Here is a 72,089-nt window from a genome sequence, read left to right as displayed (position 1 = left end):
CAAGAGAAACATAAGGTACATACCAAAGACTGATTAAAAGGGATTCAACAAGGACAGAGCATTTACCTGTTATGTATGTAAAATTTAAAATGTATGTCTAAGATTGTCATTAGTAGTTGGGTAATTCATAAGAAAGATTGGGGTAGACCTGACTATGATATGACTTTAAAAATGAAACCGTTTAGGAGTATGTCTCTTCAAGGCATTGGCACTGGACTGGAAACCTGGCACAAACTCAGACTCAAAGAAAGTTGTTCACCTGACTCTTCACAACTCATAAGGTTAGAACTCCTTCACCTAAAATGGAAAAAAAAACAAACATTGAGGGAGGCAAAAAAGTATAGTTTTCAAATACAGAATGAACTTAAGTCAGCTATTTTAAAAATGTATGGGGCCAGTTACAGGAGAATCTGGGAAAGAGAAAGTGGGTAGGTAAGGGCAAATTGATCACCATTACTAGGAAAATAGCTCAAAGAGCAAAGGCCACTGATGGTGGATTAGTAGAGACATCTCTGTATATACAACATAACAGTGAATTTAATTTTGTTAAATCTCTGCTGTGAGTGAGGTAATTTGATGTTGGAGATGCAAAGTGAAAAGAAAGAAAAAAGAGAAAAGGAAAGGAAGGAAGAGAAAGAGAGAGAAAGAAAGAAGGAAGGAAAGAAAGAAAGAAAGAAAGAAAGAAAGAAAGAAAGAAAGAAAGAAAGAAAGAAAGAAAGAAAGAAAGAAAGAAAGAAAGAAAGAAAGAAAGAAAGAAAGAAAGAAAGAAAGACAGAAAGAAAGAAAGAAAGAAAGACAGAAAGAAAGAAAGAAAGAAAGAAAGAAAGAAAGAAAGAAAGAAAGAAAGAAAGAAAGAAAGAAAGAAAGAAAAGAGGAAGGAAGGAAGGAAGGAAGGAAGGAACCAAAGCATTTCTTGGGGAATATACCACATACAAGATAAATTGGAGAGGTAGAGTCTATTAATATCTAGAGGAGACAGGAAAGATCACATTAGGATGTGATAACTGAGGTGAGTATTGATGGAAGCTAGAGATTCAAAGAGATGGAGATGAAGAGAAAGCGCACTGCAGGCATGAGGAGCAGCGCAACTTGGCCAAAGCATGGAGGCAGGCAATGGGAGATGGACTGTCAGTACGGAGAAGAGGGAGATTAGATTGGTTGGAATGTAAAGTATGTGAAGAGGAAAAATGACATGGGAAAGGTAGGTTATTTTTAATGGAGAGAGTGCTGTTGGATCATCACCAAATATTGCTACAATCTTAAACCTTAGGGATATTCTGTAACCTTTTAAAACCCTTTTGGTTATAATAATAATAATAATGCACTTTATAGTTAGAAAATTGCTTTACGTATGAGTACAGACAGCTAAATGTACAAGATAGTTTCCATAGGTTTTATAACACCCTAAGGAAGGAAAGGAGTGACACTTGACTGTTTCCTTAGCCCTACTGATAGAGTAGGAAGAGAAATTTTCTCTTACAAATAAATTCCCAGAGGAAATAGACTCTTCTATGTATATGCAGAGACAGACATAAGAGTCCCAGGACTGTCACATTCTTAGATACTTTTATCTTCTTGCTGCCTAGCAATTTTTCAGAAGCAGGGACTGCTCAGTATCTATTACTGACTGTAGAGATGTGGCAGATTTCGTGTCGAGGAATTATAGTAAGTGAAGGGAGACAGTGTTAAGAATGTCAACTTTCATGAACTTCAAAAAGTCAACTCCTGCTCATGAAGAGCTGTTCAACTTAGAGCAAAGGAGAACATGGGCTGTGGTAGTAGAAAATTTATTTTTACACAGGCGCACTGCTCATGTACTGTTGGTGGAATTGTGAATTATTCAAAACAATCTGGAAAAGTTTGGAATTATATAGAAAAATGTCCATAAACTGGACTGGCCTGTTGTCCTTAGCTATACAACGTTACTAGTCAAGGAGGTCAAATGCAGAGGGAAATATAGACACACAAGGATTTATTGCAATCATTTTATAGTAACCAAGAACTAAGAAAGTGGGCTCTCATTTATTGGATAATGGATGAAAAATTTGTGGTTTATGAATGCAATGGAGTATTATAGCACCTAACAAATGATGAATATGAAAAAATTAGAGAAACTTCAAAAGACATATAAATTGGCACAAAGTGAAGTAGGGAGAAAAAGGAGAAAAATGTGCATAATAGAAAGAAAATACAGTATGCAAAAAATAATATCAAAAGATTTCAAAACTAAGCTGCAAATAATCATGGCTTTAGAAGACAGTGAAAAGAAAGCAAAAAATTCTGCCACCTCTCAGAAGATAAGTGGTAGACTCTAGGTATGGACTCAGATATATATATGTATGTATGTATGTATTTTTTTAGACATGGGCAATGGGTTAATTTGTTTTGTTTGGTAGTATTTATGTATTATGAGGGAGGGATCTCTGGGTTAGTGGATGGAGGGGAAAGGTACTGGGAAATTATAGTGATTTTTTTTAAAAGCTCAATCATCTGGAAGGGAGGGAAGAAGGAAGCAAAAAGGCGGGAGAAAGCATATCAAGTTTGGGAACAGTTGGTAGTTCCTTTTGACTGAAATATAGAGTATATAAATAAGGATAATGTGAAATGAGACCAGAAAAGTAGTTAAGTGTCTGGTTGTGGAGCTTAACTCTGTGCCAAGCTAGGAAGATTACGTTTTATCACATAGGATGTGCCCAGAGAGCCTTCATCAAATACTTTGTGGAAGTCAAGATACACTATATGCTCCAACCTACCCATCTATTAGAGGCAGGGAGATAATGTAAGATAATCACCCAACAGTCAATTCTCTCATGTTGGAGTTTCCCACAAGAAATTTTTCCTTTGTTGAGTCATTCATCTTCCTAGGACTTGGAATACCAAAAAATGAAGTATCACAATCAGAGGACTTTGGGTTGATAGACCAAGGGAATGCTTTAACCATCATATTCCAGGATATCAGCACAGGATTTGGTAAAATTTCTTGTACTACACTTGAGGACAAGATGGAGAGATGCCCATGATTAATACATTCTCTCTAAGTGTTTGTTGAACATCTGTTTATTAATAATAACAGTTCATAAATAATCTGTCCTGGAAATTCATCATTTATTTATTGTCATCAAGCTTACTAGTCTACAGTTTCTTGAATCTAAATTTTTCCTCTTTTCCTCCAGCTTCCTGGCATCTCTCTATGATTTCCTAGAGAATACTGTATCATTCTGTTGTCATATCTGCATCTCCAAGTATCCAGGTATGTAATTAAAGTGAACCTAAAGACTTCAATGCCTTTAAAGTACCACAAATGTTCTAATGCCTGACTATTTGGGGGTTTCAAGTCCCTCCTAATAATGTTTTATATTACAAAGCAGAAACTGAAGTCTAATAAGATGAACAAGTTTTGAGTTAGGGCACCTGATCCTGGGACCCCATGTCAATTCCCTTTCTCCTGAATGTAACTCTACAATGGTGTAATAGATAGAGGGTCATCCTAGGAGGCAGGAAGATCTGGATTCAAATCCAGCCTACACTATTTACTAGCTATGGGACTATGATACATGATCTGCCCCAGACATTTATTCACAATGTGTCCCTAGGCAAGTTACTTAACTTAACAAGTCTCTGTGACTTGATTACTTCATCTTTAAAATGAGGGAATTGGATTTGGCTTCTAACATACCTTCAGCTCTCAATCTGTGATCCTATCAACCTCTCAATGTCCAAAGCAAGTCTCTAAATGTCTTAAGCTTCTGCTGAGTTCTTAATGCAAATCAAATCATAGGTCTAGACCCCCTCTCCCTCCCCCAAGTCCCCCCAGCTTTTCCAGGTTGAATATTGTTATCCCTGACTGAGAAGACAAAAGAGGAGATAAATTTCTTTGTCATAAAAGAAAATGTACAAGACTGGGAATCAAAAGACCAGTTATATGGTTAATTCTGCTTAATCAACCATATGACCTTTGAAAAGTCATTTAATTGCTCTGAGACTCAGTTTACCTATCTGTAAGATGAGTGTGTTGGGTTCAATAACCTCTAAAATCCCTTCTAGTTCTAACATTCTATGCAATCTATACTAACATGACTCCATTTTTGTTTTTTTAGTAAGAGGCCATGTAGTAAGATAGAAAAGATACTGGACATAGAGTCAGGAGAGACCTGGGTTTAAGTTTTCACTTCTGATACTTAGCATTTGTGAAAAGCCTTTCTCCCCCCTGATCCTCAGTTTCCTTCTCTGTAAAATGGGAGTCATGCTTGAAGTACCTTCCTCACAGGATGATTATGAGGATGGGTGTATGAGATGTTCAGGGAGGACTAGTATCTTTGGTGTAAGGGCTTGCTGAACCCTTCACAGGGATGCTCATCCACCTTTGGTGTCTCACCTGAGGCTTCATAAACTCCAGCAGGTGCAGAGGTCACATCCCAGTAAACCATCTCGGCAGAAGGGCTAAACCAGGGTGAGGATAAAAAGCAGGCCTCAAACTCATCGGTGAGGTACGCGGATGTTTACCCCAAGCATGTTAAGATTTCCCCTGGTGGAATGGGTGATGAGAACAGTTTGTTTCAATGACCACGAATGTGGTTGCCTGTAGATCTCTTTGAGCTTGGTCAGACACTGAAGATGCCAAGGTCAACCGGACCATCACCAGTTGTCTTGACTTTTGCCCTGTCACTGGACTTTGATGATTTTGGAAGAAAGAATGAGGCTAATGACTTTGTGCAATTCTGCCTCACTTAAATCCAATTCACACTCAAGTCAAGATATCACCTATGATGTCATTGTTCCTCTTTGAAAATGATGGAAAAACAATAATGAGGATCAAATGAGATAATATATATGTAAAGTATTTTATAAACCTGAAAGTGCTATATAAATGTCAATTCTCTCACACACACCCTAAGTGGATCTCTCTTGTTTGTTCCTTTTCTATTCAACTACAATTTCAAAACAAAACAAAAACGTCTTTTTGTTTTTAATGTTTCACCAATCTCAACAATTTCTGAATTGGAGTTAGAGAACTGCTTCTTTATAGGTTTCTTTAAACACCCTTTTCTTGGGAAGGGAGAGGAAAGTATATGGAATTCCAAGGAAACATTAGCGGGACCTAGAGTAAGTGTAGAATCATTTTTTAAAATAATCTGATGTAGGCAAAAATGAACATGATTTCATCATTTCTACATAAATGTTATTGATATTTTTACATCATCTACATTTCCCACAATGTGCAAATAAATATCCTTTATAATAAAGAAGGCAAAAATTCAGCAAAACTAGCCAAGATAAGGAAAATTTTGACATTACACAGTGTTTCACACCCATGATCTCCTATCTTTGTAGAGAAGAGGAAAATATTTTCTCTTTTGGATCAGTCTTCTTTGGGATCAGTCTTGGTTATTAAAATTATAGCATTTAGTATTAATTGTCTTGTTCTTTCTGTAATGAGGTTTATATGGAAAAATTAATTCATCTTCAAGCAGAAAAATGAAGGTTCTTAGAGTCTAACTATGTGAGTTTGTGGGAAAAAGAGTCTCAAAGAGTAAATGTTGATTGCTTCTTTCTATCCCGGAATAGTATGAGACATTCATGGAGATTTGCCCAGAAACCCAGGGCTGGAAGAAAACACTGTGCATACGATTCAAGAGAAAGAAAGGAAGAAATTGATGTTAAGAAACAGTGCTGGTACATAGCAGATGCTATATTAATGTTAACTATTATTTGTATTGTTATTATTAGCTCAAATTTTGAATTTTAGTAGCAGGTTTTGATAATTATTGTTGTTTCTTTTCTGTTGTGATTTCTCCCTCATTTTTTATTTAGTCAATTTTAATTTTTCTCTTTTTATTTTTTTAATGCTTTATTAACTTCTGATTTACATCATCCATTTCCGCCAGATTTTGAGTTACAAATTTTCTCCCCGTTTCTCCCCCCACCCACCGCCCCAAAATAGCAGTCCCACAGGATATCCCCTCTTCCAATCTGCTCCCTCCCACATTTTCCCCCATACCCCTTTACACCTTTCCAGTGGATCTCTGTGCCTCAATGCCTGCACATCCCATTTCCCAATTACATGTAAGATGGTATTAATTATATATATATATTTGGGTATTTGATTTCAAAACTTTCAATTCCAGATTCATTCCCCTTCTTCCCCGTCACCCACCCCTACTGGGAAGATAGGCAGTTCAGTATAGGTCGCACATGTGTGGCTAATGCAACATAACATAGTAGATACATTGTAAAAGACTGACTACACTTCCCTCCCTCCCATCCCACCTCCCACCTGCACTACTCTCCACTTTGATCCCATCTATTTTCAAAAGTGAGTGCTTCCAACCTCCCTCCCCCCCAGCCTACCCTCCCTTCTATCATCTCCCCTCTCATCCCCTTCCCCCCTATTCTCCTGGAGGGTGAGATACCCTATTTAGTGTATATTTCACTCCCTCCTCAAGCCAAATTCAATGGGAATAAGGTTGACCCATTCCCTTTTGCCTTCCTATTCTTCCCCTGCATTGTAACCATTTTCCCTTGCCTCTTCTGTATGAGATAGTTTGCCCCAATCTGTCTCTCCCCATCTCCTCTCATTATATTCCTCTCTCACCTCTTAATTTCACCTTTTAAGTATCATTCTTTCCTGTTAAATTGGTCCTGTGCCCTCTATCTATGTATACCTGTAAACATATATACACACATTTACATATGTATTCATATTCCCATATACCCTCATATAATATATTTCTCACATAATATTTCTATTCCCTTCAACTACTGAGAAAAGTTTCATAAGTTACAATTATTGTTTTTCCATGTAGGAATGTTAATAGTTCAACTTTGATAAGTTCCTTATGATTCCTTTTCCCTGTTTACCTTCTCATGCTTCTCTTGCTTCTTGTATCTGAATGTCAAATTTTCTATTCAACTCTGGTTTTTTCAGCAAGAATGCTTGAAAGTCCTGTATTCCACTGAATGAACATATTTTCCCTTGAAACACAATACTCAGTTTTGCTGGGTAGGTGACTCTTGGTTTTAATCCCAGCTCCTTTGCCCTCTGGAATATCATATTCCAAGCCCTTCAATCCCTCAGTGTAGAAGCTGCCAGATCCTGGGTTATCCTGATTGTGTTTCCACAATATTTAAATTGTTTCTTCCTGGCTGCTTGTAATATTCTCTCCTTAATCTGGGAATTTCGGAACCTGGCTATAATATTCCTAGGAGTTTTCTTTTTGGGATCTTTTTCAGGAGGTGATCGGTGGATTCTTTCAACCTCTATTTTGCCCTCTGGTACTAAAACATCAGGGCAGTTTTCTTTGAGAACTTCCTGGAGGATGATTTCTAGGTTCTTACTTTGGTCATGGCTTTCAGGCAGTCCAATAATTTTTGAATTATCTCTCCTGGATCTATTTTCCAGGTCAGGGGTTTTTCCCATGAGATATTTCACGTTGCCTTCTATTCTTTCATTTGTTTGGATCTGTTTAACAGCATCTTGATTTCTCATAAAGTCATTGCTTCCATTTGCTCCAATCTAATTCTGAAGCAATGATTCTCCTCATTGAGTTTTTGAGATTCTTTTTCCATCTGGCAAATTCGGCTTTTTAAGGCATTCTTCTCCTCATTGCCTTTTTGGGCCTCCTTTGCCATTTGAGTCAGTCTGTTTTTTAAGGTATTATTTTCCTCAGTCAGGCTGTTGACTCTCATTTCATAATTTTCTTGCATTGTTCTCCTTTCTCTTCCCAATTTTTCCTCCACTTCTCTTATTTGGTTTTCAAAATCTTTCTTAAGGTCCTCTATGGCCTGTAATCAGCTTGTATTTCCCTTTGAAGCTTTTGGTGCAGGAGTTCTGACTTCACTGTTTTCCTCCTGTTCCATGCTTTGCTCCTTTTTGTCCCCAAAATAGGAGTGTATTGTTGGAATCTACTGTCTGCTTTGTTTCCTTTGCCTGTCATTTTGCCACTCAATTACTTGACTTCTGGGCTTTTTGCCACAGTAGGACTCTGCCACCAGACAGGGGAGCTTTCGTCCCAAACACTGGGGTTTTCTCAGCTGCCTGAGGTATTAGATGGGTGCCCTCTCTGAGGTCTCTACACGCTCTGGCAAGCTGGACACACACCCCAGAACCTCCACCCTAGACTGCAATCCAGATCCAAGCAGGTTAAAGCAAGAGTGATTACCCCTCAGACTGGTGTTTGGTCCCCCTACACTCTGCAGGCCAAAAGCTGAAGTCACCAAGTGGCACTGGCTGGCTGTGCAGGTATCTCAGCGGCTTTTCGCCCTGGGGGTAAAAGCCATGCACTCCCACTTACTGGTCCTAAAGTTCAGACTGTACTGACCTCTCACTTTGTCCTTTGTGTCTACGTGTTGATAAATCTGTAAACGGCCACAGCTGCTGCTGATCTGGAGTCCCTCTGGCCTCCAGCTGGTCAGGCCCTCCCTGGGGCTAAAGCCTCAGCGTGGGGCTGGGCTCGGCTCCCAGAGCGCTGGGCTGGATTCCTGCCTGCCTGCCAGGCTGTCCTCAGCAAGAGGTTAGCTTCTCTGTGTCATTTTGTGGGTTCTGCAGCTCCAAAGTTTGTTTAGAGTCCCCTTTTACATGGATTGGGGAGGGTGGAAGCCGGAGCTGCGGGAAGGTCATGCTTCTACTCCGCCATCTTGGCTCCCTCTTTTCTCTTTTTAACCAAATTGGCTGAAGGTGAGTCAATTTTGGTAATATTACAAAGAAAGAGCTTTCAGTTTTGTTTATCTGTTCTAAATTCTTTCTGGTTTCCAATTTATTTGTTCGTTGGCATAGGAGGTGGAACACTGGACCTGGAGTCAAAAAAGATCTATGTTGAAATATGGCCTCAGATGCTTTCTAGCTGGGTGACCCTGAGCAAGTCATTAAACATCTGTTTGCCTGTTTCCTCATTTATAAAATGGAGATGATAACAGCACCTACTTGCCAGAATTGTTGTGAGGATCCAAGGAGATGAATATTTTTAAAGTTCTTAGCCCAACACCTGGCACATAGTAGGTACTATAAAACTGTTGGCTATTATTGTTGTTGTCATTATTATTCCTCCTCTAATTGCCAAGATTTTTCCATTTGAACTTATTTGAGGCTTGCTTAGTTGTTGCCTTTCTAATTTTAAGTTGCATATTGAATTTGGTAGGCCTTTTTTTCTGTGTTAATATATATTACATTACATGTGTAAAAATATACATACACCTATACACCCATATTTCTGTGTGTTTATACAAATATATATGTAAGTATTATTTAGGGATATACTTTTTCCTCTGAGGATTGCTTTAGCTTCATTTCAGAAATTTTGTATTATCTTGTCATATTGTCTTTCATATAACTTGCATAATTATTTATTTTTTGTGTTATGATTTAGTTTTTGACCCACTCATCCTAAAGGATGTCATCATGTTTTTAGTTCATTGATGATTATTTGTATTTATTATGGTCTGTAAAGCATGAATTTAAGATTTCTAGCTTTTTACATTTATTTGTAACATTGCACTCTAATACCTGGTTCTTTTTTTTAATGCCATATGGTGCAGAAAAAAAATATATATTATTTAGCAGTCCCGTTCAGAAGACTCTATAAGTCTTTTAACTCTAAATTCTCTAAGAGTTTATTCACGTCTATATTTTCCCTTTGTTTATCTTTTTGTTAGATTTGCTACCTCTAAAAAAAAGAACATTAAAGTCTCCTACTATTGGTATGTTTCTATATATTTTTTTCAATTCAATTAATTTTTCCTTTATGAATTTAGAGGCTATGCCATTTGGTACATATGTGTTTAATGTGAATATTGATTCATTGTCTATGATTCTTTATGCATAATGGAATTTCTTTTATCTTTATTGATATAATGAATGATTATTTTTTCTTTATTTAATAGCATGAATACAACTCCTGCTTTTCCTGATTCACTTAATGCATAGTAAATTTGGTTCCAGCTGTCTATCTGTACGTACATACAAATACATGTATGAATGTATGCATGCATGTATGTATATATGTATGTATGTATATCTGGGTTGATATTTCCAAGGGTTGATGATGAAACGTGCTACTCAACTCCAAATAAAGAGGTGATGGACTCAAACTGCAGATTGGGGAGGTTTGGACATGGTTAATGAGTGAATTTATTTTACTGTTTGTATATAATACATGTTTGTAATGGGTTTTGTTTCTCCTGTTTTCTTAATGGGGAGTAGGGTGAGGTGTAAAGGAGAGAATTCAAAGCTAATAATAAAATAAAATAGAATTTTAAAAAATATATCATAGTTCCAAGGAAACTCTGATTTGTGTGAATAATAAATTCTAAACTAATGATGATTATGTTGGTATTTGTGGAAAAGTCCAAATGGACTGATGCAGGTTTCATAATGGAAAAGGAACAGCCACCGCCAAGGTAGCTTGAGTGATACATATTATTATTACTCCAGATGTCTATTCTTCAAAAGGTGATGGTATATAGCCTTCAAAGGTCTTTGGTTTATGATGACCTCCATGACACAGTAATGAAAGAGGGGGAAGTAGCTGTAATTTTACAGCAGCATTAACTAGGAACTACAGTAAATGCAGAGTAATTTTTTATAAAGACTATAAAGAGGCAGCCAACCATAATCTAATATGGGAAGAAATGGCCATGATTTAATTACTTTACTTGAAGACATAACTTCATAATAATATTACCTTTCATTTATATAGATCACTACCCAAACCAGGATCCTAGGGGAGTGGGAGTAAAGATTTTAAGAGATATTAACCTAAAGCTCAAAGTCAGATATCATTCCTTTGCTGTTTCATTTTGTTGTTGTTCAGATGTTTCAGTCTTGTCTGACTCTTCATGACCCTGTTAGAGGTTTTCTTGACAAAAATACTGGAGTGGTTTGCCATTTCCTTCTCCAGCTCATATTACAGATGAGGAAACAGTCAAACAGGGATAAATGACTTGCCCAGGTCACATAGCTAATAAGAGTCTAAGGCGAGATTTCAACCTGATTCCTAGATCAGTGCTCTATCCACTGTGTCACCTACTTGTCTCTTCATCTTACAGATTAGTAAACTAAGGAAGGGAGAGTTAGGTCTATCATGGGGAAAATTATAAAACAGGCAAAACTTTTCCTTAGCTTACCACCACTGGGCAGCCCAAATGCCAATGCTTATATTGTTGGTGGGAAAAGAGGTAACACATTGGATCCAAAAAATCAGGATCCAGGATTCATAATGACAAACTGGACTATTAAGTTGAATCATATAAGATCAATCAAAATAGGGATGAATATAAAATTCTATAGTTAGACTCAAAAAAAAAATCAATTTCCTGATGAACAGGCAGACTTCACAGAAACCTGAAAAGACATCTATGAACCAGGAGAACATTGTACCCAGTAACAGCCACAGTATGTGATGACTGATTTTGATAGACTTAGCCCTTCTCAGCAATGCAAGGACCTAAAACAATTCCAAAGGGCACACAATGGAAAATGCCAGCCACATCCTGAGAAAGAACTATGGAGTCAGAGTGCATAATGGAGTAGAATATTTTCTTTTTTATTGTGTTTTATTTGGGGCCTTTTTTCTTTCTCATGGTTTTCCCATTCATCATAATTCTTCTATACAACATGACCAATGTGAAAATGTGTTTAATAAGAATGTATGTGTAGAGCCCATATCAGATTGCAAGTCATCTTGGGGAGGAAAGGGAGAGGGAGGGGGAGAAAATTTAAAACTTATGGAAGTGAATGTTGAAAACTAAAAATAAATAATTTAATTTAAAAAATAAATTTCCTAAGTAAAAAATTGGGAAGCCTTGGTTAGATAGCAGCTTTTCTAAAAAAAAAAACAATCTGGGTGTTGTGAAGTATGCTATGAGCTTGATTTGAGTCAATAGCCAACCCACCCCCCCACCTCAAAAAAAGTTATGATCTCAAGGACTAAGAAAAGAATGAGGGAGAATACAGTCCCACTGTATATTGGTCAAAAAATATACCAAAAAAATTTGTAATATTGTGTAGAGTTCTTACATGCCCCATTTAAAGAAGGGCATTGATAAACTGGAGGATCTTATAAAATCATAGACCCAAAACTGGAAAGGACCTCAAAGATCATTTTATTCAATCCCCTAAAATGAGGAAACAGACTTGAGAAGGTTAAGTAACTTACCTCCAAAGAAAAGTAATCAAGATGGTGAGATGATGCAATATAAAGACCTTGTGAAGGAGCTATGGGTGGTTACTGTGGAAAGGAAAAGACTCAGGGAGCAAATGATAGCCTGTTTTTAAGTATGTGAAGGGCTATCAATTTGGAACAATGATTAGGTTGGTTTGTCTTATTCTGCTTGGTCTCAGACATCAGAACTAAGAGCAAAGGATGAAAGTTGCCAAGTTGTAAAAAGATCTCATTTTAATGTAAGAAATCATTTCCTTGGTTAAATGATAATAACAAACAGTCCTCAAAATTGCTATCTATTAACTGCCATGTGAAAGAATGCTCCAAATAATTAATCATAAAAGAAATGCAAGTCAAAATAACCCTGAGGTTTGACCTCATACCCTACAAATTGCCAAAAGATGACAAAAGTTGTGGATCACAAGTATTGGAAGGCTAGTGGGAAAATAGGCACATTAGTGAATTGTCAGTGAGGCTATGAATCACTATGATTCTTTTGTTAAGCAATTTGGAATTATGCAAACTAAGTGACTAAAATGTCTATACCTTTTGACCCAGAGATTCTAGTACTAGGCTTAAGGAAGCCATTGATAAGAATAGATTTTCCATTGACATTTCTGGGGTGGCTTCCAACTCTGAGATGATTCTGTGATCCTATAACTCTGTGTAGATCCTAAAAGGATAGGGATCACTATTTAAATAGTTGGTTTTTTCCAGATTTCAATTTCCTTTTTTTTCCCACTTAAATATATCATTTTTTTTAATTTTATGAAACCAATTTTCTTTCTTTTAATCATTCTTTAACCAAATCTATTTTAGGGTGACATACAAAAGACCCAGATCCAACACTTTTTCATAAAAAATATGTTAATAAAAATATGTGTGAAAAGTGGTGTATTTTTTTAAATGTTGACACATGGGGAGGAAGGAGGGAAAAAAGAGGGAAGAAAAAGATTTTGAACTTGAAATCTTATAAAAGTGAATGTTGAAAAAAAATTCATTGTCCTTAAAAAAATATTGACACATTTCACAGTCTTATTAAGTTTTACATGTACTGAAAATTGGTCAACTAAATATAAGATGTACTTTGTTCTAAAACTCTTTTTAATGATCCGAGACTATTTGTATTAAGTAAACTATATATTATGGAAAATAAGTAAAAAGCATGATAGAGTGAAAAGCTGAGCTTTGTTATGGAGAAACCTAGGGATCCCTTCTCAGGATAAGGTTTTAAATTAAGAAAATAAAATAAAAGGATTATGAAAGAAACCAAACATCCAATTATAATAGAAAGTAGTAGTTTGTTTTAAGTTCAGAGAACCTAGGTTAAGAATCCCTGATAAAGAATCCTTTAATTAGAACCTGAAGACATATGTTTCAAGGCCCAACTCAGCTACTTGATGTATCACCCTAAGCAAGTCACTCCCGACTCCTCTAAAGACTTAACCTTTTCACCTAAGAGGAGGCAATAGAATTTGCCCCACTGACCTCTAAAGGTTTGCCTCAGGGACCAAATAAGGCAATTCATATTAAAGAGCTTTGCAGAGGGTGAAATACAAATGAAAGTTGTCATCCTTATTATTAAATAGCAAATAACCAAAGATTTATTAATAATAACTAACGTTTATATGGCACCTACAATGTGCTATTAAGCACTGTGCTAAGTGCTTTACAAATGTTATCTAATTTTGTCTTCATAACAACTTGGCAGGTTGAGGCAGACAGTGGTTTAGTGACTTGCCCAGAATCCACACAGCTAATAAGAGTCTGAAGTTGGATTTGAACTAGGGTCTTCCTTTACTTCAGGTCCGGTGCTCTATTCACTGTGCCGCTCTTTATGGCTTCCTATGAGCCTAGTACTATACTAATTAAGACCTAGGGATACAAATACAAGCAAACAAGATGATCCCTATTGTTTTTATTAACTTTTTTTAAGCCTCAGTTTCTTCATCTGTACAGCTTGTATTGATCTGATCAGTCACAGTCAGATACATTGAAACTTGACTCTAACATAGTGCTGTCATTTTGGTCCTCTTCAAGAACAAAGGACAACAACCAATGTGTAATTTTATTCCATTCCTGGGTTTGTTTGTTCATTTGTTTTTAGGTGTGGGAAACTCCCTTCACCAGTGCAGGTCAACAACTCTTCTGTAAAATAGTCAGCAACATAATGAACTGGAAGTCAGTGTACCTAGATTTAACTGTTGGGTGCCCTACTTACTACTTTTGTGACCTTGAGCAAATGACTGAACCTCTCTGTGCTTCAGTGTTTGTGTTTGTAAAAGGAGGTCAGTGGATCAGATGATCCTTTCGAAATCTATGGTCCCAAGTCATTAAACCTCTCCTGAGCCTCAGTCTGTTCATTCACTAAATTGGGGATAATATACTCCTACCTCAAAGGATTATTTTTAGGAAAGCACATTATAAAATTTAAAGTGTTTTATCAATGGAAAAATATTTATTAATGGAAAGACCCCAAGATGGGGCATCAGGTTTCCTGGTTTTGAGTCTAACTGATGTTAAACATCTGTTTTGTACTGAACAACTTACCTCATCTTCCTGAAGGAAAAATTAAGGATGAAAGCCAGTTGATTGAAATGAGGATAGAACCCCTGGAAGAAAAAGGAAAATTATCAGGGACAATAGGTTGAGAGAAGAAAGATCATGAATTCTCTTGAATAAGTTGAGTTTGAAGTGCTAGAAGAAGAACCTGAGGAAAGATGGGTAATTGGTGTGGTGGGAGAAGAGTTGAGGAGTGAGATTAGAAGTCTATATATACACTTGGCAGTAATTTTTTATGAAGTTGTTCATTGAACTTATTGATAGTTTGGCAATATTGCCTAGGAAAAATAGAGAAGAGGGAACAGGGATCATTTTTCTGTAGGGCAGGCTCTACAAAGAGGCTCAACGATTTGACCAAGGTCATACAACCACTTAGGAACAAAGCTTGGTACAGAAAAATCAGTCTTCAAAATTAAAGGGAAGGTATTGAAAATTAAATGTGATCTGAGGGTCTCTCTAATCTTTTTATCCATCCATCAATGGATAAAATCTCTATAATAAAAGAGATTGAGGCAGAATTCTGAGTGAATGACACTTTATTAAAGGATCCATGGTCCCTTCTAATGAAGTGGACTGCAGATCTTCCTCATCTGAGATGTTCCCTTCTTCCAGTATCTTGTTTTTATAGGTTTTCCAAATACATAAAAGAAGCAGGGTGAAATACAGAATCTCATTGGCTGATAGACCTTGTTCTTGAGGGCCAAAAATGACATATCAGCAAGGGGAGGTCACAGGTTGGGTGAAGCATGGGACATCTCCACTGACTAAATGGTCATAAGATGGTCACTTGCTCATATTGGACAAGAAATAATAGTCTGGAGGTACAAAAATAAGTTGGAGGACTTTCCAAAGCATCCAGGATATCCATTCATATTGGCTTTGGACATGGAATTTGATTAAAATGGAATAGAGATATATTTGTCAGAATCCTAGTGGTTGCACAAGTGAGCCTCATAACTTGGTAAACAAGTAGTGAACATTACATTAAAGTTTGAGGCCCATTATAAGAACCTATCTATTCCTATATGATTTATGTAGAAGGTCGAACTGATTAATAATGATTGGAATAGAGTAGGGGTCCAAATGAATTATTTCTCATCCATCCTTCCATTCATTCAACATTGAAAGTTGTGAACTAAGTACTTGATGGGTACAAATAATTATAAAATATTGTCTTTACTCATAAAAAAACTAACAATAAATTCAAGAAATATTTATTTATTGAATTCTTTTCACTATCCTAGACACTATGCTGTTTGGTGCCTTGTTTTATTGTTATTAAGTTATTTCAGAAATACTTATGGAATTGAATTAAATTGGAGATGAATGGAACCACTTAGTACTTTCTTCTTTGCTTTTTTCCCAATTCTAAATTTGCCACTACTCGATCAACATTTCCCTTCTTGAGGACCACTTCTGTTCAATACCGAAAGGGTCAGGTATCCTTTTAGTGTATAAAGAGAAGCCATCTTGCTACAAGATATAAACCTGATCTCTATGTGGAAAATCCCTTTGAAATTCAGAACCAATAATCAAAGTCAAGCTCAGATGCCTCTGGGTTTCAGAATCCAAACTCTTTCCTGTTTTGAAGATTGAGACACTTGCCCTTCTCTGGTCCATTAGCACTTCTCCTGTTCTACATTATCTTTCAAATATTGCTGGACAGTCATTCTATCCACCAGTTATTTAGTGCTCTTGGATGAATGTCTTTGAAGACACAAACTCATCCCAGCCAAGTAATGAATTTTTAATGTTTAGTCCTTTGTATCTTGAGTCATTTTTGGTCTGTCTTTTCCTGCCCCAAGGTCATTCCTTTTGGCAGAGAGAAAAAAAAAGAATTAAGCAACTCTACCATCTGTCATTCATAAATTAATAGGTCATGACAGAGTAACTTTTTTTTCCCTTTTCTTACTGGGTTAGTAAACTGGTGGGTCACAGAAATTCTATATTATAGGTATGATTTGCATGGATTTTAGCAAAGCATTTGATTGGGACAGCTATGTGGCCCGATGCATAGAGTTCTGGGCCTGGAGTCAGGAAGATTAATCTTCATGTGTTCAAATCCAGGTTCAGACATTTGCTAGCTGTGTGACCCTTGCCAAGTCACTTAACCCTATTTGTCTCAGTTTCCTCATCTATAAAATGAATTGGACAAGGAAATGGCAAGCCACTCCAGTATCTTTGCCAAGAAAACCCCAAATAGGGTCACAAAGAGTCAGACACAATAAAATGACTGAACAACAACAATTAACATAGTCTGTTGTGCTATTCTTGAGGACAATATGGAATTATACGTCTAAGATGGTAGCACAATTTGGAACTTAAATCAAATCAAATTAGTAGATGGCACCAAGCTGGGAGAGATAACTAGCACACTGGAAGACAGAGGCAGAAGCCAAAAAGATTCTGACAAACTAAAGCACTGGACTGAATCTAATAAGATGAAATTTACTAGTGATAAATGTAAGGTCTGTTATTGGCCCCAGAGGGCAAAAATTGCAAAGAAGCAATTTTGTTTGATGTAAAGAAAAACTTCCTAAGAATTAGTTATCCAAAAGTTGAATGGATTGTCTTGGGGAGCAGAGAGCTCTTCCTCATTGAATATCTGCAAACAAAGATTGTATTACCACTTGTTTATGTGTCATATAAATATTATATGTTATACAAGCTTGTTTTTCTTTTGCTTTAGTGTTTTATTTTTCCCACAATTACATATTAAGAAAATTTTTGGCATTAATCTTTACAAGATTTTGAATTCTAGACTTTTCTCCTTCCTTCCTTCCCCTTCACTCTTATGAAAATGATATAGTTTGTGTATATGCTATCATGTAAAACACATTTCTATATTCATCACAATTGTAGAAGAAGAAACTGATCAAAAGGGAAAGAAAACACAAGAAAGAATAAAGTAAGTGAAAAAAATTGCTTAGATCTGCATTCAGAGTCCATCAGTTCTGTATCTGGATATGGTTAGCATTTTCTTTTGTGAGTCCTTTGTATTTGTCTTGGATCATTGTGTTGCTGAGAAAAACTGAGTCATTCATAGTTGATCAACACACAATATTGCTGATACTGTATATAGCATTTTCCTCACTGCTCATTTCTCTCTATATCAGTTTGTACAAGTCTTTCCAGATTTTTCTGAAATTTGCCTGCTCATCATTTCTTATTGCACAATAGCATTCCATTATATTCGTATGCCATAGCTTATTCAGCTGTTCCCCAATAGATGGGCATCCTCCCTCAATTTCCACTATTTTGCTATTACAAATAGAGCTGCTATAAATGTCTTTGCACATGTAAATTACATGTAGTCCTCTGATACCACATACATTATTCTTTCCACAGCATTAAAGTTGGTCAGCTAGCACTTATTAAGCATTTGTGTATATTATCTCATTTGAACCTTGCAAAAACCCTAGAAGGATTGTGCTCTCAAGTTCGCTGCCTAATGAGGGGGGGACAACATACAAACAACTATGAACAAATGAGTTACATACAGGATAAATCGGGGAAGGTCTCGGAAAAAGCACTGAGATTAAAGATAACTGGGAAAGGCTTTCTGCAGAAGGTGGGGCCTTCACTAAGACTTGAAGGTCATCAGGCAAGCTAGGAGGCAGAGATGAAGAGGGAGAGAGTTCCAGGCATGGGGTTCAGTTAATAAAAATTTCCAGAGTTGGGAGATGGAGCATCTTGTTTGAGGGAAAGCAAAGAGACCTGTGTCACTGGATCTGAAAGTATGGAGAAGGGTTATTGTTCATCCACATCAGATTCTTTATGAAATAATGTACAATGAAATAGTATAAAAATTATCATACCAAGTTTCTTCTAAGGGCCTCATTTCCAAATAATAGAGAACTGAGTCAAATTTATAAAAATAAGAGTTATTCCTCAATTGATAAATGGTCATAGGATATGAGCAGGTAGTTTTCAGAAGAAGAAATCAAAGCTATATGAAAAGTGCCCTAAATTATTATTGATTAGAGAAAGGAAAATTAAAACAACTCTATTGTACCACCTCACCCCTATCAGAAATAACAGATTCTGGAGGAGATAAGAGGAAATAGGCACATTACTAAACTCTTGGTGGAGTAGTGAACTGGTTCAACCATTCTGGAGAACTATTTGGAACTATGCCCAAAGAGCTATAAAACTGTGTATACCCTTTTATTCAGCAATATTGCTACTAGGTCTGTACCCCAAAGAGATCAAAGAAAAAGGAAAATAATCTCTATGTTCAAAAACATTTATAACTGCTATTTTTGTGGCAGCAAAGATTTGGACACTGGGGGATACTCATTAATTGGGGAATGGCTAAACAAGTTGCGGTATATAATTGTGATGGAATACTATTGTGCTATGAGAAATGGCAAAGGGGGGGGAGTGATTTCAGAAAAAACATGGCAAGATATATATGAACTGATGCAAAGTGAAATGAGAACTGAGAGATCATTTTATACAGTAACAGCAATTTGGTAATGATGACCAACCAAAAATGGTTACTCTGATCAAGACAAGTGATCCAAGACAATCCCAAAGGAATGATTGAAGAAACAATACTATCTACCTCCACAGAAACAAATGACGAACTCTGAGTGCAAATTGAAGCATAATTTTCTTGCTTTTTGGGGGGGCTGTGACATGGTTAATATGCAAATATGTTTTTCACATGTATAATCGATATCATATTTTTTTGCCTTCTCAGCAGGTGGGGGAAGGGTAGCAGGGAAGGAGACAATCTGGAGCTCAAAATTTAAAAGGAAGAAAATGTTAAAAATAGATATTTTAATAGAAATTTAGAGGTAAAGTAGGAGAATTGGAATCATATCCAAATGGGACATGTAGGTAAAAAGAAAGTTGGTTTGTTTTTGTTTTTGTTTTTTACAACTGGGGAGTTCAAAGCAAATGGAGAAGGAGTTAGTGGAGAGTAAAAATGTGTAATGGAGAGGGGGTATGTGTTAGGTTTCAGAAAAAAGCGAGGGTCAAAAGGACAGAGGAAATTATTTGGAACAGTTACTGTGGAGAATGATAAAGTAAGTTAGTCATAGCAGAATAGAAGGATTGTCTAGCAGAGTCCAACTGAAGTTATGCACTATGCATTTATAGAAGATGAAGTCAGAATGATTTGATTATTTAAATTCCCAAGGAGCTTCTGAGAGCAGTTATAGGTGTTGTTAAAAATTGCAAGAAAGGTGATGGAATTTTGCAGGCAGAACATTTCACTTAACTTCTTATGAGTGGATAAGGGAAGCTATGGGGTAAGGAATACAGGAATAAGGAGGTTATGTGACTGGGAGTGAAGGTCTTTTGGCTAGCAAAGGAATCATGGAATAGGCCTAGCAGGTATAAGCATGTGTCCTGGACAAAGGCATCTACAAGAGCCATTGTCTATTTACATTTACATATATATACATTTACTAGGTTGCACAGTGTAAAGAGTGCTGAGTCTGGAGAAAGGAGGTTTAAGTCCAACTCAGACACAAGCTGTGTGACCATGGACAAGTCACTTCCCCTTGTTTGCCTCAGTTTACCTCATCTGTAAAATGAGCTGGAATGAGAAGGAAATGGAAAATCACTCCAGAATCTTTGCCAAGAAAACCCCAAAAAGGAGCCACAAAGAATTAGACATAGTTAAACAACCTTTCTACATACTTTGAGATCCAGTGACACAGGTCTCTGCTTTTTCTCAAACAAGATGCTCCATCTCCCAACTGAAAATTTTTATTAACTGAACCCCACACCTGGAATTCTCTCCCTCTTCATCTTCTGCCTCCTAGTTTCCCACCTTCTGCAGAAAACCTTTCCCAGTTATCTTTAATCTCAGCGTCTTTTCTGAGACCTCCCCCAATTTATCCTGTATGTAACTCATTTGTACATAGTTGTTTGTATGTTGCTCCCCCTTCCCCCCCCCCCATTAGGCAGTGAGCTCCTTGAAAGCACAATCCTCCCAGGGCTGTTGTAAAGTTCAAATGAGACAATATATGCAAATGCTTAATAAGGGCTGGCCATCCAACTTAATGCTATGGAAAGAATAATGGATCTGGCATCAGAGGACCTAGGTTCAAATCCCAATTGAAAAAAAATTCTTCTTTAAAAATTTTTTAATTTACTTACTTGTTTATTTCAAATCCCAACTTTAGCATCTATGACCTCTGGGACTATGGTCACAACCTATTTAAGCCTCAGTTTCCTCAGATATAAAATAAGGGATTTGGACTAGATGCACTTTAAAATTCCTTTTAGTTCTGAATCTATGATCCCACATATAGAACAATGAGGCATACTTCAGTGACATTTGACCCATTGAGGAAATGTCAAAGTGTATATATAGTTTAAAATGCAAGTCTCAAAGAATTATTCCCATGTACAACAAACTCTGGGGAATTGATATCTTCACTCAAAGCTCATTTCTTTGCACAGGTTTTCAATTTTCCCTTCACCCTAGTGGTAGCTGGAAAAGTTTACTCAGTCATAGGAATTCTCATTACCCTATTTAGCTGTAATCCTTTAGGGAAGAGGGAAGTAAGGGAAAGGGTAAAAAATATGGGAGGGAAAAAAATTAGACCCCAAAGCTGCAAGATAATCATTTACTCCTGACAAGCTTATCTGGGGAAAACTTCGGTCAGAGGTCACATGAAAAACACAAACCTTCCCTACAATTAAATGGAAAGCATCCAGTTTCATTAGCCTGAAACCAAGAAACATTTATAGCCTAAGGAGGTGGCCCAGTTTTTATGCAGAGGGTCCGGCACACTATAAGAGCTTAATAGATGCGTTATCTCTCAATCATGCAGCCATAGCCAAAGTGCTGTTGCCTTGTAAAGTCATTAACCAGCTGCGTGACTTTGTTCGGGTTAATAAACCTTTGTTTTCACACGGGTTTTTTGGTTTTTGTTTTTTTTTTTTTTTAACACGAGCTTCCTCTCTGGGGATGATACAAACTTTCTGATGGCCAAACTCTGGACTCCCCATACACACCCAGAGGAGGGGCAAAGGATGACTATAGCTTCTCAGTTGAAAACAGGAACACGTGCGGAGGAGAAAGCTGCTGTGAACCTTTGGTGGATTTTCCCAGCATTCTAAGCGAGCTGCTACTGTATGGGAAAACCCTGGCTCCCATTCAATTTCTTTCGTGTTATTGTAACCATAGAGAAGCCTCTTAGCACTCACACCTCCTGAGAAAGTCAGTAAGGCACGAGATGGGGGGTTAAAGAAAATAAAAAGTGAGGAGGAAAGGATGTAGGGTTGGTTAAAAATAAACTTATCAGATGAGGATTAAATTCTGAAAATGTTATCTCACCCAACAGGAGAGTGGAAAAAAAAAATAGGCACTTCAAGGAGAGCCTAGTCCACAGGATGAATGACCGTAAAAATAGGCGGAAATGCCCAAAAGTAGGTGCCAAACCTGCAAAGTGGAGTCACGACTGCTTTTCTCAAGGTGCTGCCTTTCCAGGACTACTCCAGCCAGGATTCTCAATGGCTTGGGGAATCAGAAGATCTAGGTTCAAATCCTGACTCTACCCTGCCCCTCCCCTACCCACTTCTTAGTGGTACAGTGGAGTCAGGAAGACTCATCTTCAAATTCCACCTCAGACATTTACTGGCTGTGTGACCCTGGGCAAGTCATTTAACCCTGTTTGCCTCGATTTCCTCACCTGTAAAATGAGCTGGAGAAGGAAGTAGCAAATCACTCTGGTATCTTTGCCAAGAAAGCCCCAGATGAGGTCACCAAGAGTCAGTCACAACTGAAAAGTGACTGAACAACAACCACTTTTGCCTGAGGGCAAATAGAATAACCCTATGGTCTTCTTTTCTCTTCTGAAAAATGCAGGGGGGATGGGGAAGAGAGAAAGGATGGTCTAACATCTCTTCCAGCTCAAATCTCTGATCCTGTGATCTTGATAATCCAGTAAACAATTTAGATATTGAAACTAAAATGTGAATTGTGGGAGAGATCCTTCTAAGATTCCCATTTCAGTGCTCTAGCTATGGCAAGGATTTCTCCATTCCAGACAGCTGGAGCAGGAAGGAGATTAAGAGATGATCTAGTTTAGAACAAAGCACGACCTATTTGTAGATGCTGAAATGTCCAGAAGTGTCTTACACCTGGTCACATAGCTGCTAGCTGCAGAATTTGTTACGGACCCCAGGCCTTCCCACTTTCTAGCTATACTCTCTCCAACAATACTATTGACCTCTTTCACCAAATACACATTTATAGAGTACTTACTATGTGCCAGGTAATGTACATGTGTCACACCCAATAGAATTTATGCTCATTTGACCCACATTTCCCAGGAGAACTCAAAAAGAAAATATCTATGAGACACAGGGTCAGATAACCCAGGTTAAAATCTTAATGTTGCCTCTTCTACCTCAGTTTCCTCATCTGTAAAATTGAGAGGGGGGCAGTGAACTAGACAAGTGGTGTCATATTCAAATAGAGATGACAAACAGATAGTGGTGTCATATTCAAATATTCTGTAATGCATAGACTTAGAAAACCAGAAAATAAGGTTTTTATTGCATTTATATTTTGTCAAACATTTTCAAATTACATTTTGATCTAGCTTAGTCAGTATTCTGGAGAGATGGGCCCCATATTTAATATCTCCAAACTTGATGACCTCTGAAGTCCCAGTGTTCTTCTTTGATCTTGACAATCCAATACATCTTTTCCTTTCCATTTTAAAGAGGTAGTCCATCTTCTCCAGGTTGCACTCTAGACTTCCTCTACCATCCTGAAACCTCACCATGACTCAGCTTTTCCTTCAGAAGTTTCACTTCAGCCCTGGAATTCACACAGTACAGTCTGTCCCTACAGCCTCTCCCTCTGATTGGATGACTCCTCCCGGAATCTCCATTTAAAGAAGTTCTCCCAGCCAGCCTTGGCTAATAGCTCTTCAAGTTGCACTCTAGACCTAACCATACTCTCAAGCTGGAAACCCTGCCCCTCCCCATTCCTTTTCAATTTCCTTTTTTGTGTTGTCCTCCCTCACTAGGAAGGGGAGCTCCTTGAGGGCAGGGACTGTCTTTCTACTTGTATTCCCTATGCTTAGCACAGTGCTCCGCTAATAGTAAGCAGTTAATAAATGCTAGTTGACAATGCACATGCCATCAGTTCTATTAACAGCTGATCTCCCCTCTCCCTGGTTCTTGTCACCTAATGTTCACCTTTAAAAGCGAAACCCTACAAGATAAGCTCTCAATGGGTACATGATTTAGATATAAAAAGTCATTAAACCTTTTGACCCAGAAGGATGAATCCTAGGTCAATATCCCAAAAAGATCAAAGAAAAAAGAAAAGATTCCATATATACAAAAATATTTATAGCAGCTCTTCTTTGGTGGCAAAGAATTGGAAACTGAAAGACACCCATCAATTGGGGAATGGCTGAACAAGTTGTAATATGGGATTGTGATGGAATACATTTATGCTGTAAGAAATGACAAAGACATTTCAGAAAAACCTTGATAAGTCCTATATGAACTAATGCAAAGTGAAGTGAGCAGAACCAGGAGAACATTGTATATAGTAACAGCAATACTGTAACAATGATCCACTGTGAAAGATTTAGCTACTCTGATCAAGACAATGATCCAAGGACAATTCCAAAGGACTTGTGATGAAAAATGCTATTCATTGCCAGAGAGAGAACTGATGAACTCTAAGTGTAGATTGAAGCACATTTTTTTCCACTTTCTTCATTTTTCTTTAATTTCTTTTCTTTTTTTTTTTTGCAACATAGCTAATGTGAAAATGTATTGCACAACTTCATATTTATAGTGGGTATCATTTCTGGCCTTCTCAGTAGGTGAGGATGGGGATGGAGAGAGGGAAAGAATTTGGAGCTGAGAATAAAAATTTTTTTTAAAAGACGTCCAATTTCTCCCTCAAGAAATAAGCATTAAAAATAAAGGGCTTAAACACAGATTTGAACATAACCCAGTGTTTATTGATTCTTGCAGTACTGAAGTGATTTCATTTCACAATTTAAGTCGACCTGTGGGGTTGGCAAGGACAACATACACACATTTAATCAGCCACAATCCAAAAGTAGTGGTGACCAGCACACACACAGCCTCAGGCAGGCTTTGTCCCTTTTGAAATCACAAAGTGGTCTTTATAGATTTTTCTGAAAATGCTCAAGCACTGAAATGAATGGAAGATTATTTACCTGTGAGTGATACAAAAAAACAGTTATTTTCCAAAGCATTCTACTACAGCAAGGTCAGGAAAATTGCTAAAAGGAAAAAAAAAAGCAACTGAAGGCCACACTTCAACTTTCAGAATGTACAGATGGTCTCAAAAAAAAAATTCAAATAAGTGACTGGGATGTTTAAATATTCTTCTAATCCAGGGATTCTTAACCTTTGCTGTCATGGACACCAAAGGTAGTCAGATGAAGAAGGCTATGGACCTATCCATAGAATTGTTTTTAAAATTCTTAATTGAAGGAAATGCTAAAGTTTAGCGGTTAGTGAAAATAAAGATGTAAATTTTTCCCATACAAGTCACAGACAAACTGAAATCTATCCAGGGACCCTTTGGGGATATGTGGACCCAAAGTTAACAACCTTTAGTCTAAAGTCAACCTTACAAAATTGCAAGGAAAAGGCAGCCTTTGAAAAACAAGTGTTTGCAGCTTTCCATCCTCACTTGAACTCAGTCGTTCCAAAATGGTCTCTGGAGTCATGGAAACAAAGGGTCAGAAAGATTGAGGCTGCCTACTTGTAGGATCCATCTAAAGGGGAAATAATGCCTCAGGGCAACTAAGTTCTATAGATCTCTCTTCCTAACTTATGTGTAGGTAAATCCTAGCTGGAAAGGCATGTGTTTAAAAAAGGGGGAGGAGAAGAATAAATCCTTTTCTCATATCAGGCACACTCTTAAAAAAAAATAGCAATATGCCAGAACCAGTGTTTAAACTCATTGCAGTGCCTAAGGGAGGGTTCTAAATTCAATACAGTAGGGAAACCACAAATGTTTCCACTCCAGATGGCAAGTGCTACTTAGCTATGATATTGTGTGTTCACACCTAACAACTAATACCCAGAACCCAACAGAGAGCAGGGCTAATAATGTTCAGCTATAGCCAAGAGATGCTCTCTCTTGGAGGACCATCTCCTTTCTACTGAACATTTCCTCTTCCCACTCTCTCCTCCCCCAAGCCTCATGTTGGCCCATTCACTAGCCCTTTATTGGTAGTTTTATGGTTGTATTCTAGTCGTGTGTCTGACCCTTTGTGGTCCCCTTTGAGGTTTTTTTGACACAGATACTGGATTCGTTTGCCATTTCATTCTCTAGCTCATTTTACAGATGAGGAAACTGAGGCAAACAGAGTGAAGTGACTTGCCCAGGGTCACACAGCTAGTAAGTGTCTGAGGCCAAATTTGAACTAGTAAACTTCAGGAAAAATGAGTCTTCCTGACTCCAGGCACAGCACTCTACCCACTGCCTCCTACAGCTTTGCAAATTAAATCGGGAAACAGAATGGCATGGAGTATATTTAAAAGCTCACTAGACTGGCATCAATCAATCAAGATTTAGTGCCTAGTATGCATTGAACACTGTGCTAAGCATGGGGGTTGCTTGCTTGTGAGTGTGTGAGCTTGGGCAAAAAAATCTTAGCCTTATAGAATGTAGAATGTAGCTATATCTACTTCCCTCCAAAGACTGTCATGAGGAAAGTATGGAATGCTGCATAAAAAGAGCCTGCTGGGCTTGGAGTCATTAGACCTGGATTTGAATCCCTAGCTCTGCCTGTGTGACTGTGGGGAAGTCACTTAACCTCTTTGAGGCTCAATTTCCTTATAGCTCAAAAAGCAAGGGTGACCTAGATAACTTCTAAGTTTTCTTTCAAACTCTAAAACTATGGGTTTGTTTGTTTGTTTGTTTGTTTTCAGATAAGATTTCCTCTGATTCCAGGGCAGCACCGGGTATTCTCAGGAAACAAACAAAAAATTTTTGAAGTTTTTTTTTGTTGATGTTGATACAAAATGTTGAAATATTTAATATACAGATGCATATGACCTTGTTTTTCTAATGCAATTGTCTTGTGGACCCCTTTGGCAGAATGGGATTGCCTATACGGACTTGTCTCAGAATGCTTTTATATGGGTAAAGTAAAAATATATAGGATTACTAAGGAAACCAATTCTACTGAACTAGTTATCAAAATACTTTTTAAAAATTTGTGGACCTCAGGTCAAGACCCACGTTCCAAAGTCAACCTTAAAAAGATGATTTCAAGGAAAAGGTAGCTTAAGTGCCTTTTAAAATACAGCCATTTTTGTTGCTATTTTATAATAACTGAAAATGATCATTCTAAAGTTGTCTAGAGAGAATCAGAGGGGCCCTTTTAAACTTCCTATAGGTATTCATTTTCTCATCTTGAAGATGAGTGTGTGAGTTATATTATCTCAAGGGTACCCCCTTCCAGCTTTAAGATTTGAGGACTTAGGCAACACTTTCATCTTCTCTGCTAGAACTGGCCCTATGGCAAAATACTGCACTGCCCTAAACTAATCCTGGCCATTTATCAGGCAAGAATTGATGGATGGATAACCCTAAACCTGTTCCCACTACTGAAAAAATGAATCATTTGCCCTGCTCACACTAGCTGCAGACCTTCACATTTGAGGAATAGCACATTTGGAGATGGTAGAATGAGTTTACAACATTCTTTTATGAATTCTTTAAATATGTCAGTTGCTTTTTAAACTGAAGAGAGCATGGGGTAGGCAATTACCATCTTTAAAGTAATTATTTAAGACTTGTCTTTCTTTAATTCTGAGATTCTCTAGAGCCACATAGCTGATCGTTCTGTCAGCTCAAGAATTCTAACACTAAAAATACCAAGGCCATTTTTGGGGTCTCCTCACCACAGCTGACCATTTCAGTGGTCAAGCAAATCTTTAAAAAGAAAACACCAAAAGGGTATCTCACCCTCCAGGAGAGTAGGGGGGAAGGGGATGAGAGGAGGGATGATGGAAGCAAGGGCAGGCTGGGAGGGAGGGAAGTTGGAAGCACCCACTTTTGAAAAGGGACAGGATCAAAGTAGAGAATAGAACAAGTGGGAGGTGGGATAGGAGGGAGGGAAATATAGTCAGTCTTTTACAATATATCTACTATGTTATTGTTTTGCATTAGCCACACATGTACAACCTATACTGAACTGCTTATCTTCCCAGTAAGGGTGGGAGACAAGTGAGGAAGGGAATGAATCTGGAATTCAAAGTTTCGAAATCAAATACTCAAATATATATGTACTATTATTAATACTATTTTACATGAAATTGGGAAATAAGATATACAGGCACTGGGGCACAGAGATCCACTGGAAAAGTTGAAAGTGAAAGTGGTATGGGAGAAAATATGGGAGAGAGCAGATTGGAGCAGGGGATATCCTGTGGGACTGCTATTTTGGGGCAGTGGGTAGGGGAAAAACAGGGAGAAAATTTGTAACTCAAAATCTGATGGAAATGAATGATGTAAATCAGAAGTTAATAAAGCATTTGAAAAAAAAAGAAAACACCTTAAACATCTATATTTTGCAAACTATTTTATAAGGACTACTGACCCTATGTGGGCATTCACCATCACTATTTCTTTTAAAGGAAATATTAGGACTAAATGATCAAACATAATAAGGACAATTCTGCTACTAAGAAGCCAGAGTAATTTAAAAAGGAAAAGATATTAGGTTCAAACGGATGATCCATAATTTAGACAGCTCTGCATTTAATTGGTATTAACTACTCTACTGTAGATCTATTTACTGAACTGAGGTAAGACTTTTTACTCTCATGAAATTGGATCTTTGGATCAAAATTCAATCTACTGCTAAGGACCCTGAACTATTTAGATGATGTAATGGTTAGGAAGGCTCTTAACATTTCCAATGCCAGGAATACAAATGAAATTGATCTGATTATTCACCAAATGACTTTCCCTTGGCAGTTTGCAGTCCTTCCCAAACAACAGGGTCTAAAGGAATATAAAAAAAACAGTCCCTGGGTAGATAGTTTCATCTTCAACCTGCTCTGGGTTTGATTTCTAGCAGGATAATTCAACCAAACAAATCAGCCAAGGATAAAATAGATTATTTTAAACATTTATTGTATAGTACCTTTCTCCCAAAGGTTTAGGTAAGATATAAGAAAAATCAGACCTTGGACAAGTTTAAAAAAAAACAACTTGCCCCCCCAAAATGAAAGTCAACTCACAGTACCAGGGCTATATTGTTTTAATAGCCTGGTACTCAATCAATTAATCTGAATTTACTTGCAGTAATCAGATGCCATATTAGCATACATGAGGAAGACTGGTTGAAAAGCTTTGAGTGAGTTTTGTAGGTTTATCTGCTACCTCTGGAATAGGCAATGGAGGGGTTTGTGACCACTGGAAAGCAGTTTAACCTGTTCGTGCCCCAGGCAACCAAAGTTATAAACTGCAAGAGATAATGCTGATGCATTGGTAAAGGAAATCTCTCACTAGGAGTTCTCTATCCTGATGAAATCACAGGTTGAGTCCCCCAAAAAAGAAAAGGAAGAAAAAAAACCCAAAACAAAATAGACAACTTCAAAATACGGAGTTGCTGCTGGAGTCACCAGAGTAGCTAGTAAATTCCCTTTTCTCTCACTGTGATCTTTCAGTTTATTATCAAGGATTCTGTCTTAGTGCAACTGAAACTACATTCATCAGGGCTAAGTTTATATTCTTAATGATCCAAGGCAGAGAAGAGAAATCCTGTCAATCTTCCAACTAATAGTGGTTCACAGAATGTTCTACAACACTGCCATTTGGTGGATAATCAGTTCAGTTTCATTCACCAAACTAATCACGACACCAAAAGGCTTCTAGTATCTCCTGGGTTCACAAATGTATGAAGGCAGAAAGTTGGACACACACACACACACACGAGGAAGAAAGGAAAGGACACATTTGTGTCCAAAGACACATATAGATAAAAGCTTGGTGGGGGCCATGTGGAGATGGCAACAACCATCTAAGGCTTTTCGACCATCACTTAAGGCAAAGCTAAACTTGTGATTTTCCCCAAGAAATCCAACATTTCTACCTAAAGAAAATGAAAGTGTTTCCCATTTTCCTTCATCACATGGGAAGGGAAATGAAACAATCCCAAGCAAAATACAAAAAGGAATACAAGAAGGTGTCCCAAAGAAAGGCCACAATGGTATGGTAAATGAATTATTAGGATGAGGGAAAGTGTTCCCTCATATAGTCATAGAGACCACAATTTTTTTTCCCCACACTTTCACAATTATTCCTCAGCAAATATATGACCTCTGTAACACTGACAATAGGAGTGAGACTGAGGTAGCAAGATCTAACCAAAATCCTGGTCGTGGGAATGTAAGCTGGTAGAGATAGAGTCAAATGATTCAACATAGGTTTTTTCTTCCATGAATTTTTTATTTCTATTTTCTTTCAAAAAATTTAGACTTTATTTTTTATCCCACTTTCTCAAAGGAGGGTGTCCTCATTTTTTTTTTTAAAGGAGAAGACATTACTCATTTTTCTGAGCCCTCTTTCCCACCAGAACCAGTGGAGACACATATAAAATCCGAGGCCCAATGGCACCATGCTACTATCTAACCTCTTGAAAGAAAATGAAGGCTCAAGGAAGAGAAATATAATTTTGGACATCACCAATGCAGCTAATTCGTTCTGTTTGACAAAGCATTTGTTTTTCTTTTTTTTTTTAAATGAGTAGAGGGGAAGAGAGGGAGAGAAAATTTTTGTTAATTAAAAAAAAAAATTTAATTAACCAGAGATCTAGTTTTGTTTTGTTTTAACATAATTATAGATTGGTTTTAAGGTCCAGTTGAGATTTTTACTCTTAGATTCACAATTCTACCTTATAAAAGAAGTAGTAAGACAATGTGAACTTCCAGCCTTGGCTAGACTCCTAGGAATCAGCCTCTTGAGGGAAGTTTATCTCATACAGGGCTAATATTTTCACCCATCTTGAGCAGCGGCAAGAAGTCTTTCTTCCAGGACTAGGAAGAAAGAACAAAATAAGAAGTGTTCAGCCAACGAGGCATATGTGAAAGTATGACAAAGACAGCCCTTTGTAGAAACAGCGAAAACACACACGAGCTAATGCTACAGAAAGCCAGTCCAATGATGTCTAGCTGAGTAGTGTGCTAGGGACGCTAAACTCTTTCCTTAAATGAACCCCTTAAGTTCCTTCCAGAGGCAGCATTCTTGGCAAAGCTTTCTTTCAATCCGAAAAGTTTACATAAAGTGCAAATAAGATTTGTTCCCTCCCCTTTGTTTCCATGTTCATCATCTTTACAACTGATGTAGCCAAAAAGTCATCTGCTAAACAAGCTGAATGGGTCGTTGTCCAATGGTATTTCTGGAGTAGGCAAGTCTTCAAGTTCTTCCAAAGTCACAGAGAGTGTCTGTAATGAATAGAGGCCAGGCAGAAGAATGCTGAGTACCACTGGCAAGATAAGAGACATGAACGGTGCATTTCTAGCACATGGGGAAGATCATCCTTCCCCGAGTCAATGAAGAGGTCATCTTTGGATCTTGTTGCTTGCAGAGAATTCAGAAATGTTGTTTCTAAAAAGAACAGTGCCAACCAATCTCCAGATCAGTCCTCACTTCGAGAGGTTTCTGTCTTCCCTGTATTGGAGACAGAAACAAAAACTGGGGTTTAAAAAACTGGATTCTAACACAGTTATATGGGAGAAAGGGGAATAGAAGTGTATAAATTAACCTATGTAACCTGTGTTACAAACTATCTCATTTTAAGCTGAAAAAAACTAACAAAAACCCACAAGTACTTGTGATATGGTTATTCTTACTAGATTTTTATGGGACTAAGTGACCACTAAAGTAAATATAAAGTTAAGGTTTTTTCTAGTCATTATTTTTTGGTATTTTTGGAGGAGGAAGCCAGAGCAATTTGGGGTTAAGTGACTTGCCCAAGATCACACAGCTAGTTAAGTGTTAAGTGTCTGAGGTCACATTTGAACTCAGGTCCTCCTGACTCCAGGGTCAGTGCTCTATTCATTGTGCCACCTAGCTGCCTCTCCAGCCAATTTTTTAACCATGAAGATACTTTGACTTTTTTTTTCCTGAAATGACTTGTAAATCAACAAGCATTTATTAACCACTTATTATATGCCTGGCACTGTACTAGGAGAGAGAATCTTCAGTCATCCTGATCTATATCTCACTACTGGATCCAGATGGCTCTGGAGGTGAAAGTGAGGCTGATTACTTTGCACAGCCCTCCCTCACTTAAATCCAATCACTTGTAAGTCCTGACATCATCTTTCTGATGTCATAGTCCTCTTCAAGAACAAAAGACAACAAAAATGACTGTACGAGGGGGCACTTTCCCTCATCTGAAGCCTCCATTTACCATACCCTTGTGGCCTTTCTTTACCCTCCTCTGAGACAACTTCTCTCTTCCCATTCATATCTTACTTAGAATTCTCTCATTTTCCTACCCATACACTGAAGAAGGAAAGTGGGAAATACTTCCATTTCCTTTAGGTAGACATGTTAGATTTCTAGGGGAAAAAACAACACAAACTTCGCTCTGCCTTGACTGATGGTGGAAAAGCCTCAGACAAGTGTTGCCATCACTTGTGTTTGAGCTGGTTTCTACAAGTCTATTCTGAGGATCTAATGAGTGGATGCTTTATAACTCATAAAACAGGATAAGAATATATGACATTATTATAAAAATGTCATAATGAACTATGTTGAGTAGGAGGAGAGCGATGATTGCTTCTGACATTGTGTAAGCAAAAATAATAATTTTTTTTAAACTAAAAAGACCCGAGACAACTGTTCCTAGGAGAAATTTGGAAGAAGACCTACCAGTTAAATTCCTGAATTTCTTTTTGGCTTCTGCTCTTTCCTCTGCATCAAAGTACCAAACAGTCATAGCATATCTGTGAAAGACAAGGGAAATGAGGTTTAGATAAAAAGCAGGGGAAAATAAGGTAACAATATTCACATATGTTGAAAACCAAACACTAAAATGTTTCCCTTCAGTATCAAAGGATTGTTTTAATTTTACTTAAAAAAAGATTTTTTTGGGGTGGCTAGGTGGCGCAGTGAATAGAGCACCAGTCCTGGAGTCAGGAGAACCTGAGTTCAAATCCAGCCTCAGACATTTACTAGCTGTGTGATCCTGGGAAAGTCATTTAATCCTGACTGCCTTGCCAAAAAAAAAAAAAGCACATTAGACAATTAGGAACCAGGAAATCTGGGTTTTTACCCCTGGCTCTGCCATAATAAACCATGAACCTATCTACCTATCACTGACAAGAAACAGGGAATCTGATTCTCCTACTCTCTATTCCAAGCTGAAGCCCAAGTACACCATCATCATTTAACTTTCTTGGGCCTCTGCTTCTTAAAGGGGGATTAGATTAGATGAGAATGGGTCTAATAAAGCATGTCTTTTGCTTAAATATATGTCAGGTTACAAGTCAGGGTTGGGGAGTTGTACTGTTTAAATAAATGAAACTGTAATAAAAATATATAAAATTAAAATAAAAAACAAAATGATTTTTTTTTTTGCTTTTTGGAGGGGGGAAGGTAACATGGTTAGTTTTTGTGTTAAGTGTCTGAGACCGGATTTGAACTGAGGTCCTCCTGACTCCAGGCACGGTGCTCTAAAAATGAAATAATTAAAAAATTTTATATTTGATATTCCCTTTGGGCTAATTTCCTCCTCCCCCCCCAAAAAAAGAGGGAGGGAGGGCAGGAAATTAGAGGGAAACTAATTCCAGTTTACCTAAATTAACAGAGTTAATGAATAGTTCACAATGAAAGTTCTGGTTTCCTCAAATCTATATATCCAAGGTTTTCCCTTTAAACACATTCAGTATAAGAAAATAACTATAGGGTGATCAACTGCTCAAGGTCACACAGGAAGCCAAATAAGGGCCTCAGTTTCTTCACCTATAAAATAAGAGTTGGGGGTGGGGGTTGGGGGAGAAGACTGGACTACTTATCTAAGATCCCTTCCGGTCCTTTAAAAAAAAAAAACAAAGCAACATGATCCTGTTTGGAAACGATTTGGTTATTCCAGAAGAAAATCTGTCCTTGGGGGTATTTGTCATTCTCAGTGTTTTACCTTGTAGCATAGGAAGGCTGTACTTCATGTGGGTTCCTACGATCTGACCAGAAGAAGAGTAGCCTGTCAAAAATAGGTTCCACATCTGCTATAAAGGACTTTCCTTCTGGGAATATCCGAAGAATCCCACCATGTAGCTGAAAAACGCAATAAAGGTTATTTCCTGAGCACAGATACAATTCCCCAGCTGGGATGAACATATTAGTATACTCTACTACTTATGAGGAAAAGGGAGTCTGATTCCCCTGCTCTCTCTTCTAAGCTCGAGCCCCAATACATGCATGTGCATGTCTACACACACATTCCCCATTGGAATGCCACACCATCTGCCTATTTGTGATCTCAGCTAAATCTTTTCATCTTACTGCATCAGACACTGAGTGACAACATTATACATGAGTAAACAGAGGTAAAATATTTTGAGGCTCTTTGACCTAAAGACATAAAAGTAATATATTTGATAGGGAGAGGGAAAAGACATGGGTTTTATGAGCATAGGGCAATGGCTGGTGAGGAAACTCTTCCTACCAATGCAGGCTGGCACCTTCTTTGCAATTGAAAGAGGCTTTGTGAGTAGACCAGAACACTGAAGGCTTAAGTGACTTTGAGGGAAACAAAGTCAGTAGGTGTATTCAAGGCCATTTCTCTATCTACTGAAACATATTGGGCATTTAAAATTTTTTTAAATTATTATTCTTTCAAAATCTGATATCTGTTATGGGACACATTTTAGCTTCATCATGTTGTGTGAAGGAAAGTTAAGAGGGAAAAGATGAACTTTCCCCCTCATCCAATCACTGTTTTTCTTGCTGGTTTAATAGTTTCTCTGGTCCCCAAACAAAAACCTTAGAATTTCTCAGAGGCAACCTGTGTCTGACCCCAACTGACAGGAAGTAGGGATGCTGAAGATTCAGAAGCCAAGTAAGCTGGGATAATTCCCTCATTTCCCAAACTACTAAATCATTCTTGAATTTTCAAAAATATCTCAATGCATATGCATCAGAGTTTCAAAATCTGGACAAGCATACACACAAGTTACACACATTGGAGAACATATTAAATGAGCCAAGACTCTCCTGGAGTTCATACCCATATAGTAAACCATGGCAAGTGGCCACTGATGAGATATTTTATTCTGTGTGAGAGAGGCTGTGTGGGAAATTCTCTCTTGGGGATGCTTTTATATCCTAGAGCATCAGTTTTGTGAAATTCTCTCAATATTGCTGCTGGGAGGAAAAGTGTATTTTGTTGCTACTAATTAGGTTTCGGCAGTCTAAGTCATGTCAGCTCTGACAGGGCTCAAAGTCTGATCCTTCTGCTCTGAAAGACAAGTAATTGGGGGCAGGACTTTTTGGGGGGGAGGGGTATACTAAATCAGCTTTAAGACTATTATTTTCATCTTAATCTTTTAGTCTAGATTTTCAAGGGTGGGAGGACAATTTCCCCCAAAATACTAGGAAAAGGCTCCTTGCTGGAAGATAATGAACATTCTTAGTATTTTCAAAGTTTTCTCTACTTCTAAATTATATTAATTCTCCCATTAAAGCTAATTCTTAGCATAATCCTCTCCTTGTGCTCAGTGTACATTTATACATAGTCCAAAAAACTCCCCAAAGTACCTTGGAATCCCAGTTCTTGTTCAGATAGTAGATGCAGGTGATACAGCGCCCGTCTCCATTGGGATTGTCTACATGTCGAACATATCCGGTCCCATTCCCAGGATAGCAAGCCACCATTGCCTAATAGATTAGACAGAGCATTTATCAAAGGCTTGCTGTATGCCCAGTGCTGATCTAATCACTAAGGATATAAATAAAAATTGAACAAGACAATCCCTGCCCTCAAGGAGCTTACATTCAAATAGGGGAAAGACAACATATAAAGGGGAGGTGGGGTATTGTTGGGGATGGTGGGGTGGTGGTAGATAGAGTACATGCAATGACACTGAGAAACCCAGAGATATAAAAAGTTGTTGACATAGCTAATTGTTCTCCAAACAGAATACTATTAATATAGGGAGTTCCAATTTAGACTTTTGGGACACCCTTTATATCACCATTTAAACTTTTGTTTATTTGCAGTTTTTGGCATATAGTGGCTTACTAGTCTTCGAATTAATTTTCCTTTGATCTAGAATTTTCAGCATAAAAAAAAAACCCAATTCATTCTTATACCCACTTTGCTGAACACTATTTCGTAAACTCATAACCAACAATAGTATCTTTTCAGTCATCTGGCAATCTTGGAAGAAAGTCAAAGACCGAAGTACCTAGGTGAGCAAGGAATACTGTACTAGGCCTGCAAAGGTCAAGGTCTTTGGCATTCTGAGGATTTTGGGTGGTAAGATTATTATGTTTGAGAGAGTCACAGGCAGGACAAAACAAGGAGAAAGCATCATCCTGAAGTCATAGGAACCTGGGTGCTTCTGGAAACTGCTTTTTGTAACTCTGAAATTATTCAGGCCCTTTTGTGGGATTTCCTAGTCCGAAGCTAAGGGTTGGATTTCAGGTTCCTCATCTGTAAAATGGAAGATAATAATAGTGGTCCTAGGATTGAAGATAACTAAGATAAATGCAGATAAAGCACCTGAGAGGAGGGTGAAGAAGATGTAGGAGAGAGAGAAAAAAGTAAATACTTGTTAGTTGCTGTAGTTTCTTTAGTATTTTTTTTTTTCTAAAAGCACTATGCAAATGAGCAAAAGCCTTTAGGTAGGTAGGTAATACAGTGGGTAGAGTACTGTGCCTGGAATTAGGAAGACTCATATCCAGAGTTCAAATCTGGCCTCAGACACTTACTAGCTATGTGACCCTGGGCAAGTCATTTAACTCTGTTTGCCTCAGTTTCCTCATCTGTAAAATGAGCTGGGGAAGGAAATGGCAGACCCCTCCAGCATTTTTGCAGAGAAAGACCAGAATGGGTCACATAGAGTCAGACCTGACTGAAATAATGACTAAAAAAAACTCTGAATAGGGATCAAGACAGGAGAAGGAGGGTCATTTAGGAACAATGCCTTAAGTTGGCAGCAAAGACACACAAATATATTACAGGCTCACAGATCCAGTCCCAGAAGGGACTTCAAGTCTTCTAGTCAGCCCCTCCTTAGTTTTAAGGGAAACTGAGACCAGGAAGATTAAATAGTAGGCGGAGTGGAGACTCAACTCAGTTTTGTGCTTCTGTGTTCTTCACTTTTTCCTCATTCTTCCCACAATACCTCCCAATACTCCGCTTGCTCCCAGACATCCATAGGTCATAGGACTAGCCACACAAGCAATCAAACACTTCTGAAACCTTGTTGGTTTTTCCTTGCTAATCGTTTTCAGATCGTCAAGAGGATTGAGGTTCTGCTGGAAGAGAACCAGAAGCCAAGCACCAAACCCAATGTGAATTACTCAACAACACAAACTTGATGATGTTCTGAACATTTTATAAAGATTCTGCTAAGTATCGTAGCTATTCCTTATAGTAAGCATTTTGAATTTTTTTTATTCTGAACATAATAATTATCAACCAAAAGAAACATTTCCAAATAAAGAGTCGAATAGAAAAAAAACAGGATTGTACATGAAACTGTGAATTTCTATTATGCATAGCTTAATAAATTTCCTCTTAAGCAAATTATAGTATAAATTCAATCTGTAACTCTCAAAGCTTTATTCTTGGTCATTTTCTTCTTATCTCTTCTATACATTTAAAAAAAAGTTTCCATGACCCTTCCTTTCTTTCATTTCTTTTTCTACATCTCCTTCCTCTTCTTTTTTTTTTATTAAGCAATCAGGGTTAAAGTAACTTGCTCAAGGTTACACGGCCAGTAATTTCTGGGTGTGACACTGAGTGTCTGAGCCCGGGGTTGGATCTCCAGGTCGAGACCAACACTGGAGCTGGTGCTCTTACTCGCGGAGCCACCTGGCCCTCTCTAAGCAATTGGGGTTAAGTAACTTGGGGGTTAAGTAACTTGCTCAAGATTACACGGCCAGGTGTTTCTGGGTGGGTGCTAAGTGTCTGAGCCCGGGATTCGATCTCCAGGTCTATCTCGACACTGGAACCGGTGCTCTTACTCGCTGTGCTACCTGGCCGCCCCTTCTCTTTTTTCTTTTTCTCCTTCCTCTCTTTCTTTCTGCAAACCTATCAATGCTGCCCCTCACCTCATTGAAAAAGAGAAGAAAACCCTTGTAAACATAACAAATTGGCATAGTCAAGCAAAACTTTCCCACTTTAGCTATTTCTGAAAATGTTAAAGGCACTTTTTTTTTCCTTTTTCCTAATGCATATCTCATTAAGAAGTTGTACATCCTGTGTCAGTCAAATAGATTAGCAACACAGGCTGGAGTCCTTTTCCTCCTAATTCAGTTCCTATTCAGCTAGATGGGTAGTTCTTTCAACCATTTTAAAACCTTAAAGCACACACACCTAGCAGGATCATCAGGTCACGTTTCCTGACAAATGAAATCTCACCATCATTGGGACAGTGGCCAAGATTATGCTCAAGGCACAGAAGGGAAAACTAGCAGAGTCTACCCAATCATTGCTGCTCAGAGCGCTTGGAAAGCATGGGCTGGCCCTTTAGAATGTTCCCAACTTCCTGCTCCTCTGTTCGGACTTAGAGTAAAAGTGAGTAATAGTCATTTTGGCTTGGATGTAAATTTCAATACAAGGAATTAAATGCATTATTTCACAGTATCACCTCATTTTAGAAAGAGTAAGGGGATCTAATAATAGCTAGCATTTATATAACTTACTAAGTGCTTTACAATTATTATTTAGTTGACCCTGGGAGGTAAATGCTAATTATTATCCCCATTTTACAGATTTGTTAACTGAGGGACACAGAGGTTAAGTGACTTGCCTAGGTTCACAGAGCTAGCCAAGTGTCTGAGGTTAGATTTGAACTCAGGACTTCCTTATTCCAGGTAAGGTGCTCTATCTACTGCACCATCAGGGCTTTAATGCCATTTTATTAAAAAATTAAATTAAATTAATGTCCTTTTAACTGAGTCAGTGCAACAGACATTTGATTACTGTTTGTTATGTTCCGCATTTGAAAATTAATTTTAAAGTAAAGTATTTATTATGAAGAACAGGTATGCCTTGAGTAGAATTTTTTTTTCCTTCTATTCTCTGCCAAAGTGTGTACAAGGCACTGTGCTAGGCAATGGATATAGAAAGTAAAAAGTGAAATACACTGTGTGTTCAAAGAGCTTATATCCTACTGGGTTGGGAGGTGGGGGCAGGGATAGGATTTCTCTCCACTTAGAGAAATACAAGATATTTGGAAACAAGTTGAAGCACTAACAACTAGAAAGGATAAGAAAGACTTTTAAGTAGGTGGTAGTACTTGCTTGAGCTAATACCCTTGAAGGATGCTATAAGTCATTTAAAAAAGGCTCCTGGGCCACGTGGAAAAGTTCAGGGCTTTTTCCTTTTTTGGGAGTCCAGATCTCAAGATCTTTTCCTTTTAGGGAATCAGCTCTCATCCCCATCATTATCACAGATTTGGGGCTAGTATGGGACCTTAGAGACCATCTGTTCCCACCTCCCTGTAAAGTGATTTGTATAAAGTTATAAAATGTAGGCAGCTAGGTTGTACAGTGGATAGAGTGTCAAGCCTGGAGTCAGGAAGACTCATCTTCCTAGATCAAATCCAGCCTCAGACACTTCCCAGCTGTGTGACACCCCCCCCCCCCCCAGGCAAGTCACTTAAACCTTGTTTACTTCAGTTCCTCATAGGAAATAGTAAACCACTCTCCGGTCTTAGGCGAGAAAATGTCAAAGGGGGTCATAAAGAGTCGGATACAACTGAAAACACTCAAAGACAAGAGAAGTAACAGTCAGGATTTGAACCCAGGCCCTCTGATTCCAAATCGAGAACTCTTTGCATTGTATGGCAGGGTGAGCTGTGCAAAGCAAAAACATCCATCTCAGTGTCTACATTTAGAGAAAGAACTAGAAAGAACCGAGTTTGAATGCAGATTGAAGAAAACTACCAGCTCTCTTTCTTTTTCTTGTTTGGTTTTGTTTCCTCTTTCCCATTGTTCATTCCATCTGATACAATCCTTCTTTATAACCTGACTAATGTCAAATGTGAAAGTATTTGCAGATCCTACACTTGATTGTATGCTGCCATGGGGGGAGGGGGAGAAAATTTGAAAGGCAAGGAATTGTGGAACTGAATCTTGTAAACTAAAAGTAAACAAACAAATTAATAAAGACCAAAAAATTTAAAAAACAAACAACATCTCTAGTAACAGAAGAGGTTTAAACTGCCAGCCCTTTCAGAAAATCCTTGTGCAGGGTTCAAAGTGGAAGCCCCTTCCTTGCCCCAGTGAAGAATAAAATCAATATCTCTCATGAAGACTCCTAGCCTTAGTAGTGCTAGAAGAATAAAGTACTGTCCAAAAGCAATCCCCTATAAATTACAGGAATGGCCCACAACCCAGAGAACACGTTGATCTCTCATTCACTTTCTACATAGAACACACATGTTTTGAGTCACAAACACACAGATAGCAATTACAATTCATGTGTTCAATATTCACTTATCAAACTCTATTGAAGGAAAGATTCCAGGCTCTAGTGACTATCTGTGCGACCTCTGGGCTTTAGTGTTTAGTGAAATAATTAGACCAGATGAGTCCTAAGGACCATAGATTAGTTCTAAATCTTAGGGTCACTCTATGATCAATTAAGGGGAGAAGGGGTTCTCTGCTTTGTTGGAACTTCTATCAGCATCTTTGAACACAAAAAAGAAATGGATTTGGAGTTACCTGTGGAGCAGTGGGCATCATGGGAATTTGGTACCTCTTTTAATAGATGAGAATTTAGAATCTATGTGAATGGATGCTTTTCAAGATGGCTTGAGGTTTGTAAAAGGCCATAGGGTATTGTTTGTGTTTCTTTCTATTCTCACTTTAAAAAAAATGTCTCAATGACCTGCTTTTCTGTGTGTTGGCATGGGGGTGTGGGGCAACCCTACTGAATATGCCTAACAAGGGAAAGAGATAAATAATATATAACAGCTACTACTTACCTCTGGGAGACTGGAATTATTTTAAGGACTTTTCTTTTGGTGATGTTGGTGATAAAATTCAATATTTTAAGAGCTCTTACATTTCACCAATGTAGGCACTACCTTTTCAACCCCTTTACTCCTTAATTGTAGATATTCTTAAGCTGAGGTCTGTGACCTTTTTTTTAAGTAACTATATGTTAATGATAGGATAGTTTCCCGTGTAATTCTATGCATTTTATTTTATACAATTAAAAACATTCTGAGAAAGGGTCCATAGCACATATGGGGAACCTGTGGCCTCTAGGACACATGTGACCCTCTAGATCCTCAAGTGCAGCTTTTTGACTGCAGTCACTTGAGGACCTAGATGGCCACATGAGACCTTGAGGCCACAGGTTCCCCACCCCTGGTCCTTAGGCTTCTGCCAAACAAATCATAACACCAAAAAAAGGTAAAAAAAAAAAAAACATAAGTAATTCATTTCAGAAGTTACTGTGGCCAAATAATGACCACAAATCATAATCACCCATCATAATTATATGGAGTTGGGACAGGATAAAAGAAAAGGAAAAAAACCTCAAAATTCTTGAGGTATGATTATATAGAGAAGCAAACATGGAATGAATGAAAGAGTCAGGAAACATAAAGCCTTAACTCTACTACCAATCAGCTGCATGAACTTGTACTAGCCTTCTCTCTAGGAAAATAACAGTGTTAGATGAGAAGATCTGAGGTCCCTTCCAATTATAACAGCCTGTTTTTTTTGTGTAAGTGAGCCAACATTTTCAGGACGTCAGAGTATATCATATGCTATATTACAAGACCTAATCTAGGCTGAAAAATAGAATATAACATCTTCTAGAAACCCTACCACCATATAGGAAGCTCTTTTAAAAAAATTTTAAATGTTTTATTTGCCATGGTAAATTAGAATCAAGCTGAAAACCCTAGTTTTAACAAAGTTTTGCCTTGTTTACAAATCTTTATGAGAAATTTGTGTGGAATCGGAATATCCCACCACCACCCAAGAGTTTGCAATTGCCCAGTACCAGTGTGGGGAAGCAGAAATCTAAGTTATCTTTTTGTCCTTTCTTTTTTGTAAATAGTATTTTATTTTTTTTTCCAATTACATGCAAAGATAGTTTTCAACATTCATTATTTTTAATAAGATTTTGAGTTCCAAATTTTTCTCCCTCCCTCTCCTCTCCCCTCCCCAAGACAGCAAGCAATCTGATACAGGTTATACAAATGCAATCCAATGGGGAGGCTCTTTACAAAAGTACTGACTTTTTTGACCTACAAAGAACTGGCATGCTACAGAACTTAAAATTTTGGCTAAATTTCCATGGGTTTTATGGGAAGAAAGAGGAAGTTCCTAGGACCAGTTATTGCAAAAGTAAAATATTCATCCTTTCTGGCTTGTACCTGATGTCATTTGCCTGAAGCTTGAAATAATGAAAGGAAATCATTGTGAGCCTCCTAGAGCCTGTTGAAACTATATCCAATTTTATCAGTGTTGCCTGGCTCAGTGCCATAGGAGATAGAGGTCTGGATTCCCAGCTATTTGCCAGGAATTCCCAACATGTTCTAAAGTAACCTGAGAAATCTACACAAGCAGGCTGAACATTATTTTTATAACTGGTCATGGTGGATGCCAGTAGGCTACAAGGGGCCACCACAAACACCGGAAGCTGAGCAGGCCAGCTAACTTGCTATCCCCGCCTCCTTGAGCTGGGTGTGGGGCTACTGGATCAGACGAAGGAGGGGAGAAGACAGTTTCAAGACAACAAGAGTCTTGCCAAAGTGTCTGGATTACAGTGTGACAAACGTGCAAAGCAATGCTTGAAAGGATGCAACTGACTTTTTAATTTCCCCAAATCCCAGGCTACACCTCTTGAAATGGCCTTAAGTTACAAAATTTTCATATTGATTTTAACCATATCTCTGATTTTATTGGCAAAGGGAACTCTGAATAAGGAAACTCCTCCCTGAAACTTATAGTTTCAGTAAGTTTCCTGGGGTGCCGAGAGGTAAATGACTTGCTCAGAGTTCAGTTAATGTATCCCTTAGCCATCTCCCTACCATGTTTTCTCAACTCTGAACATCATCACCATCTGGCCCTCAGCTGGAACCTTGGACTCTGACCCTGGGACACCAAAGTGTGATAGATAAGTTTTCATTTCCATCTTGTTGCAAACAGACCTTCCCTATACTTCCTAGCTATCTCTACATCATGCCCTCTATACTATGCCCATCATCCTCATCTCTCTCCTACTGGAACCCCAAATACCAACCATGGGAGAGTTGGCTCTGATAGGCAAGCCTTTGCTTTATCTTGCCCAAAACCAGATCTCCCCATCTCTTCCTGGCCATCTCTACAGTACCCCATCTTTTTTTTTTCTCCCAGTTTACCTGTATGTGTTTTCTTCCCCTATTAGAAGGCAATCTCTTTAAGGCATGGATTGTCATGCTTGCTTTTATTTGTATCTTTAGTAAGTACTTAATAAATACTTCATCTGTCCATTTATGTGTCAGAGGTGAGACTTCTTTACTCAGAGATAAGGTCTTCCTTACTCCCAGACTAGCTTTCTATGCCTATGCCAGACGACCTTTCTAATAAATAAATTAATTAGGAGATGGTAACCACAATCATGACTGTAGGATGTGGGACTACTTCCTTGTGATATAATGTGTTTGCAGCCTATAACTACCAAAGGCCTTTGACTAAGCCTCTTGGAATGCAGCTCCACATCTACTACCATGGGTTCCTCTTCTCTGTGGCCTGCTGAACCAAGACACCAACAACAAGCTCCAGGAACTCTAAAGAGGGCAAAATACCCTACTACCATAGGTAGAAGGGGCTTCATCTGGTCCAACAGCTTCATTTTCTAGATAAGGAAACAGAGGCTGTCCAATTCAGAGTCAGTGTCAGTGCTGGACCAGAGCCTTGTCTCAGGTCCCCAATCCAGGAAGCTGAACAATAAAAAAGCTGAACATTGCCAAAATGACATTACAGAATGGGGATAACATTTTCTTGTATGGCTAAGGAAGAAATGTCTTGGAGGCCACATTCTCTATCCCCAACCTAGAAACCAAGTTCCTTTAGTCAAAGAACAAAGCATAACTGAAAGGAAGAAACTTGAGGTAAGGCACCAAAACAAATATATCCGTTTTAAGGTCTCCATTGGAGAGAACTTCTGCTCTTTTAAAATTGGACCCCCATCAAACTTGTCAGTCAACATTTCTTCTACCTCCTAGTTTTAACCTTTTACAGGAGAATACCAGATCCCTTGTAGCAATGTCTACTAGTGGTCTCATCTTCGATCAATCAATAAACATTTATTAAGTTCCTACTAGGTGCCAGGAACTGTGCTAAGAGATAGGAAATGAGAGGCAGGCGAAGGAGCTTGCAATTGAATGAGGGAGACAACATGCAAACAAATATAGAAAAAGTAAGCTATATACAAGATAAACAGAAAATAATTAACAAAGGGAAGATCTGGACTTGAGAGAGGTTGGGGAAGGTTTCCTGTAGAAGATGGGATTTTAGCTGGGACTTAAAGGAGCCACTTAAAGGAAGGGGTCAGTATTCTGAATAGAGGACAAAGAATATTCCAGGCATGTGGGACATCCAGAGAGAATGCTTGGAGCTGAGAGATGGAACATGGAGCTCCATCTCCCATCCCCAGATCTAAGAGTCATACAAAACAGATACAAGATAACCTTAGGGAGAAAGGGCATTAGCACCTTGGGAGGACCAGGAAAAGATTCAGAAGAAGGTGGCACTTGAGTCTAACTCTTGAAGGAGACCAGCGATTTCCAAGGTGAAGTGAGGGGAGGGAGCATTCCAGGTGTGGAGGGTCACAGACAGTGCAAAGTCAAGGACATGTGAATGGACACAAAACTTTCATGTTGGAAATGTACTGATTCGAAGGTGTTTGGGAACATCTGGAATGACTGGAATAAAAAGGCAGAGATGTGGCACAACAATTTTGGAAGAAAAGCAAATTAAGCCTCTCTTCATCACCATGCTTAACTGTTTACAATGCTTCTCTTCCCATACAGTTTGCTTTTTAACTAGCCCAGGTACTGAGGCTCTTTGAAAAGAAAATTTTAATTAAGTAACCAAACTGTCCTGTGTAATATGAGAATTCTTGAAAGAGGCAAGGTCTTTTTAATGGTAAATAAAACCAAAATATTAATGTCAGTTATTTTCCATTTGACTAATGTCAAGGGTGGGGGAGGAAAGGGATGAAAAAGAACCTCCTGAAATCCTTTGGAAGGGCAAGCAACTTAGATCTAGAGGTAAAATGAAAGGAAATAAGATATATATACATATATATATGTTTCTTCTTGCCCTCTTTTTCTTTTCTCTAGGTTCCCACTGAAAAGGGCGGTACTTGGGGTGGCTAGGTGGTGTAGTAAATAGAGCACTGGCCCTGGAGTCAGGAGGAGCTGAGTTCAAATTTGGCCTCAGACACATTACACAAAACTAGCCTGTGACTTTGGGCAAGTCACTTAACCCCAATTGCCCTACCTTCCCCCCTCCAGAAAGAAAAATCTAAAAAAAGAAAAAAAAAGAAAAGGGTGGTACTTTATCTTCAAGAATCCCTTTATGAATCCAATATTTTCTCTCCAATGCCTTCAAAACAGACACTAAGAGAAACTACTAACTCCTACAAGTATTTGGGGGAAGGGATAGTGGGGAAGGTATTATTGTTCCTTAGGTTTCACATAGCAGGCAAACTGGCACAAAAATTGTCTGGCATCTATCTAAAAAGTTCCTCCCCATAATCAATACATAGTGAAATGAAAAAACAAAATATAAACAGGATAATTAATGAAGATTGTTCATAACTCTAAACAACTGCTTTAGTTCAGACATTTTAATGCTCACCTAAGAGTAGATCTCCCTCCTCATCTCAGGCTTTTTGAATTTCCTTCAAGGCTCAGTTCAGGGATTCAAGGTCTCTCTCTGATGGTATATCTCTGTATCTCTTTCTTTTTGTAATTTTTTTTTTAGGGGGGAAGGTAAGGCAATTGGGGTTAAGTGACTTGCCCAAGGTTACAGGGCTGTTTTGTGTAATGTGTCTGAGGCCAAATTTGAACTCAGCTCCTCCTGACTCCAGGGCCAGTGCTCCATTTACTGCACCACCTAGCTGCCCCTAGTCTCTTTCTTTCGGTGTCTCTTCTCTCTGTCTGTATGTGACTGTGTCTCTGACTCTCACTCCCTTTTCCCTTCCTCTCCCACATACCACCCTTGTTAGATCTCTCCCTCAGCATTTGCTAATTATTTAGTATTTACTTTTTGTGAATGCCAGTTTCATCTACTCTCCCCCACTATATCTCTTCCTTTCTTCCCCTCCTTTCCAAGAACAAAATTCCTGGAGATCCTAAAGATTAGAGATTGTTTCAGCCTTTGTGTCATTACCCAGCACTGGTTGAGGTAAACAACTTGATAAATGTTTACTGAGTTGAACTAGGTGGTGATTGTGTATCTCTATTATTCTGTCATTACAAGCTAGATGGGAGGCAATGGAAGAATTACTGAGTATGGGCTTATAAAAAACCACTACTCTGTTAGTAAATTCTGGGTACTTAAATAAGGATAGAAGTACCCACAAGACAAATATAAAAAGGTACGGCTAGTTAGCAATATCAGGGCAGCTTGGTGATACAGGGGATTGAGTGACAGAGCTGGAGCCTGGAAGACTCATCTTCCTGAGTTCAAATCTGTCTTCAGACACTTCCTAGCTTCCTGACCCTGGGGAAGTCACTTAACCCTGTTTGCCTTAGTTTCCTCATCTGTAAAATGAGCTGGAGAAGGAAAGGGCAAACTGCTCTAGTATCTTTGCCAAGAAAACCCCAAATAAAGTCACAAAGAGCTGGACACAACTGAAATGACTGAATAATAAGAGTTAGCAACGTCACCTTGGTATCACTTCACCCCTCTGGGTACCAATCTCTTATACTTGTAAGATAAGCAAGGTATGCTCAAGGGTCTCTAACACTCCAAATGGTGGTGAAAAAAAAAGTACTTTGTAAACCTTTAAAATGCTTTTAAATATGTGTTTTTTATTACTACTCTAGCAGTGTTTAGGTACTCCTCAGTTAAGAGGGTGGTAAATATTAACTCCATCTAAGCCTTACATAAATGCAACATTTTTCCTCCCGCCACACCCCAGACTCCATCTAGGTTAGGAAAACCAAAACAGCCACATGTCAATGTTTCTTGGAAAGTATACAAGCTCAAAAGAAAAGCATATATGATATTTAAACTTTCATTATTGCCCCTATTGAAGAGTGATATAACAAATGAAATGAGGAAAAAAAACCACCTGCCGGCAAAAACAGAAAATCTTTTTTGACTGGAGATATAAAATACTTGAACCCCACCATCACCCTCTTTTAATTTTTGTGTGGTTTTTTAAAGTAAATTACTTACTCTTTTTGTGAATACTGAAAGAAAAGTTACCCTAATATTATTACAAGTCCAGTATATGGGCAGATCCACCCCCATTTGATACAAATGTCTTCCAGGTGAGTCATGTTCCCTGGAATCCCCCAGTGATACCCTTCTTCCTCCACTCCTCAAATGCGCATTAAAACCACCTTTAATTTTTTTCTTTCAGATGTCTAAGGAAAAACTTTCTGGGAGCAAGTTCACTGAAAATTTCTGATAAATAGACATTGAGCCCAAACCAGCTCTATTTCCACCTCCCTCATTTATCCTAATCCAGACACTCCCCCCAAAAAATTCATTCATTTTCTTCTAGTATATCCAGAGGGCAAAATGAGGGAGGGGTCCCTGTTCTTCCTCCCGAAACCAGATCAACAACATCCCCTTTTTAAACAGCAACAACATCATCCATGAACAGCAAAAATAATTGGGTTTCAGTATAAAGTATCAAGGCAAGTGAGAAAATCAAAATGAAAATCAGCCAGTCACTAGACTATTGGAATTCCCGACCACTTGGAACGTACTGGATATGCCGGCCTCTTCTTGGCATTGGAGCTGAATGTGTTGGGAAGACAGAGGAATGTTTTGGCTAAGCCACCACTGCTCCTGTGACCTCCTCCCAATTTATTCTAACACTTGTGTCTCAGAGTTGACATTTTTCAGGACCTTGACTCTAACGTGAACTTTGGTCTGGGGTTCAGTAGCATCCCAAGCCTCTGGGCTACGGAACTTTGCATTCAGTTTTTCCAAGTTTAAGAAGAGGCTCAGGGGGATTCCTTTCCATTTGGCCCCAAAACCCTCCCCCGCTCCTTAACTCTTCCTCACCCTACCCCACCCCCCAACCCCTCCAAAGAAACCTCGGGAGACCGAGAATTTAAAAGGCCATTGTCATTACTTTCAGATTCTGGTTAATTACTTTCCTAGGAGGAGTTTCAGCTACAGCCCACCAATTAGCAACTGTAAACAGCCACAGCAATATCGATTTATCAATAAAAGCTGTTTTGGTTTAGGAAGTCAGCCCCTTCGCCACGGAGGCTTGGCTCCCCGCCAGCGGGATGATGGCTTAATGACAGGGCTACGTGCAGTGCGTGAGGGTATCAGCAATCAAACACCCAACTTCGTTCCAAAGAACACAGCAGAGAGAAACTGTTGGGGGATGGGGAGGACTGAGGCAGTCTCCACATACTCCTCAGTTCCGTTTTCACCTGCCCCTCTCACAGTCAACAATCCATTAACGCTGTCATTCACCTCATCTAGGATTCCTTATGTTCTTTGAAAGCCTGTCAACCCTGGGTTTCCCCAGCTTTTGAGTTACATTGAAATCAGGGATTTCACCATATCCTTCTGGATTCCTCCCCTAGTTAACAGAGAAATCAGAAAAACCAAGAACTTGACTCAGCACGAGACTATTTTCTGATGTCTCTTTCAGGCTACCTACGGGGTCCTTCAAATGACCATGTTTTTGGTCTGGACTTAGCTCCCAGTGAGGAAACTTTCTCTGCTGATGCAGGTCAACAATTGTTCAGAAACCTTCAATTCCAGAGAACTGTGTCAGGGCACTGAGAAATTAAGCCACCCAGCTGTCACAGATGACACCTGAACCCAGTCTTTGGAACTCTGAGGATGGCTGTATGCTATTCTGCCTTTCTTCAGGTCAACTTATTAAAAACTATTTCACAAGTGAAACTTAAACCAATACCAACTTGTTAGTGAAAGAAAGAGTGAAAATACCTTAAAAATAATAAACTAATGTGTATTATTGTTGATCTGAGCTACCAAACAAGGAACAAAACAAAACCAAAAAGCCACCTTTTTTTATAAAAACTAAAGGCTTAAAAAAAAGTAGGATTCGTGCATGCTGGAGGAGCACCGTGACAGCATTGTAATTAACAGAAGTTGGGAATCGCCAATTAATGGACAGATAACTCCATTTATTGGTGATTCTCAAGTCTTCCTAATTAAATATAGCTTCTTATCAGTTGAGTTGCTTCTCAGATTTCAAACTGGAATAGTTTTCAAAAGTCATCCAATACATGATCCACCTTATTTTACAAATGTGGTAACAAAGGCCAGATATTAAATACTTCCAAATAATGTTCATTTATTGGTGACTCCCATAAATACTATCCAAATTTATCACCATAAAATAACTTTAAGAATTCAGAAACTGGAACCTGGATTATTTTTTTTAATTCTATGTTTTCTCTGTGTCCTCAATGTTAGATGCCTATAATTCCTCTCCCAGTTGTTCCTTTTCCTATCCAAAAGTGTCTCTTTTCACTGTACCTATTAAAAAACAGATTAAAAATGATGACATATGCCAAATCTAGAACAGAGAAGGAACTGTAACTCGAATTCTTAACCCACGAAGGAGTATTTTCTAATTAGTCTTATCAAGTCCAGTATCTGGGTTTCTCAAACAATCTAGTTACTATACCAAAAGAATCTAACATTAAACAGTTTAACTCTTGTTACAAAGCATAAATGACCTGACCTAGGGCCTTCACTAATATCATCTGTCTAAATGATACAGTAAAATTCTCAAAACATGTAAATCAGCATTTTAGAATAAGTAGTGAGTTCCTCAATTGGGAAAACAGTTTTCTTTAAGTAACTGTGTAAACATTGTGACTCCTGGAGTCTTAATTTTCGTTATTTGTAAAATGGAAATAATAGTTGTATTTTCCAGTGCTGTGGTGAGGAAAGGCCTTTTCAAACCTCCAAGTGTGAATTATTATTATTATCACCAACTTCCTGGCTTCTCCACTATGCAATTTTCTCAAAATTGACTTTGTACCTGTCTGCACAGTGACCAATGATTTTGACCATTAATTGATTTCACAAATTTAGAGGTCAGTTAGTCCAGGTTCTCATTTACAAATGTCATGGGTCCTCTAAGAGAATGAAGGAAGATCAACAGCAATAGAGGAGGAAACTGAAGCTAGAACAGTTAAGGGATTTGCCTAAGGTCATACAGGTGGTAAGCTAGAAGAAATGGGACTTAAACCCAGGTCCTTTTCCTCCAAATTTAGGACTGTTTTGTCTGGGTCTGCTGACTCTCCTCAGGAGAGCTGGTTGCTGTATTCAACTCTTCCATATTCCTGGTCCTGTGGGAAGGAAGTCTACAATTTTCAACCCCTCAGTTATTCTTCCTGTTGACCTAGGTGAAAGACTGATTCTGACTTTGGTGCAAGGTCAGTAAAATCTTGGATGAAGGACAAATTACTCTGGGAATTTAAAATAAGGGGCCAGTGATAAAAACATCTAATAAGTCCCATTCACCTATTCAGAAACAAAAGCTAGTTTTCTTTCCCTTAGGGCACTAATGGTGAGAAATTAGACACACGGTATGTCTAATTTGAAACAGAACATACATAACACTTAAGCCATTCTAAGGATGAAACCTCTAGGAATGAAACACAAAAACAGCTTACTTCTAATTTCAGTTTTTCCTGGGCTGATCTGTAGTACTTCAAGGAAAAGACACTTGTGACTTATATAGAGAGAGTTCAAGCTCTACTTGTTGGATATATATCAAAATAAGGTATTATGCTGAGAGGTAAGGGGGAAGGACATGTACCTGAATTACACAAAATAAAAGACAATTTAAACTGAAACATTGAAGTCAGAGGATTCATGGAGGAAATGGTATCTGAAATGAGTCTTACAATGAGGGATTTCAACAGATAAAGATGTCAGAGAGGGGAAAGAGTCAGGAAGGTGACATTCTAAGCATAGGGAATAATAGCAAGAGAATGAAAGGGAGAGAAAAGAGGCAAAGGCAGGGGAGGGATAGATATAATCTAACTTTGGCTGGAAAGTAGTATGCAGAAAGGGAAACAAAGATCGGTCAAAAGATAGGAAGATTAGGCAGTTATTTATTACAATACTTGAAGTGAAAACCTAAGTGAAACCAAGCAGGAAAAACCAAAAGAGGGTAATTTAAGTGGAAGGGACTCAGAGGATGAAATATCACCACATTAGAATAGGCAGATCTTAGTAATTCCCTGGTTTTGAGAGGAGAGGAAACTCAGTTAGACAGAAAGTCAAAGAATAGCCAGGAGAGAAGGGTAGCATGTAGCACTAGTATGTTGGTGTTGTGAGTTGCTTTTCTATATGTGTCCTGGCTCTCTCCATTTGTGCATCTTGTAATTTATGAGAGAGCCTGCACAAAGTATCTGAATGATAGAAGGAAGGAAGGGTCCTCAGAGGTCATCTAGTCCAACCTCTTCATTTAGGATAAGGAAACTGAGGCCCAGAGATGTTATTTGTCTAGGGTCACAGAGGCAGTAATAGGCATCAAAGGAAGGATCTGAATCCAGGTACTCAGACTCCAAAGCTAAGTGAACTGTTTTCCTCAATATTCTATTTCATTAAATATTTTGCTTTGAGTGAAAAACTGTCAACCAAAAGAATCACAACTTCGAAATTATGATTTTAAGAACTGGGAAAGTAAGGCCATCAACATGGATAGAGAAGGTGGGAGGTTGAGCCAGTTTGAGGAGAGGATAAAGGCTTTGGTTTACAAATGTGGAAAAGAAGGCAGTGGGAAATAAAATACTGGAAGCCTTGGGGAAAGATTCAGAGTAGAACTATTGGTTTGGAAGTCATCAATCTGCATAAAAATGGCACCTGAAGGCTGGAGAATTGGGGACCAAAAGAAGGGAGAGAAAAGGCCCAAGGACAAAACTGTGGGGGGACAGGAAGTATTTAAGGAACGGGAAGAGAATGAGAAAACAGCATGGGTATAGAAAGAGCCTTAGATTTAGAGAAAATAGGTTCAAATCCTTGCTACTATACAACCTTGACCTAGTTTTCTTATCTGTAAAATGCTTAGGTTGTATTAGCTGATTTTTCTTCATGACCCCGTTTGAGGTTTTCTTGGCAGAAATATGGGAGTGGTTCGTCATTTCCTTCTCCAGTTCATTTTACAGATAGGGAAACAGACGTAAACCGTGTGAAGTGACTTGCCCAGGGTCACACAGCTAGTAAGTGTCTGAGGCCAGATCTGAGCACCAGAAGAGGAGTCTTCCTAACTCAAAGCCTGGTGCTCTATCCACTGTGCCACTAGCTGCCCAAGGCCTCCAACTCTAAAATCTATGTTCCAAAGACTGGTCAAAAAGGTAAAAGAGCTATAGGAATTAAGTGGCACAGTAATCAAGGACAGAAGAGATAGGTATCGAGAAGGATGGTAGGCAACAATGTCAAATGCAACACAAATATAATAGATGATGATCCCCTCCCAAAAAGGCTCTTATGTTTTATTGATAAGGTCCCTAGTTAATCTTGAAGAAAGTATTTCAGTAAAGTTGGAAATGGGTGAAGGCAGTGACAGATTACTCTTTCTAGCAATTTGCCAGTGAAAGGGGAGAAGGTCAGCATGATGATAGTTTGAAGATTTAATAGGCAAGGTAAGAGCTTGTCCTTTTTTTGATTTATTTGTTTTTAAAGGGCAGGAAAAGAGAGATATGATTGTAGACAGAAGAGAAGTGAGTGAATAGAGAGGGAAAGATTCAAAGACAGGGGGGAAGGTGATCATGGACGGTTAGAAGACTGTGTGGGCCATGCTGCCTTTCACAAGAAGCAAAGCAGAGAAAGAGGAAAGTGGGGAGGTGAAGCCATTCTCAAGTTTAAAGTCTATCAGTAACATGGTAGACACTTAACAAAGGCTTATAGACTTAATAAGAGCCTCTATAAAGGAAAAGAAGAGTTGAAGTTCCTATCAGATGACCTCAGTAATGTTTATTGTTCAGTCGTGTCTGATTCTGTGAGCTCATTTGGAGTTTTCTTAGCACAGATACCGGAGTGACTTACCATTATCTTTCCCCAGCTCATTTTACAGATGAGGAAACTGAGGTAAACAGGATGAAGCAATTCACCCAGGGTCACACAGCTAGTAAGTGCCTGAGGCTGGATTTGAACTCATGAAGATGAGTCTTCCTTATTCTAAGCCCAGAGTTCAAGCCATCATGTCACCCAACTGCCTCCTCAATAATGTAGAAGAGGTATATATAGATATAGATATGTATATATACACATACATACATATGTACACATACATGTGTGTGCATACATACATATACAGTGTTGAGCACAACCCCACCTTCCATTCCCTTAATTGATCTGTAAGCAATACCTTTACCCTTCCTTTCCCTTCCCTTCCATTGAAGGCATTTTAGCATAACTTTTACCCTTCCCTCTCTTAATTGATCCATGGATGGGGGTTCAGCCTAGAGTAAAATCCCTGCTCCATTCTTCTCTGCCCCCTACCAGGTCTTCCCTATCTCTGCCCATTCTGGGTTCCCTGTACCTCAGCCTAGAAAAATGCTTGGGAAAAACTCAAATATACACTGACCAATCACTGATTGTAGTTTTAGCTTACGTAACCTGACTATTGTAATCTCTTTAAAAACCGGCATACTGTTAATGCCAATTTACTGCCTGATTTGGGTATGTGACCCGGGCAGTCCCGAGGTGAGGTAATAAAATCCACTTCCAATTTTAATCTCGGGGATCTTCTGTCTCGCCCCATTATGCTCAACAACAGAAATTATATATACACATATAATATGTGTGTGACTGTGTGTGTGTGTGTATGTACAACAAGGTTATCTGTCAGAGTGCAAAGAGAGATTTAGGGATTAGAGAAAAGAATTTTTGGAATAAAGAGTGTGATAAGAGTTCTAAGAAGATGAATAAAAAGCCTTTCATGAAAGTAGGGTTGAGATTAGACACCGGTGTCCAAATGGCCTTTAGCATATCCTGCAGCTCAGAAGCAGGATCAGAAAGGGTAGAAGAAGGACAGGGCATCCAAGGTTTCAAGGGCAGAAATTAAAGGAAGCACTGACCTTACTTATAGTTGAGAAGGAAATAAGGTCAAAGGTGGGTTGATCAACTGCCAATAGTAAAAGATAAGCATGTGGGAGAACTAAGGGATTGGGAAAGGCAGAACAAGTAGGACCAGAGTTTAAGGTCTTTGCGGCAGGACCGTTTTCATCAATGGTGACAATGTTGAGAGCTAAGGCAAAACCACCATGATGGGCAGTTGTCTTCCTCAGAGTGAAGATGGAGGAAACAGGAGATCACAACATCACCGGTGTAGAGGTGGAAAGGAACTTATCAAGTCATCATTTTGTAGATGAGGAAACTGAGGCACAAACAGGTTAGGTAGCTTGTCTAGGGTTTCACAGCAACTAAGTAAGGCAGAGTATGAACTTGAGGCTTCCTTGCAGCATGTACATCCATTGCACCATGAGTGAAGGACTTGTGATGAACTTAGGGAATGATAAGGATGTTGAAAAATAAAAAGTTATTACCATAGGTATTCAAGTCTGAGTTGACGCCAAAGGTAGATGATAGTGTTCCCATTTGAAAGATGAAGAGACTGAGGTTCAGAGAGGTTCCTAAAGTCATACAGCTTGCAAATAAAAGCAAAAACACTTCTCTCCATATCAGAAAAACTCTTCAGACCTTAGTACATATGTAATATTAGCTACTCAAATGATTGCTAAATAAATTTTCTGCTTAAAGAGAGGTACAAGCTTAACTTTTCTCTTACTTTTCCTCCCTCTCCCCATTATACACGCATATGTCCCAAGGACAATGTATTCCACTTCCATAACCTCTTTTTTATAATGCCAACACCCCTTTGCAGGTCCTCAAACACCTTTTTTTTTTTGCCTAAATATTTTAAGTATAATAGTAAGTAAGAATATTGTTGTTAAGTAAGAATGTTTTAAGGGGTCTCTCAGTCTCCTTCCCTTCTGTCTTCAATCCAGATTTCACATAACTATCAAGAATAATCTTCCTGAGTCGGCTAGGTGGCTCAGTGAATAGAGCACTGGCCCTGGTGTCAGAAGGACCTGAGTTCAAATCTGTCCTCAGACACCTAACATTTACTAGCCATGTGACCTTGGGCAAGTTACTTAACCCCAATTGCCCTGCCTTCCCCCCTTCAAAAAGCAAAATAATAATAATAATAATAACCTTTCTAATACAAAAATCTAGCCATGATGTTCCCTTGCTTAAGAATGTTCAGTATATTTTATTCTAAAGCCTAAAAAGATGAAAACTCCTTAGCCGGGCATTCAGCATCCTCCTTAAGCCAGCTCCAATGTGCCTTATTAGCTTTATTGTACATCACTTCCCTCCCTCTACTCTGTATGCAGTCAAATGTAGTCTGTTCCTTGAACTTAAAATTCCATCTCCTACCTCTCCACATTTGTACAGGCTGTACCATGTGGGAAAAAAAACTTTATAATATTTATAATAAATAAAGCTTTATTATAATAAATAATTATAATATAATAACACTTTATTGTCTTTATTGTCATAAATTACATTATTGGTGTAGTATATATAATCTATTAAGTCTTTATTATAATAAATAATTATAATATAATAAAACTTTATTAAGTGTTTATTAAGACTTCATAATATTATAAAACCTTTATAATACAATATTGTTTGGCAAATAGTATTTATTATATTGTTTGAACCTAGCCTACTGTAGTTAGATATTATTTAACTCAGGACATGAAGGGCATGCTCACCCCAGAGACCCTCCAGGGGAAGCCTGAGATTACTGCAAGAAATGGTTAGGACCCCACCCAAAGCTTCGGTAGGCCAAGTTTTATTGAAGGTTAATACTTACCTCCCAAATAGTTCCTTATCTAGAAATTTCCTGCCTTGTGTAGCAATTGATGTGCTCTTACCCCTTTCAGACACTACCCATATATAGGTCATTTTTTATACCCTTTGTTTGGGCTCTATATAATGTTAAACTTACAGACTCGGGGAAGAGGGAAAGGGAGGGGCTGGCAAGCCAGACATAACTTTTTCCAAGTTCTCTCCTTTGCCAAACCAACTTAATGAAATTCTTTCTAAAAACTTTTTAGGTTTTGGGTTTGTTCTCGACCAACAACTCCATGCCTGGATTGCACTTGTTTCTCTTCACCTAATAAACTGTTTGGCTTCCCTCTAGAGTCAGTCCAAGTGCCATCTGCTTTCTTGATCCCTTTTCCACCTGGCATCCCTGCTCTAACTTAAGGTTCTCTCATGCCCTGAAATTTTCCAAGAACCTTTATGACAGCATCTCTCTTTAGTCCCATCATAGGCTAGCTTGGAATTATACTGACCTGTGTACTAAGGGTACCACCTTAGTAGACTATAAACTTTTGTTAGGGGGAGCAATGTTGTTTTTTTCCCATTTATATGCCAGTACATAGCACAATACTCTGAACACATCGGCACAAAATAAATGTCTGCTGACCTGAACTGAGCTAAGCCTTCACTTTCAACCATTCTCCCTTGTGACTATCAATACATAATTGCAAGGTTGTTAGCCAGGATTACAGGGCATGTAGGTGACAGAGTGAATAGGGTATTGGGCTTGGAATCAGGAAGACTCATCTTCCTGAGTTCAAATCTGGCCTCAAACACTTACTAGCTCTCTGACCTGGGGCAAGCCACTTAACCCTGTTTGCCTCAGTTCCTCACATCTGTAAAAATAAACTGGAGAAAGAAATGACAAACCACTCCAGTATCTCTGCCAAGAAAACTCCAAAATGGGGTCACAAAGGGTCGGACATGATTGAAATGACTGAACAGCAGCAACAGCAACAAAAGCCAGGACTGGGGCTGTGATCAAGGGTGTTGGTCAGGGTTAGCTAAAGCTGTATAGGAAAATTGGTTTTCTCTATGGAATAACACAGGGAGAAATCAATCCTAGACTTCTGGCCTTGGTAGCATCATTCATCTGATTAATTCAGTTTTATCAGTACAGCTAATACTAAGTTCAAGGACCAGGTATATGTTTAATGCTGACAATTTCCACTCAAAAGAATATTAGTACTTTAATTAATCATGACAGACTTTTAAACAGAATATGATCAAGGAGATTAACAAGGTTTGAACTATTTGTCCTACTACCTAGTGGACTCTTAGAATTGACCACATTCAGCTTTCTATTGCTTAGCAGCTTTTTCACCATTCAACAAATGCATAAATTTTAATTACAATAAGCATTCATTCATCTAAATATCTCATCTCCAAAAAAAAGGAAAAAGGATAATTATCTAAGTGAGTTAGTTAAATATTGGGGAGTATTAAAAACGGTTCTGTGAAGTCATAATGATTTTCATAATAATGCTGAGACTTTTAATTCCAGATATGGTAAATACAGATAGACAACAAAAGCTCTTTGGGGTCCTCAATTATTTTTAAAAGCATAAGACCAAAAAGTTAGAGAATGGCCATAATAAAGAAGCTTCTTTGACTCTCCTCATATCTCTAGATTATAAACCTGGCAGGAACTTTTCAATTGTAACTTTTCTAGTATTGTTGTTTTAAGTCTTGGGTTTTACCTCTGAGGATTACTGTCATGTATGTCAAGGCTAATGTAGTTTGAAACTCCGGAAGATTGGTATCTATGTTTGTTCTAGGAATCTAACTGAAGTTAGTACCCCAGTCCTGTTGATTATCCTTAGCAGACCTGTACGAGCTGGATTCAGAAGACTTGACTTATCTACTTAAAACAGGAGAGAATTCTATAATCTTTGATTTAGAAGATAATCTAGTCTGTTTTCCAGATGAGGGAATGCATCTAAAATTTGCCAACTTGAAGAATAGATTATTCTAAAATTTTTTTCTTCATATTTTTTTTAAAATGACTTTATTGATCTTCTGTTTCTTACATCATCACAGTATCCCAAGTTTCCTTCCTTCTGACCCTTCCAGAGTCATCTCATATAACAAACAGTATTTTTTGGGGGGGAGGGGGGTAGAGGAAAAAAAAGTCAGCACAACTGATAGATATACTGAAAAAGTCTGAAAACATATGCACTGTATAGCACCCGTGGACTTCCCACCTCCATGAAGGGATAGATTGGGGATGTCTCCTCATATGTCTTCATTCAAATCTTGCTTGACGTTTAAAATTTTATTATTCACTTTTGATTTTTCTTTTTGGTGTGTGATTATTTTTTCCATTTACATTGTTTAGTTATTTTGTATACTGTTTTCTTGGCTCTGCTTCCTTCACTCTGCATCAATTCATATAGAGCTTTCCATGCTTCTCTGTATTCATGCCACATGTCTTACAGCACAATGATATTCCATTACATTCATGTACCACAATTTGTATAACCATTCCCCAATTGATGGGCATCTACTTTGTTTTCAATTCTTTGCTATCATAAAAAGTGCTGCTACAAAATTGAGGTCTTTCTGGTGGCTTTGTTCTTATCAATGGCTTTCCTTTGAGTATAAGTCTTGTAATGAAATCCCTAGTTCAAAGATTACGGACATTTTAGTCACTTAATTTGCGCATTTAATTTTTACAAACCCAAAGTAACTGAGTTTTATTATTCCTTGTTTTTTAAACCAAACCTGTGATTTTATAGATATAAGGAACTTCCTATGAGGACGCTCCCTCCACCAATGCAGACTAGCAACTGCTAGTGTGGCCCAAGGTTCACAGAGTAGTTAAGTGTGATCCCTAGGGTCACACAGCCAGTATGTTTCATAGGCAGGACTTGAACCCAGCTCTTCCAGATTCTGAAGCCAATATATAATTAATTAATTATATATAACGTATCACCACTATCCTACCCTTGGCTGGCTCTCCAAGGTCTCTAATACCATAGTTCTCTACTAGCCTTCCATTTGGATACAGGTGGCAGAAAGACCTCTGGATCTGGAGACAGAAGAGATTTGCATTCGAATCTCCACATCAACTCTGAGACCATAAGCAAGTCACTTCACTTACTTGGAGTTTCAGTTTCCCTATCTATGAAATGGGGATAATACCTACAGCCATTAGATCCACAAGGGAGGCTCCAATAAGATACTGTAAAAAAAAAAAAACTCCATCCACCTTAGAGAATTGTCAATTATATACTGAAATAATGATGGCAACTGTTATAGTGGAGTTTTTGATACCTTTACACATAAGAAATTTACTTGGTTTTATTTGCCATGGAGAGGTTTGTGAAAAAGTGTCATTCAACATACACCAAGGATCATTTTATGATAAAAAAAAAAACTGATGATTAAAGTGCTAGTGTTATCTGCATCAGAGACAAATATTACCAAAATTCAAAGCTTCTTGAATGCCTCAAAATTTCAGCTATTTTTCTATACATCCCTCCCAAACGTTCCCCATAGTTAAATGGTGTTGGGAGCTAGTGGGTAAAGTAGACTGAGCTACTGGAAATGGGATCAGGAAGACTTGAGTTCAAATTCTGCCTTAGACACTAATACTGTAACATTGGGGAAGAATTTAACTGCTAGCCTCAGTTTCCTTATGTGCAAAATCTATCTCTCAGGGTTATTGTGAGGACAAAATGAGATAATATTTGTAAAGCACTTTGAAAACTTTAAAGAATTATTATATAAAAACTAGTTATTATTATTATTACTCAGTAAATGCTTTTCATTGATTGACAATTGGATGAGCAGATAAAATTTAGTCTTTTCCTACCCCTATTCCTACAATGAATCCTTATTTCCCAAGGAACTGCAAAGGAAGAATGTTAGTACAGTCGTTAAAAAAAAAAGAAATGGAAAGGCAGCCATCAAAATACAGGTGAACTGGAATTTAATCATATGAATATTCAATTTTATGGATCTTGATCACACCAGGTATGATTAGGTATATCATGTTTGTCATGGGAAGAGGAAATTGAGAGTTCCGGCAGCATAATCTTTGTTTATTCAGTTAAAACACCAGATACCACTGTAGACTGCTCATCAGGACATGCAAAATTCCCTACATGATCATTCTCTGCACAGTAATTCAGAAAAAGGTTCATTCAAAATAGCACGTAATATCAATGTATTACCCAGAATTCTCCACTTCAGATTTCTTCTCCAACTCTTCAAGGGCTATCCTCTCATTGTGGTCAATATCCATCCTAGATGTACCCTCCTCCACCCACCTTCCTTTCCCCCCTTCCCCTTCCACAAGCATCCAGCTCTTCTTTATATGATGTCTTCCCCCTTTAAAATGTAAACTCTTGGAGGGGAAGGCACTATTTCTATTTATATCCCCAAAGCTTGGTACCATGGCTAGTACATAATAAGTACCTGGGCTATGTCTGGCACACATACATGCTTAATAAATGCCTGTTTCCTTCCCCTCTTTTGTAATTTGTTGTTGTTCAGTTGTGTTCAACTCTTTGTGATCCCATCTGGGATTTTTTGGCAAAAGATACTGGAGTGGTTTGCCATTTCCTTCTCCAGCTCATTTTACAGATAAGGAAACTAAGGCAAACAGGGTTACTATTAGAATGCATGTTTCACCCAAGTGCTGGGTATACAAAGAAGGTAAGAGAACAAGCATTTATTAAGCAACTACTATTTGCCAGACACAGTGCTAAACACTTTACAAATATTACATCATTTGAAAAGCAGTAAAAACAATTCTTTCCCTCAAGAAGCTTACTTTCTAACATACACATATGTGTATGTATGTATATATGTGTGTACACATACATCCTCCATGAGAGGGAAAAAAATGAGACCCTTTAATTCTAGGGAGCTTTTAAAATTGCCTATATTGAATTTTATGCATAAACTTATTCATAGCAAATTGAATATTTATCTTATTAGAATTATGTCCTTTTTGCTATTTAGTCTCATTCTGATTAAGGGTGAAAGGTTTTGCAAATAAAATACCTATCTAGATCTTGAAAAATATTAATCACTAAATTTCAATTTTCTATAATACATAACATATAATACATAACATTCTATAATATAAATATTATCTATAATATAACATATATACTATATAATATTCTATATATAATTTCTATAATACATAAAATTATATGTGTGTGTATATACATATGTATGTGTGTGTATATGGAAAACATTCCAAAAAGCACCTTAGATAGAGGACTGGAAACACTAGGGTTCAAGTCCAGTCTCTGACACATGAGCTGTGACCATGTCACTTAATTTCTCAATGACCCAAGAAAATCACTGCCACTGTAAGTTCTACACTAGAAAGGTCTCCACACAGATAAAATCATAAGTCATGACCAAAATAATAGTAAAATATCATAGTTTTTAAATGTTTCCATTTCAAGACAAGATATTAAAGTTGTATTCACATTGCTTCACACTTAAAGTATGTTCAATATATGTTCACTGAATATTCAAGGATGCCATAGTTTATTATAGTCTACACCTTGCAAAAAAAAAGTTGGAGGGGAGAGAAGCGTGTGAGTACCCATTTATATGAGATCACACATTTACAGAAAGAACAACCAAAAACTCTCAACCATGTAAACAACAAGATAAGACAAGGTAAAAAAAAAAAAATTCCAACAAATTCTATGTATAATTAACCAAGCTAACTAATCTTGCTTGACTAACGAAGATATAAAACATCAACTCTGAATCTATGCCAAATCACTGGCTCTTTGGATCTCTGCCAAAACTGAATTCCTTAGCTGGATATCATAAAAATGACATGTCTTCGGTATTTACAGTTCCAGTGGCTGTAGACTCAACTCCACACTGGGCACCCTGGCAGTTGCCCAGGGGAACAGATCTGAATCCACTATTATGCCAGAATATACTATGTGATTAGAGCTAGAGAAAAAAAAATGATAGCTACCGTACCACTACTGAAGAAATATGTAACAGAGCTCATTGTCAGCTAATTGCAACGCATGCTGCTATGGAAGAATACTGAAGCCTATTGAGACAAAAGCCACCTTTGCAGACAAATTATTGTGCAAGCTACTTTTTAAACTTCAGTAGCTGGATCAGAAAGTTAAATAATTTACGTAGAGCCCCAAAGGTGAGTCAGTGGCAGAGTATTGAACAGCATAGCAAATGGCCTCCAAACCAAGCCATCACTTTTAAAATATATTGCCATATTGTTTGTACTACAAGCTTCTGATGATATCACCTCCCTCTCCCAATAAACTTCAGTAGCTCCCTATTACCACTAGAATCAGATATAAACTGCTCTGTCATTTAGATCTCCTCACAACCTATCATCATCCTACAAATTATTCCCTTCCATTGACTCAGAGATCTATTTATACAGCCTAATTCATAGGGTACTAAGGAGATACTTTACTACTCTTCCCAATCACTGCCTATTTATAGGTGATTCCTCCACTCCCTCTTACCTTAAATGAATGAAAAAGCATTTATTTAACACTTACATGAAAAAGATAGTGAAATAGATCATGAACTTGGACAGATTTAGAGATAGTGAAAGGGCCTGGCTTGCTATGGTCATTCAGAGTTGAATAGCTTTGCTTCACCAGAGGAAAGGTGCAGAATATGGAAGAAGGGAAAAATAAGATAAGGAACACGTGGAAAAGGTCAATGTATAGGTGATTAGAGGGACCAGATGACTGGAAGTACCTAGGGGATGAAAGGGTTAAAAGGCTGGCCTTGGAATCAGAAAGAGTCCTGTCTTAGACACTTTACTAGCTCTGTTTGGCTCCTGCAAGTCATAACCTCCCTGCCTCAGTTTCCTTATCTGTAAAATGAGGGAGTTGGACTCAATAGAATAGCCTTTAAGGTCCCTCTAAACTCTAAACCTATGATCCCATGAGCAGTTACCATTTTTAGGATGCATATGAACTTAGGGACGAGAATTTTATTTCAAATATTCCAAACAAAAATGAAATTAAAGAAGAGGCATTAGCCATCTGTTTTGACACTGTACCATAAGGGACTTTCCCAAGGGAGTTGTAGCTAAAACCTCCTATTTATATTGTCTCCTCCATTAGAATATGAATTCCTTAAATCAAGAACTGTCTTATTTTTCTCTTTGTGATACTCAACACTGTGCTTAATAAAAAGGAAAGTTCTTTCATTCAAAATAAATACTTAATAAATGAATAAAAATAAATAAATAAAAATTTTAAATAGCACTCAAATATTCCAAACAGACTACTCCACCCTAGCTAATTAATTTTCTATATCCTTTATGACCTATTTGGACAATTTTGGGTTCCTCTTCATTTGTAAGATTTCTCAATACAGTTTACTTCCAAAAGTAATGACTTGTTATCAACCTCATGTCCTTCAGCTACTTAACTACTTGGTTTAAAACTTATTTTTTCTCTAAACAAAAGAAGCTTAGTTAAGTCTGATGGGTAGAACATAGGATTTCTAAGATCCTTTTTCTAAGCCTACAGGTTTTCTATTCCTAAAACTTAAGCAAGTCCAGAGGGGAAAGAAGATTAAAGAATATATATGAAATTAATAAAATTAGATTTCTTTAAGTCTAGGGAAAAGACAAGGGTTGGCAACTATAAACAAATTGCTGCCATCTGGTCTAGCTTCACTGAACGCAGAATGTAGGGAAATGGCTATAAACTAGGCAAGAGAGTGAAATAAATAATATACACACACTTCTAGTCTAGGAAGGTAATTCAACCCTGCAAATGGATAAAGCAAAGAGGGCTGTGAAATCAGTTTCTAGAGATGCCTTGCTTCGCTAGCTGGAGATTTCCAAATTGGATGTATTCCACCCAAAAACCAAGAATGTATTCTGTTTTTTGTTTTAAACTACGAAGGTGCTAACCACAGAAGGTGTTAGAGGAAGATTTATATCTATTAATTAAAAGATCTCAACATTTAACCACAAGAAGTAGTCATTAATATCAGAGCATTACCTTATAAAAGCCATTTGTCTATGGCATTTAAGGTAATCAAAAATTGTTCATCCAATACAGTTCAACCCAACTCATGGAAAACAAATAAACACTTGATCAAGTCGGTTAAAAAAAAACAAACACCAGGTTTTCTCTAAAGGAAGTGCTTATTCAAAATTACTTCTATCCCTGCCACTCTGTCCATTACAACTAGTTCCCAAATATGAAGCTTCTAAGAGCCTTCCCATGCCAAAAGTCACCCTCCAAAAAGCCAATATTATGACTTTTTCAGAGTTCAGATAGATCAAAGCACTTTCTTGAGAAAAACTTAACATGGACTAGAAACCCTGTGGATATATTTGCATAAGGATGTGACACATACTATCTGAAGAAAGTACAAAAGTTTTTAACCAAAACCTTTTTCTTTAAAGCCTCTAGATTAATGGCATTATTCCTGGCTTGTGAATTGGATTGTTTATCCAGGTTAAGAAACTGAGATTTGGGAGACAAGATCTTATCTACACTGAGGAGAGCCCATATTCACAGATCCCAAGAATAAAAGCAAAAGCTCTCTTACTGCCCCTCCCCCATTAGAACTGGCTTCGGTCTTTCTCTAAAGTCAAGGAAGTAGTCAAGACAAGATAGGAAAGGTCACTCATTAGCATAGAAACAAAACTCACAAAAATGGTGGGTGGTGTTATTTTTTTTTAACTTTATATAAAGTTCTTTTTAATTTAATTACTCTCCAAGAGTAATTCAAGGAGAAATGGAGAGGTTTGCCCAAGAATTGTTTGGCTTGGTCACAGAAGAATCCCTTTGGGATAGGGAAGCTACTTCCTCAGTGTCCTCAAACACGTCTTGGTCTGGAGCTAGTTCAGTTAAGGCTATTTGTGATCAACTCAGTTAATAAGTGGATTTTCTAAAAATAATAATGGGAAACACTAGTAAAGTTCTTGTCTTCAAGTTTTCCAAGAACTCCGGATCAGCCTCTACAGTTGTTTAAGGGAAAGGCTTGCCAATCAGTGAAAAGTGAATTAGAATTAGACCCACAGTACAAAAATATATATGATATGTAAATATGTATGTATATACATAAGAACATATGTGTATGCATGTGTGTATACACACATGTATGTATAAACCCATTCTTGAGGGTTAGTGACATTTTTTACTTGGTGAGTTACTATGAGAAATCTAACTTGCTAAGCAAGAGAACTCCTGGTTCTATAAATTACAGTCCCGGTGGAAAATAAATCCAGTTCCCTAAGATTTATGCAGTAAAGTAAAAGGAGAAAGTGGCGACCAATATTTGTCTTGGAGATTTCCTACATTCCTGAAAAAGGAGGGAGCGGTCCTGTAAGTGAATACAGGGAGGGTCTCTGAGCAGGGACCACACCTTGAAGTTAGGGGGCGCCATGCTGCTGCACATTGCAAAGAAATTACAACCAGAAGGTTTCCCGAAAGGCTCCTTAATTAAGACCCTAAAGATAGGTTTAGAGCAAGTTCAACTGCCAAGGTCAATTCAGCCCAGGTAATTTAATGAAGAGTTCCCTTAAAATTTCAACAGTCCTTTATTTCTTCAGCAACTGAAGTCTGACCAATATTTCTGCTTTGCAACCTGGTGACTTACTTGTTTAGACAAACATACAATTTGATGGCTTTTGCTCCCTCACAGGACACATTAAAAGTAAGAAAAGTATATTCATGGGCTCTTACAAATAAATATATACCTAAGCCTTAAGAACAGTAGGAAACCTAAAATAGATTTAGCAGATTCTGCCTTATATTTGATTAGGTTTCCATGCCTATGGTAGAGTACTCTCCATAGTGGAGATCGAGAGAATAAAGTAAAGGACAGGAAAGGAAGACAAACAGGCAGTCAAGAAAATTCCTAGAAAGAAAACTGATTTCTTTCTACCAAAATTTGCTAAATGAAGAGCTGGATAGTTACCTCTGTCTCTCTAACCCCAAAAAGCTAAAGTTTCTTTATATGACCCTATCTCTGTCACACTTCTCTGTCTTCTTCTGATACAGCTTTTCACTTGAGGTGTGAATATATACACATTTTAATTGGTTTGGGTATATTGTGCCTTACTTTTTCTATTAATCGTACATTTAAAGAATGAAGAACTAACTATGTATTAGGATTACCGATGAGAATGTAGATTCTAGACAAAGGTAGGCTTCCTAGTGAGAGACCTCCTAAATTCTACTTCTTAGAAAAGACATCAATATCAAATTTCCTTGCTTCAACTTCAAAAAGCATTCATTCAATAAACATCTACTTTCACTAAGTTGTGAAGCATTGGGTTCGGTGGGGTGGGTGAATGTGACTGCATGGGGGGGGGGGGTCCTAGAGAAGAGTGAAAAGACGGATAAGACAAGTATTTGAGTGATCCACCCAGTCAAGACTTTACGATCCACTTACATTTTGGGTGACACTTAATAAAGTTATTCCAATTAGTGGAAGGATATCACGCCAATATGGAATAAAACCATTGAATCCTCCTGAAACCATATGCTTTTTTCTTGCCCTGGATGGGTTTCAAAGTCTTTCCAATAAAATCTTACCCTTAAGCTTTTAGGGTTGAAAGACAGACCTTGCAAAACAGTAGTCCAGTGGAAAGGGCACTTGATTTGAATCAGTACCTGGGTTTGGCTACTTTTTCAGGGTGGGGAGCAGTTTTGGTATACCCCTAGTGCTTAGCATAGTGCCTGCCAAACAGCAGACACTTAATAAACGCTTGTTGACTTAAGTAGCAACTATGAGAACTCAGGTAAGTCACTTCATCTTCTCTGTAAAAGGAAGGTCTGGTCAGGGGATGATCTACAGTCCTTTTAATTCTAAATGTCTAGGTGGGCCAGGCTGCTACTCATAAAGAAGCTAGAACCTGGAGAGGTTTATAAGTGATAATGGGTCTCCATGGTTACTCACTCTTCACTACCTCAAAGAAATTTTTTTTGGGGGGGGGAAGAAGGGGGAATGGACAGTGGCAACAAGAAGCATTTATTTCAAACTTTGTACAATCTTGGTTTGAAATAACTTTAGGCATCTTAGGTGTCCTTCAAAATAGGACCAGAAAGTCTAGTATCTCAATTAAATAAAATGACTTATTGAATACTTAATAAATGCCTATTGACAGACTTCAAGAATTCTGTGAAGGTAATGCAATTTCCCCCAAGTCAAAAGCAGATGTTTAGGGGTTGTTTTTGCCTTTAAAAAATTTGAAGTCCTAGAGAAGTCTTCTAGTTTCCTCTGGTATACAGAAAGTATATACTCTATTCCAACCCTCCTCACAACCAAATAATATTTGTAAAGCACTTAGCACAATGGTTGGCACATAGTAAGCACTTAATTAATTAATACTTGGCCTTTTCTTCCTCCCTCCTTCACTTCTCCAAGGACTCAATTCCATATCTTAGTTACTCGACCTTCATTTTTTGTCTTAAGAGCACTCATCTCAGTTCATGGGCCAAAAGGGATGGCAGTAGCTTGTTTTATCACAGAATCAATCTTGAATTGTGAAATACTCTATTTCCCCCCTAAATAATTCATAGGTGACTGTTCTCCTTGTACCTGATGGCCAGTTTGCTTTCCTCTGTGCACCTCAGGTTTTTAAATGTTACTTATGCTCATCTATCACTCAGCCTCATGTGTGACAAAAGAAAATGGAGAATCACTTGGAGCTGCTACCAGAAACAACCTGGGCTGGACCAATAAACACCTGAAGACAGACTGCTTGTTAGTCCCTCTGAGCAAAAGGTAGGTACTATAGCTAAGGTAACTTTCCTCCTTTGCAGAGATGTACTGTAAACACATCTAAGAAATTACCATCAAGGGAGTATCTTGAGGGATAAGTGAACCCAAACCTCTTTTCCTTTCAAAAATACTAGACTACTCTCTCATGATCAATCAGTTCGCTGTTTGAGTGGAGTTCACTACCTATTTAGGCTACATAAGGGCCTGGCTGAAAGTAGCATGAAAAGATGTTGACAACCAACAAATTTGCTCAACTGTGCTCAGTTGTGGTCAAAGGACCAAAAAAAGGACAGAAAGTGAGGGAGGAAAGAGCTTACACCTTTTCACTAGAATTGAGTTCAACATACTCAACAAATTGTCCTCTTTAAAAAAAAATCACGATTGTGGGTACTTAAAGACTATATTTCGAGGGACACCTGAGCAACAGGAATGGGGCTCTGGGATTACTAAGCAACAACAAAGATACACCTATTCCGAAATCATAAAGGCGTCCCTAATGCTGACCTCTTCTCCTGCCTAACCCACTGGTTCTCAGTATCAAATTATCACCAAAAGACACAGAAACAAAAGTTGATTACTCTTTTACTAGCAATCAAAGACGTTCATTCAAAGGCATTGCTGCTGATCACAGCTTTAGAACACGAAACGATCTCAGAGGACATCTAGAAAAACACCTTCATTTTACACGGAAGGAAACTTAAGGTTCGGAAGAGGGGAAATGACTTGCCCAAAATCACGCATGTGCTAAGTGGAAGAAGCCGGGATTAGGTTCCCAAATCCAGCGTTCAGTACACTGCACTGTACCTTGCGTGAGGTTAATTTATTTAAAATTAAGTGTCAGCTAAAGTAGGGTTGGTTCAAGGTTTTAACCCAAACCAGTATTTTTTGTGTTATTTTTTGTTTTAACCCAAACTAATCTTCTTACTATTATAATTTGGGGGGAAAGAAAGTTTCTTGCAAACTGTGCGTGGTGTGCTTAACTTTGGGATTGGTCAGGGCGCCGCTCTTCCCAGTCCCCAATTGAAATTAACAGCGCCCTTACCTTGGACCTTTCTTTGACATAGTATTTGCCCAGGCGGCTTCCACAGTACAAAACCAGCCGGTCGATCAGGGACAGGAGGAAGTTGATGGCTTCGCAGCCTTCCTCGTTGCCCCCGATCCAGGTTATCTGGTCTCCCCTCAAGTGCCTCTTGGAGATCCCGGAGCGGGGTCCAGCCAGCTGCCCGTCCTGCAGGTCCCCGTTACAGTGCAGCTGCTTCACGCGCTCCAGCACGCAGTCGCCTACCACCTCGCCCAGGAAATTGTCCAGGTAGCAGAAGCCGATGTCGTGCAGGCAGGGCACGATGTACTCGAGGGCGATCTTCTCCAGATCCAGGTGCATGATGTGTCCCAGGGGCATCGCGACTCCAGAGCAGAGAGGAGCCGCTGGGGCCCCAGCGTGCGTGACTGGAGGAGGCGTGTGAGCGACTTTTGGAGACAGACACCCAGCTTGAGGCCCCCGGGGTGCCAGGGTTCCAGCCCCTAGAGGTCGGGGGGGGCAGGGGGGTGGCGCCGTACCAGCAGCTGCGAGAGGGACCCAGGGTAAACAGCCCACAACTCTTTGAGTGCAATCCACTTAACAAAAGCAACATCCGAGCTCCAGAGGAGTTTGCGCGGGGCTCAGCGACCCAGCACTGGACTGGCCCAGCGTAGAGAGTTGGAGGGACCCCCTTTTTGGAGCGAGAGCTTAAGTGACTGCGGACGAGACAGGGACTCTGGGCTGAGTATCCGCTCCCGCCCCGCCCCTTACCGGGCCACCCGAACTCCGCCGGACGTCACCAGGTCCCGCCCCTAACTGGGCAACCCTCACTCCCCCGTACGTCAGGAGACTCCGCCCCTGGCTGAAGAATGCCAAGAGGGCAGCGTGGTAGAGGACACCGCCCCCCTCGCCCCTTTATAAAGGAGCGGGACCGATTGCTTCTCATCAGTGGAATTCATTTCATTTTTCTTCTCTTTTTTTCTTTGTCTCTCTTTCTTCTCTCTCTCTGTCTCTCTCTCTGTCTCTCTCTCTCTCTCTCTCTCTCTCTCTCTCTCTCTCTCTGTCTCTGTCTCTCTCTCTCTCTCTCTCACTCTCTCTGTCTCTCTCTCTCTGTCTCTCTCTCATTCTCTCTGTCTCTCTGTCTGTCTGTCTGTCTCTCCCTTTCTTTTCGATTTAGAAGTAGGGCTGAATGATTGATTGCATGTCTGTGCTGTTTGGCTGGGGGAAGTCAAGTCTCAGGATGCTACTGATTCGCTTTTTTGTTTGTTTTTCCATAAATTTGTCATAAACTTTAGCAGTTTAATCCAAACTGCTCTTATACCAAGTTCTGCAACTATATTAAATCCCTGCGTAATATCTACCAGGATTTTCAAAAACGAATCAAGTAGATGGCCCAGTGGATCCAGGGGCTTGACCTGATCTCAAATCAGCCTTAAATACTTGGTAGCCCTGGGCAAGTCACTTAAACTGACCTCAGTTTCATCATCTGCACAGTTGGAGGCAATAATAGCATCCGCCTCCCCAGGTTTTTTGTAAGGATCAGATGAAATAACATTTGTAAGGTGCTTTGCAAACCTTAAAGTACTGTATAAATGTGAGCTACTATTAAATCATATCTTCTATTAGAAAACACAGATGCATCGATTCATTGACTAACCAAGATTCATTCCCCAGGCAAGTTACTGAGCTCCTAACAGGGGTGTTTTGCTCAGGGTGTAGACTGAGATATATATTTTGGGGAGCATCCAGTTTCAGTTTTTGTTTTACTTGTTAGAGATTTACTTTTATTTTTTTCTTTAAGTGGTTGGGAGAGGTGGAAATGAGGCAAAATAAATACTAGATAATTTTTTAAATAAAATTTTAAAAATATAGCAAGAAAGGCAAAGTAGGAAGGAAAGAGAGAAAGAAAAAGAAAGAAAGAAAGAAAGCTCGTCAGTCTCTTCCATAATGAATTAATCAGCAAATATTTATTGACTGCCCATTATTTGCAAGACGTGCTGTGAGGCAGGAGGGTTTGAGCTAGAAAAATGTTTGCCTTGGCATGATATGTATGAGTGTAATTATGCCCCAACCCTTGCTTTGTTGTTATTATGGCTATATCTTAATAGCCAGGTGAACTATACCCTAGGGATGGGCTTAACCAAACAAGTAAAATTTCAGTTATCTATAGATTAAACAGTCCAGTTTAATGGATTATACATTCCCTTTTCTTCTCTACATTAGTGATCAGAATTGAAAGGGGGAAGAAAAGACACATAGCTTGCTTTTTTTTAAAATATTTTTTATATTTTCCTATAATATGTGTAAAGTACGCATTGGTGTTGGTTTCTTTTCCATTTGAATTTAACAAAAAATGAATGTAGTCTTGAAAGGTATATTTAGAAGATAGAAGACTGGACTTGTAGTCAGGAGAACCTGAGTTAAAATCCAGACTTAGACACTTACTAGCTGTATGGCCCTTGGCAAGCCACTTAACCTCTGTCTGTTTCAGTTTCTTTATCTGTAAAAAACGGGATAGCACACACCTCCCAGGTTGTTGTGAGGATAAATATGAGTTAATACTTGCAAAATGCTCCAACTTTAAAGCATTACATAAATACTAGCTATTAAGGATATTATTTGAGTTGTCCCAGAACATATACTAGTTAGCTTTATGGCCTTGGGCATGTCATTTAATCTCTAAGCCTCAGTTTCCTCATTTTTAACCTGGGGTTGATAAAAGTTATATCACTTTTTTTCACAGAGTTTTTGTAAGGGTGTACATATAAATTGTGTAGAGGAGCCTGGAAGATGTAGGTAAAAGTCCTATATCTGTCATATACCAGCAGTGTGACTTTGGGCAAGCTGCTGAAATTCTTAGTGGTCTAGGCCCTTATGTCAAACTCAGACAAAAACAGGGCCATCCATATATAAGATCATCACAAGCTGCATATTGAGTTAATTTTAAAGTATAACATTATCTCTGTTTTATTGTATTTTTATTTATTTTGTAAATATTTCCCAATTACATTTTAGTGTTTCTAGCTTACTTGGGAGTCTTACATGCTACCCATGAGCTCCTTAAAACAGGGAACAATGGTCTCTCAGCAAGTCTCCAACTCCAAACCTTAAAAATGGTCCAGAGAGCCTAAACTGTATTGCTCTAAGTAAAGAAGCAAGCTCAGAGCTAAAATTGCAATGCAAAGGGGGAACTAACCTCAAAAGTTCTTTCTCATCAGAAGTTCAAACCAGTCTTTCCAATAAGGAATTGAGCAACTGTAAAGCTTTTAAGTTGCCTAGTTATTACTCTGCATGGGAACTCTGTACTTGTTAACTAACAAGTTGTTTGTAGTCTTCCTAGCTTTTCCTGTCCAGCTCTAGT

At 38.3% G+C, this 72,089-nt stretch overlaps 1 protein-coding gene and 1 long non-coding RNA gene across 2 annotated transcripts; both read right to left on the bottom strand.

Moving 5' to 3' along the window:
* Window positions 1–24,651: 24,651 nt before the first annotated feature.
* On the bottom strand, window positions 24,652–69,498 carry EGLN3 (egl-9 family hypoxia inducible factor 3). Its single transcript, XM_069105967.1, has 5 exons — window positions 68,753–69,498; window positions 35,473–35,592; window positions 33,854–33,990; window positions 32,587–32,660; window positions 24,652–31,377 (listed from the first exon to the last, which is right to left on the bottom strand). The coding sequence occupies exons 1-5, from the start codon at window positions 69,107–69,109 to the stop codon at window positions 31,346–31,348; spliced, it is 720 nt and encodes a 239-aa protein (XP_068962068.1). The 5' UTR covers window positions 69,110–69,498; the 3' UTR covers window positions 24,652–31,345.
* On the bottom strand, window positions 37,603–45,198 carry LOC138175503 (uncharacterized). The gene is made up of 2 exons (XR_011172010.1): window positions 41,264–45,198; window positions 37,603–41,150 (listed from the first exon to the last, which is right to left on the bottom strand). It is a non-coding gene; the product is annotated as an uncharacterized lncRNA (long non-coding RNA).
* Window positions 69,499–72,089: the final 2,591 nt, after the last annotated feature.

The sequence above is a fragment of the Petaurus breviceps genome, unplaced genomic scaffold (assembly GCF_028583685.1).
Source record: "Petaurus breviceps papuanus isolate PSGF00001 unplaced genomic scaffold, PetGlider_PUasm1.0 77, whole genome shotgun sequence".
NCBI classification, from domain to species: domain Eukaryota; kingdom Metazoa; phylum Chordata; class Mammalia; order Diprotodontia; family Petauridae; genus Petaurus; species Petaurus breviceps.
This window is presented reverse-complemented; position numbering and strand designations above follow the sequence as displayed.

Coding starts and splice junctions, on each gene's coding strand:
- EGLN3 (XM_069105967.1), bottom strand. CDS start 69,109: ATGCCCCTGGGACACATCATGCACCTGGATCTGGAGAAGATCGCCCTC. Junction 35,593..68,752: donor ATGTCAAAGAAAGGTCCAAG/GTAAGGGCGCTG, acceptor CTAATCTATTAG/GCAATGGTGGCTTGCTATCC. Junction 32,661..33,853: donor CAGCCTTCCTATGCTACAAG/GTAAAACACTGA, acceptor TGTCTTTCACAG/ATATGCTATGACTGTTTGGT.